We start from the raw sequence: 70,000 nt of genomic DNA, 5'->3' as shown, positions 1-70,000 counted from the left end.
CCCCCCCCCCCTTCTAGACTTGTACCCCATCCCCTTGGGACCAACACCCAGCTCTGTTTAGTTAAGGTAAGGGTTAGACTTTAGCACATCATTAGTTTGAAAATTAATTATTTATTGGGTAGACTCTATACCCTAGTACTTGGACTTGGCTAGGTAGAATTCTTAGAATTTGAAAACAAGTTTCATCCATTGCATTTCTTTCTTTCGAATGCTATTAATTCTATCCAAACCCTTTTTGCCTCTCGACCTTCAAAATCCATTTCAAAATGTTTTTAGCTTCGAGGACGAAACTCCTTTTAAGGGGGTAAAGTGTAACACCCTGTAAAATCCTGACACGGAAATTATTTTAATTAAGTATTTTTTCGATATACAATTATTTTCAACTAAACCCATTTTCAAAACGAAGGATATTTAGTAAAGTATTTTATTATAAGAGCCAAACTTTTAAAGCATGATTTATATATGTACACTAGCCCATATCTAATATTTTATTTCAGGACTATGATGGACTTATATTAATTCTATACATAGATATATAAGACTTGAATTTCTTAGCCCAACTTATATATATTACAATTTGTAAGAACCTAAGCCCATTAAATCTTATATTAAAATATCTTCTACCCTAATATAGACATAATATGTATATGCACATGAGTATATAAATAGAAGGTTGCCATGGACTACCTCTCTCTCTCTTCCCACTCACCACTCACATTTCCCTACACTCTCAATCTGATCTTCATTTCAACACCACCATTTTCTCTTAAAGATTCCTCCTTTTAGCTTCCCAGGAAGGAGATTTGGTAAGCATATTCCTCTGCATTCATTTTCTTACCTTAGCTTGCATTCTTTGAGACATTTCCCTGGTATGTGTTGGGTTTTGGAGATGTAAGTTGATCAAGATGATGAGGAGATGCTAGGATGAGCTACTGAGGAAACTTTTCTTGGTTTTTGCTAGCTAGAAGGTAAGCCCATTTCCACCAAAACACTCTTTTTCCATGTCTAAGCTACTGTGTATGTTTTCTCTGTTACTGAGCATGTTTTAGTTGCAATATCTATGAAATGTGATTCATCTTGATCTTAGCTTGTGCTGTATAGCATTCTTATTGATGTCTTTGAAATCTTGTTGATGTATTTTGGTATAGTATGTGAAGTTTCGAAGGGTTGTTGTATTCTGGAAAATATTTGCTGTAGTTTTTTCGATCAAATAGTGTTTTGAAGTTGTTCTTGAGGGATTGTATTGAGGGCGGTGTAGGCCCATTACTTCAGCCTTCTAGGCCATTTAGGGAAGGTGTGGCGGGCAGGGGATGCCCGTTACACCTCATCGTCTCCTTCGTGAGGACCCAAGTGACTGGTCACTCATGCCCGCCACTTCGGCCTTCCAGTTGTGATGTTGTTCTTCTCCGTTCCAGTTTTATATTCTTCCTGTATTCCAGTACGAAATCTGTTTTAAATCTGATTTAGTGTCGAATACTATGAGTTGATCTTTTCTGTAAATGAGTGGTGTTTTTTCTGATTAAAACTTATTTAAACACTCATAATATGTACCCTTTCAACATCTAATTTTGTGTACAAATGAGTCTATATTACTGGAAGGTTCTAATAAAATTATATGTTTATATATATATATATATGTGTGTGTGTGTGTGTGTGTATTCTTGGAAAGATTTTACACCTAGTACTTGAAAATGTTAAATAATATATTTTGGTTTGTGTCCCATAGCTATATCTACATGCTACTATCTACCTTTAAAGAACATGCCTTGAGATAAATTGATTTGAAATATATATATTTATATATTGCGGGTTGGCCGGTGTTGGAGGATTTGAGTATCTAGGGTTGCGGTCCTATTTGTGTATATGATGAGATTCTTGGGCTGCAGTTCAACTTGTTCTAAGAGTTGCGATCCTAATGATATTTTTAGGGAGTACCTGGTAGAAACATATCCTAGGTAATAGAGCTAGTAACTACCCGTTGGGCTTGGAATCCCAATTAGGGGGTGTGTACACTTAAGGTTATAGATTTGTTTCTTGCTAGTATTATTAATGGTACAGTTATGCCGATTGTTGATGAGATTGATGTTGACGGCTGCGGATGAACTTGGTTCTTCCACACTTGTGCCTTTATTATCGTATTTAGAAATTATATGAACATCCTATTGATTTTGTATATAATATGTTGATAAATGAGAAGAATCATGAATATCTATACGTTGTGAGTTGATTTAGAATTCCCTTGTTTTGCTATGTCATGTTCATCTTGATTTAGAGTAATCCTATACTTACCTTTATATATTATGAATCTGTTATAGAGTGATGAGTTCGGGTCAGCATGTGATGTTTCCTTATAATTCTATTCCAGTTGAAATGGTATTTTGTCAAGTAGTTCTGTGAGTTGAAGTCGTGTAGCAAAATGTTTTATTGTGTAACTTTCCTTAATCCCTTGTTATTATCTCTACCATGAATATGTGTCTTGGTCAGAATCTCTTCTTAGAGTTGTTAACAGGATTGAATGACAGTTATGTGTCAAGATTTATTCTTATACTCTAAAATTTTTTTGTTAAAAACTATATAACTGTCTATGCTTTACGTGGTTGAGTGAGATCTTACTTAGCTATGTTCGCTAATGTTTTTAACTAATATTTTCAAGTATGGAGTAGACTCCTAATGCGAGCGATTAGCTTTGTTGACCTATTATTATTTTCTTTTATGTATGGTTCAATACTGATGGACTTAGATGGGACTATGATTATTTATTCAGGCTTAGTTTATGTATGATGTTTACTTTAGACATTTTGCTATGATGGATTTTAGACTCTAGCCTTGCTTAGACTTGATCTAGGTATGACGAGGCACCCCTAAGTCTTAATATTTCTCTTTTTGCTTCCGCATTGAAACTTTTTTAAAATCCTAAAATTATCTAGATTTTACTCCTTTATTTTATGATTTCAGCTTTAGAATTTTGGAGGTGGTCTAGTTAGACTAATACAACATTGTATATCAACCCACAATTTATTCAACATACAACACCTTCTTTTCGTCCATACTTGCACATTGATAAAAAAAAATTACACCATAAATACGGAAGCTAGGCTTTAAAGATATATCCTTAGTTCATCGATTAACCACATATTTCAAAGGGATATTTTCAAAGTTCAAATCCTTAAAAATCACAAAAATGTGACTACACAACAATTCAACCTTCTCAAACATTTTGCAACTTCAAGCAACTTTTTTTTTTCCAGCTACATTGTGCACCACACTAAATTTTCTTTTCCCTCCATCCTTAATCTCATAATACAATATCCACCATCTTCCCGAGCATTCAACACTCTACAATTGAAACATGATGCACATATCTCAGTCTGAATATCATAGAACACAATAATTGTATACACAAGTGAGAGATGCTTTTCAATTGATAAAGGTGTCTTCAAATTTGGGATATAATCCTCACTATCAGTTGTAAGTTTTGCATGAGTGTGCCGTTGTGAGTCCAAAGCACGCTCGAAGTGCATATGAAACTCAAAAAGGCTAGATTGAAGGATAGTAAAACGACCAAACACACTATTTTCACATCTGAGCATGATGTAGTCTTAAGTAAACTACCCATAAAAGCCTTCCTAAAATAGGATGATATCCAAAATCGTCTTAACTCAAACATTTGATAAACCAATTATTATTAACCAAGTCAAATTCTTCCATGAGCAATTTCCATTTACTCTAAAAATCAGCAGGTTCTAAATAAGAGCTCAACACAATAGATTTTAGTTTATTCCTAAAAACCTCATTCTTACTCAATGTAGAACCAACCTTTTCACCAACTTTGCACATAATGTGCCACTTGCAAAATCGATGTCTAGCTGTTGGAATATATTCTCGAAAATCACAAAGAAAATGAAAAAAGTACAGAAAAACCCACGCAGGGTAAATAAACCTACAAAAGGTTAAATAAACCTAGAAACGCTAAGGGGACAAAAGTGGACGAACTTGGGTTGGTTGGAAGCACGAAAGTTACCTCCGTCCTTAAAACCTTATTTATCGCCTCCCGGGGTGCTGGAGCGTTGCGGTCTAGGTTTCCAAGGATAAAACGTACTACGGTTCCGGCGATTGAGGACACAAACTTGGAACCCGGCGAACTAGAACGTGGGATAAACTGCAGGTGGCTAGAACGAAGGATGAGCAGAGTTTGAGGGAGAAAACAAGTGTATTTTGTTGTGTGTTGTGAGCTTGTAGCTTAGTGTATTGCTTGTACAAATCAACTGCTCAACCTGGAAATATATAGTAGAGAAAAAGGATAATAACATTAAATCATGGCATTTAACTCTGTTTGTAACCTCCACCCACTAGCAAAATATTTACACCCAATGCCAAGAGTCACTCTTAAGAACGAAGTAAACTCTAGAATAAAGATTGGACTTAATCACATTAATTCCGTAATATGGAACTCTTAAGAACGGACACAGTAGGTGAAATCTTTCAGCCGCGCGAGAAACATTCATTTTGGGATTTGATTTGCACCCTCCTGTGTGCGAGAGAAAACATCTATGCTATACAAGTTAATTAGTCAAAAAAAGAACCATTGTATAAATAGTGGGGCAAATCTTCTTTCCCAACCAATGTGGGACAAAAGCTACATAAACTTTTTCCTCACCCAAATTCCATCTCAAATGGGTCTACTTTGAGAACCAATTTCTCATTCACCCATTATCCATTTTGATTGTACAATATATCGATCTCTTCGTCTAACTACGAAGAACCCGAATCCACATTGACCTGACCCAAATCGGATGTGGACCCCACATATATTTATACCACAAAATGACCACTTAAAATTCCATTTATGCCGATGTCTCGCGACTGAGTTGCGCCCGCGATAGGTGATCTCTCGCGGATGGAAGCGCGCGATAGCGGTAATCTCTCGCTCATTGGTCGATCTCTCGAAGCTCGCATGGGTCGACCTCTCACGGCTAAGAGTCGATATCTCGCAGACGGCATTCCACACGTAACTAAAGTGACCTCTCGCAGGCTATAATCTAGTCCGTCGATTCTCCTTCCACCGTGACTATTCAGAAGATTAGTTCAGTATGTTATAGAATTAATTCTTATTAATTTTGATCATAACATCTAGAATTAAGTCTCTTGTTAGTGGGTGGTTAAATGGAGAGTTAGTGGCAGATTTAATTCTTGTTAATGGGAGGAGGTTATAATACCATAAATGAATGCCATGTTAAATGCCATTAATCCTTCATCTCCTATATATTCTTCTAGGTTGAGCAGCAGATTTACATAGTGTCAAGAACACAAAACAAAAATCACTCTACAAAAGTGAATTTTCCACCTCAAAACTCTGCTCATCCTTTCTTTCTAGCCACATGTGTTCATCCCACGTTCTCGTTAGTCAGGCCCCAAGTTTGTGTGTTCAAACGCAGGGATCATAGTATGTTTTATCCTGGGAAACCTAGACCGCAACGCTCCAGCACCCCGGGAGGCGGTAAATAAGGTTTTAAGGAAAGAGGCAACTCGACTCGTGCTTACAACCTACCCCAAAGATCGTCCACCTTCGTCCCCGAGCTCCTTCCAGGTTTATTTTAACCTTTCGTAGGTTAATTTCATGGATTTATTATTTATTGTGGATTTTCTATTTTCTCTATTTTCTTGGGTTTTCGAGAATTATTTCCAACAGGATCTTGATTAGTAACAATTATCCTTGGCTTTGAACCCATTACCTTCTTAAAGTTTTCAAATAATCGAACATATGAATCAATGCCCTCTTTCATCAACAATCCAACAGCAAATGTAATACTTTTTTTTTTTGTGGTTATCAATTCCTATGAAGGGTGCAAAAACCATGTCGTACCTACAAAATATAATATTTAAGGTAGCACACATAACATGATAAAAATGCAATATTTAAGGCATCACACTTAAGTCTTCCGATGGACATTTTTATTTACTTTAGAGTTTAAATTTATGCACTTAAAGCTTTAAAATTATGTAGCTTAATGTTTAAAGTTATGCACATTATAAGGTTAAAAGTTACGCACCTTAATTCTTTAAGTAGTGCACATTAAGGTTTAAAGTTATACCTCTTAGTGCACATTTTTGTGCCTAACAATGTAAATTGTTATCCACTTTAAAGGAAACAATTTATGCACATTAAGGTTTAAATTAATGCTCATTAAGGTTTAAAGGATTGCCTTCCAGTGTGCAATTTTGTACCTTCCAGTGCACAATTTTATATCATCTAGTGCAAATTGTTATCCATCTAAACCTCCTCAGTTATCCACTATAAAAATATGAATTAAACTTAAGTGAATTTATATTATCTTAACTAGTATTTTCGCCCGTGCGTTGCACGAAATGAATTTGTTATAATATTTTAAGAATATTTGGATCGATATACCATTATATAAATTATAACATCGAATATTATATAGTGCAATTGATGAAATTAGTTTATAACATCGAATATTATATAGTGCAATTGATGAAATTAGTTGATAACATCGAATATTATATAGTGCAATTGATGAAATTAGTTGGATTGATTATGTTTTCTGATGTTTTCTTTGTGAAATTAGTTGGATTGATTATGTTTTCTGATGTTTTCTTTGTTTGAATGAGAGAAAATTTGATTCATGGATAAATTTTTGTATTATTTATTTAGATAATAAAATTAAAGATAAAATTAGTTTTTTAAAAATATAATATTGATATGTACATTTATTTAATTATAAGATTAGTGCAAAAGTATCACTCAATTAATTGAATAATATATGACGTGTTTGTTTACAATTATCTTAAAAGATCTATATTTAATATAACTTAAGTAATTATATTATTACAAAAATAAATATGGAAAAATGAGAAATAATTTAACTTTAATTATTACGGAGTATAAAAATAAATTCAACGACCAATATTTAGCTTAATTACCATAATAATTATTAGGCAATTATTATTAGTCAATTACACTAAATTAATTATTTTTCGTTAATAGGAATATCAATTCGTATATACAAAAGTTATTATTATTATTATTATTATTATTATTATTATTATTATATATTAACTATGTTCGACCTTCTACAGTGTTCATGTCACACGTGTACTAATTAATTTGATCAACGACATCTAAAATTAATATTCATTTCCATTCTTTTTTCCTTCATAATATTTTCCTAATATTTTATTGGTGGTTACTAATTTGTTTGTAGAGAAAGCTGTGTTATATTTCTAGTGAAATATTAATATGTTGATTTCATTTTTCCTAATATTTCATTTCCTTTTGAATATATTTATTTCCTTTTTCCTTCATAAAAAGAATTAATATTATTTTACATTCATTTTTCCTTTATAATTTTTTTTCTAATCATTCATTTGGTGGTTACTAATTTTTTCGTAGGGAAAAGTTGTGTTATATTTCCAGTGAAATATTAATATATTCATTTTATTTTTCATAATTCATTTCCTTTTTCCTTCATCAAAAGAATTAATATTGCTTTCCATCCATTCCTTTTTCATTGGCTTGATTCCTTGCCAATTAGTAAGAAAATATTAATAACAGATTCCTTGCCAGTTGAACATATTTTTAGTGAAATATTAATAAATTTATTTTTTTCTCATTCTAAATAATTAATATAATTATAATTATAATATAGTTTTCGATTATATTTCCAGTGAAATATGAATATATTCATTTCATTTTTCCTTCATATATTCATTTCCATTTCTTTTTCCTTCATATTTTTTTGCTAATATTTCATTTGGTGGTTACTAATTTTTGCATAGGGAAATGTATGTTATATTTATAGTGAATTTTTATTATTAATCTTCTTTTTCATTTGGCCTAATTCCTGTGCCAATTAGTAACATAATATTAATAACAGATTTTTTTTATTCATAAAAACATTTTAATATTCATTTCCATATAATTAATAAGTAATATAATTATAAAAATATAATTGTCAATTATATTTCCAATGAAATATTAATATATTCATTTTCTTTTTTCCTTCATAAATATTAATATGATTAATATAATTTTAATAATTTAATTGTCAAAATAAATTCAATTCCTTTTTTTCTTCAATTTTCAATCAAATATTAATATTAATTTACTTTTTCAAATGGCCTAAATTTCGTGCCGTTTAATTTTCAGTTAATTATTTTTTAATATTCTTTTTTTTGAACTATAATTTCACCTCTGAACATGGTATGAATAAACGAATAAAACAACTACATATTCAAAGTAATGTAAAACCATGAAATGTTAATATTTAAACAAATTACACAAATTTAAAATTTGAAATCTTTAATGCCCAAAAACATAAATTACAATGATTTCAACAGGAAAATATTCTATTAATTGCTTCTCAACTTTCACATCTCTTAACAGATCCATTATCCTTTGCATCACATTGCTTATTAGGCTCCAAATATCTACATTTATAATTAAAGAATCAAGAGAGCTAGAAATATAAGATTTCAAATATGAACGAATAGTTTAAAAAAATCAATTAAAAAAGAATAGTTAATACTTAGAATAAAAGTTGTAGTTATTTGACAACTTAGCTTACCTTTCGACAATTGAAGCTACCAACAATTAACTCCCGCGCTTGTGATTGCAAAATATAAGAACCTGCAATGAATTTAACCCAAAAAAAAAAGATAAAGATAAGAACAGTAAAAAAAAACAGAAAACGTGTCACACTTTTTTGGAGAAGGGTGGTTCTTCCTATGTACATTGATGCTTTCACAAACGAAAAACAACAAAACTAAGAGAGATTAAAATTGGTGGTGGTGGTTGACTGGGTTTCTTCTTGTATTTATAGCCATAAAGAGAGAGAGAGGCAGAGTTATTATTGGTAATTGGTAATAATTGGTAATTGGTAATTGGTAATTCATTTGATTGCCATTCATATGTTTTCACCATTAACGTAATAATAACATATCTTCTGGTAATAATTGGTAATAAATAAATGGAATTGTAAACAAATAGGTATTGGAATATAATGGCTACGTTTGGCAAACCTAGCTGAAAAGTAGCTGAAAACTGAAAAGCTATAAGCTCGAAGCTGAAATCTGAAGAGTTGTTAAGCTAGCTGTTATGCTTAAAAGTGTTTGGTAAAATTAGTTTTTTGATAAGCTGATAAATGTAAAAAGACTAAAAAGGACATCTTCATACAATTTAAATAATTTTAAATTTAAATAGGTTTGTTTACATAATAAAATATAAAATAATAAAATCAATATATTTAAATAAAATATAAAGTAAGAACATATATTTGAAAATATATAAAGTAAAAAAAATATTTATAATTCATAAGATTAGTTCATACAAAAATTAATGTTCAAATATAAATATCAAATTGAAATTACAACCAAATGAAAAGAAAATGTCAAAGGGGTTTTAATTGAGAGGGGTAAAGGATGTCATTTATTTAAAATAATAAGTATAAAGATGGAAAAAAGTTAAAAAACTACTAGCTTATTTTGAAAAGCTACCCCAAGTAACGTTTCAAAATAAACTCTTATTTTAAGCTACTAGCTTATTTTGAGAACATTACCAAACAGAGCTTATAGCTTATTAGTAGCTTAAAATAAGCTATAAGCTCCTAAATAAGCTCTGCCAAACAAAGTCAATATATATGGAATTCAATTATAATTAATAGAATTCCATACAATTATAACTAATATATTTTTATATATTATTATATAGATATAGATATAGATATATATAGATTATTATTTTCTACCATAATAAATAAATAAATAAATCTATACCATAAACATTTGTCAGTGGTATTACATTAATGCATGTATATGTATTAATCTATAAAATACAAATATACTATCATAATAATTAATTACCATAAACAATTTTTAGTGGTATTACATTGATGCACGTATATGTATTAATCTATAAAATATAAATATACTATCATAATAATTAATTACTATAAACAATTTTCAGTGGTATTACATTAATGCTTGTATATGTATTAATCTATAAAATATAAATATACTATCATAATAATTAATTATCATAAACAATTTTTAGTGGTATTACATTAATGCACGTATATGTATTAATCTATAAAATACATATATACTATCATAATAATTAACATAATTACTAATAAGGAATTACCAATCTATACTATATATAATATATTATGATTACCATAATTACTAATATTATGATAGAATACTATTAATTAATTATAATTAGAATAATAACTACCATATTACTAAAATGCCCCTACGTTTGGGCGGAAAATATTGGAGGAGGATAATGCTTTTATATATAGTATAGATATAGATATAGATATAGATTGGTCAAAATGATTGGTTGGGTCAAAGTGAATTTAGATTATTTAAGTGAGAATATAAATTTCACCTATTTATATGATTACAATATAAATAATCAAATACTAATTTTAAAAAAAAACTTTTAGATAATTTATTTTGATTTTTCAAACTAAAATGTAATGAGTACTGTTATATATCCCTCAAATTTTCATAATGACATGACACTATTTAATTAGATTGTAGTATTTGAATAAAAGTATTAAGGTAAACCAAATTGGGCAAATTATTACATGACCATGGCACACTTAGTACTAATATACAAAATTTATATATTTAGAAACAACACTAAAAGTACTATTAAACACAAAAAATTAAATTTAAAAATAAGTAAAAACTACCAAAAAAGAAAGAAAAGAAAAAGAAAGAGTTAAATTTAAAATAGGAGAAGTAAAATGGGACAGGGAGTATTTTTAATAGCTCACCACGTTTTCCCCAATTTAAGGGCTCCTTTCACACCTTTTCCTATTTTAAAAGTAGGCAGAGTTAGAAAGAAAGCGGAGAATAGAAGCAAAATGATTTGCTTATAAAAAAACAGTGACAGATACAATTCACCTATGAACACTGGACAGTTGATACACACACTGTGACCGCCTCTTCTCTCTCTTCCGTATTTCGTTTCTACTCCTGGAAACATCTCTCCCACCCAGCGCCTCTCTCTCTATCTTGCCGCATGCTCAGCAGCGGAGCGGCATTTTGATTTGGATGAGCAACCCGACAACCCCTCGCGGAGTTTCTTGGTTCTCGGTTTTCGAGATAGAGCAAGAATGGCGAAACGCTGGAGCATTCTCTGCCTCCTGTTCGCGGCGGTGGCAGTGCTGCTTGCCGCTGCTCCGGCCGAGTCGGCGATCGGTGTCAACTGGGGTACCATCACCCTGCACAAGCTGTCGCCGCCCACCGTGGTGGATCTCCTCAGGGACAACCATATACGGAAGGTGAAACTGTTCGATGCCGACCCGGGTGTGCTCAGGGCGCTCATGGGTAGTGGGATTGAGGTCATGGTTGGAATTCCCAACGAGATGCTCGCCCTCATTTCCTCTTCTTCCTCCGCTGCGGATTCATGGGTTTCCCAGAATCTCACCAGATACATGGTTAGAGGTGGTGTTAATATTAAGTAAGTCCCTTTTTTTTTTTCTCCCATCACCTGTTTGATGTGTAGCTTCTGAGACTGACATTCTTACTTACTTTTATGTAAAAAGGACGTAGGATCCATATACCTAACTCCATTTAATGCTTAGTAAGTTGAGTTGAGTGCTCAAATTCGGAACGCCCATATTAACATGCTTCTGCCCAACTATTATGCTCAGAGAGCTTACCTGAAAATATGTAAACTTGAGTTGTATTTTATGGAATAACCCCATCCCTCTGTTCAAGGTACTAAAATGTGGGTAAGGATATTGGATTTAGCTCTACCCTGATTTACACTTCCATTATCCAGTTGGGTTAGGATGTGGGTCTGGGCTAGGGAATTTCGCCTTTCTGTGCAAGGTTCTCAAATTATGACTTTCCCAAATCTACAAAGATCATATAAAGAAAAAGGGACGCACTTTCTCGGGATTTACAGGATAGCCTTGATCTTAACTTTGTTATCCGTGACCCTTGATGATAAGTATGGAGTATTATTCCATTCCCTATTTCTGGAGTGGTTTTTATCGGTGAAGGTATTTCTTGTTTTGATATTGGTGGTAAAATATTACCAGCTGAAAGGAATATTTTTCTGCAGTTTGATGTGCTGGTGTATTAGTTTGAGTCAATTTGGATAATATGGCAGTGGTAAACATCAAGATAAGTAAAATATAGTTATTAAAACTGATAATAATATTTAGATTCTGGATATGAATGCCACCTCAAGGAGAAAAGATTGTGAAATGGAGACAGTTACAAGTTCAATTATTCTGTATAAAAGCATGAAAGTTGCCTTTAGAATAAAGTAACAGAACAGAAAATTTAGGATACTTTTGATTTCTTAGGTGTGGATAAGAAACCAGTGCATTGCATCAACCTTTTAATGTCTTGACGTGTAAATGCTGTAACAGAATTCATTGACCATATCTAGGTTAGGTATTACCATCAACTTGGCTTCTCATATCAGTGAGTGGTAATAAAATGTTGTATAGATTTGTACTGTGTGTTTTTATTCACATCACTTGCTGAAGGCTTCATAATGCTATCATGCTGTATAAAGACACAAAAATCATTATCATGTCTTACTTTTCCCATTCCACTTATTTTCAGTATTCTGTAGTAGCAATTAACTACTTTTTGACCCTTGTTTTGAGTTTGGGATTACAAGTCTATTCCTATAGAAATGAATTGAGGTGAGAACCAACTAGTGTCAGTGTGCCACCAAGCATTTTCTGTGCTGGCATCTTCTTTAAGAATCCACATGATATTTTACTGTGTTACCTACTTGCATCAAATGCAAACACTGCTTATGCAGTATCAATTTTCAGCTTAAGGTATAGTATAAGTGTTTCACAAATGAATTTTTATGTGTTTGATCCTAGCGGTTGTAAGAACAGGTGAATGTTGAGCAACAATAAGATGTTTGGTTTCCTTCCCTTTGCTCCTTTCTCCTGACCATAACTTTTTCTTTTTCCATTTGGCACTGACAAGGTGACAATTAAAATGTGATAACAGGTATGTTGCAGTTGGGAATGAACCTTTCCTTACAAGTTACTCTGGTCAATACCAATCCTATGTTCTCCCTGCTCTCACAAATTTACAACAGTCTTTATCCAGAGCAAATCTTGTGGGGGCTGTAAAGCTGGTTGTCCCTTGCAATGCTGATGCATATGAGTCTGCTGCCCTGCCATCACAAGGGACCTTCCGATCAGATCTGACCCAAATAATGACTCAGCTTGTTTCATTCCTGAACTCTAATGGTTCACCATTCGTTGTTAATATATACCCATTCCTCAGCCTCTATGGAAATTCAGACTTTCCTGAAGACTATGCATTTTTTGACGGGACAGCACATCCAGTGGTGGATGGTCCAAATGTCTATTATAATGCATTTGATGGAAACTTTGACACTTTAGTTTCAGCTCTCTCCAAAATTGGGTATGGTCAGATGCCCATAGTTATTGGAGAGGTGGGTTGGCCTACAGACGGAGCTATTAGTGCCAACCTAACTGCTGCAAAAGCTTTCAACCAAGGTCTAGCATATCATGTGCTTGGCAACAAAGGAACCCCTCTGAGGCCGGGGGTTCCTCCTATGGATGTTTATCTTTTTAGTCTCCTTGATGAAGATGGAAAAAGCGTTCTTCCTGGCAATTTTGAGAGACACTGGGGCATATTCTCTTTTGATGGCCAGGCAAAGTATCAATTGAACCTTGGCAATGGTCAGTTGAAGAATGCCAAAGATGTCCAGTATCTTCCATTTAGGTGGTGCATCGCAAAACCAGATAGAGATCCTTCAGCTGTGGATAACCACTTCAGAATTGCATGTAGCTTTGCCGATTGCACTACCCTGAACTATGGTGGATCGTGTAACGGGATTGGAGCAAAGGGAAACATATCATATGCATTTAACAGTTATTATCAGTTGCAAAAGCAGAATCCACAAAGCTGTGATTTTGATGGGGTCGGGATGGTCACTTTCCTGGATCCTTCAATTGGTGAATGCCGATTTCTTGTTGGGGTTGAAGATGGCAAATCTTCAGGATTTAGCTTGCAAACCAGGTGGATTATAACAGTACTGATAATTGTTGGGGGTTTCTGGTTATCTTTTACTATATGATTAGGGGTTTCTCTAGTGGGGTTTTCAGAGTTCCCTCTTTAGAAACGTGCTATAGACTAAAATATGAAAGATACTGCACAGAATAGTATATAAGATTAGAAGCCATTCCAGAGATGTAGCTAGGTCTATTTGTACACGGTGTGGCATTTGTGTGGTTATGTATTGTATGAACTAGATGATTATTTATGATATAATGAACACAAACTAGATTCTAGTATCTGAAGTTTTCTTGTAGAATCTGATTTAAATTTGCAGAATTTGTTTGACATAATGGAAGTTTGATTTGGATTCAAGATTTTGGTGGTCAGAGAAGTCTTATCCTGGTGGTAATATGCATTCCGCAAGTTGGGCAGCAGGTGAGGTCTCTCCCGCAATCATAGCATGTCTGAAAATCAGTAGAGTTCAGTTACTGCTAAGATTACAGGAAGAAGAAGCTGACAGAGATTTATCTTCCTTACCTGATGTCCACAACCCAATGCGAGGTCTTTTTTCCGGCACGAGCAAACTGGACAGCAGCACTGTATAGCATTTGACCTTGTTCCTGCAGAACCGGGTAATTGTTTATCACCATTGTTTTCCAGGCTTCTTGACTTGAAGAAGTAATCTGGGTAGCTCATAGGTCTCCCAAGTTTGGGTGGCAAAGGCTTCTTTCCCAGATTCCCTCTTTGGTTTCTGCCAAAAGAAGAAAATAAATTTGCAGAAATATTGTGAGTTTATTAAGACATCTGAACATTGTTTTTCAGAATCAGGCATTCAGAAAGTTGAAAGATGATTACCCCAAGAGTCCAAGGCTTAATGTTGCCTGGTACTGCTGAGGTATCTCCATAAGCGCAGCGAGAGCAAACTCGGCTTCTTTCTGGGTTTGTGGAACATTCTTCGACATAATCTCTGTGAAGTTCACAAACTGCAGCCAACAACACATAACAAGTTTTATTGACTCTGAATTCTCAAGACAAGCCATCCACCAGAAGTACAGATATATCCTTTTGTTAAGAAAATGAGACCTGAAAGTTATCAAAACTCCGAGCAGGAATGCTGTCATCAAACTTCCTCATCATATCCCATGGTCCATCACCAACTCCAACCAAAACTATTGACAGAGGATAGCCACTACACATACATACATACAAACAAGAAAGATAACAAATTACGTGATGCATTCCTTTTATAGCAAGAAAGAAACACCTCTCTTGAGTAAAATCTAACCTTGCTTTGACAATGGCATCAATTGTGTTCCGTTCTTGAGGACTTGGATGATATGAATCCATGCCTTCATTTTGCGGTACCTTCAAAACCATGTTAAGTGGTTCTCTGTTAGCGTGGTGGAGTATGTTGGATTTACTATCTGTTCTGTTTGGTACACTAGAATTTTGGACATGAGAGTGGAATGAACTCAATACATCAAAAGAGTGGGCATTTCATTCTAAACTAATTCCTATGTAGCAAATGGAGGCTTACCCTCAAAAAACCGGAAGGGAAATGATAATGACTCAGGAAGACTTAGTGAAATGAAGGGCTGGGAAAATTTCAAGATGGAGATAACTCACTCACCTGCCCATCTGCAATTATCAGCAAAACATGATACTGACCACCACTGTCATCAACAATTCCAATAGCAGTTTCAATTATTGGGGCAAAGGATGTCGGTCCTGTGGAAGAAGAAAAGCAACAATCATAAGGTTTTTTGCCTTGGTAGAAGGCTAAAAGCCAGCCAATGCACCAGAATGAAGAAAATTTGAAGAATCATGAGGGGTCCCCCACTCCACCCCACCTGATAAATGGATGTGTGGAACTATTTCTCTGTAACGAGTCAAAGCCTCCTCAAAGCCATTGCAGGGCCTGTTGTCTGGATAAAAGCTGAACACATCCTGATCATGTGTAGTTACTTCAAGAGGGAAAGCAAAAGTAAGAATCATTAAAAGCATCAGCAGCATCATGTGACATGAAAAACCAGAAAAGTTGTGATTTGTGCATACCATCTCCAAATCCAAAACATGGAATAAGGTTATCCTCATCAAAAACTGTGAGTGTCCTTCCTATGATTGATATTGCGTGTTCATAAGGGTTCAAGTCGTTGCCAAGGTGATGCAGGCTCCTCCGGTTGAAACATTTTGCTCCGGTCCACTGATTGCTCTTTGTGAAGTCTATCCCCACTATCAGATTGGATGATTCCAGACCAGCTTCGCGTAGAGTCTCTACCACCTAAAGGAATGCTTGAATTTAATTCAGCAAAGGAGGATTCAAGTACAACAAACAAACAAACCAACCTTAGATTATAACTAGGTAAGGTTTATCATTTTATCCTGCAGCTCTCCTCATAAACTGAATCAAGAATCAGTCTCCATGAAACTAAGATCTTCTACTTACCAATTTTTAAGCCAGGGCTGTGTATAAAGGAGCATCTTCAGTATCAAAACTAAGATCAGATCATTTTTAAGGTTTCGAGATAATGTTGTGCTGGGTGTTTTGTACACTAAAAAACAAAAAACACAAAGAAACAACCTAGTTGAGTTTTGTTTAGTAAGATTAAGAAAAGGAGGTGGTTGATGGTAGTTTAATGTAACAGAAGGTTACCTGATCAAGAGAAGTAAAATTGTCACCAATTGTTTGGTACTTCTGCTGAAATTCATTTCTGGCATGGTAAGATGAAGAGGTGACAGTTGGTTGACACTCACTGGCACTGCTATAGCTGTAGTAGTAACTCTGCTCTGTGCTTTGCTGCCCTCCCATTTGAAGATCTTCACTGTTTTCTCCCAATTTTCTGCAGAAACTATTGATCATTTAATTTCATTACATTGTTTTTGTCAGGATATGATGCCAAAAAAGCTCTAGTCTTGGATTTTTCATTACAAAATTTCACCAAACTTGGTGAATTCAAACATGTTTACCCTACTATAATAATAAAACAAAGTATTGGGCAGTAAGACAAATGTTGATTACCTGATTGATATCAAAGAGGGAAAAAAAAGGAAGTTAACTTGAGTATGGGATGGTGAAATTTTCAAGGTTTCTTATGAGCTAAGCTAAGGTTTGTTTGATACTACTACTAGGCAAGTAAGTCATGTTCTGAAACAGAGTTTATTATTATTATTATTATTATTTGGTCTGAAACAGAATTGATTTAAGGAAATGATGGATTGCCTTTCCTAAGATATGTTCCCGACAGCGACACCCTACCTACCTACTCACTACTCAGCCGTGTGAGAATTGAGAAATCCGCCTGCACACACGGACGGGACACGGTTTTACAAAAATGTTTAGAAATTGTATTGTCAGCTCGCAGAAACTCCCCGGATTTGTAATTCGGATTATCACACTCCGGACTCGAATTGAATTTTGAATTTTACGTGAATCTGAATAAGTATTGGTTTAGATATTTTTAATTATGGTATATCCGAATATAAATTTTGTTCATATATCGAGTGTTAAATTTATATCTATACTTAAGCAGAAATTTGAACTACCCGGAGTTTTATTATAAGTATAAAAATATAAATTATGTATTGACTATTAAATGTATTTCATTACTAATATTTTATTAATTTTCAAAACTTTTTTGTAGTACAATTTTCAAACTTAATTATTAGTATTGTCTTATTTTTAGTTGATAGTATACTGAATACTATAAATACACCAATAATGAAATTAAAATTTTAAAATTGATAAAAATAAAATTTTAAATATACCTAAGTTAACTCGAAATAAATTCACTCAAACTGAATTAAATTTAGTTTGAATATCGAGGGTTAAAAATATTATCCGAAATTTTCATATACTTAAAATAAAATTTGGGTATCACCCAAACTGACGACGACCATTATCTATAAGGGGTCGTTTGGTTCACGAAATCTTGGATTACCTCAGGTAATAGGATTACCTCCACGAAGGTAATGTGAGATTGTGGGAATGTAAGATTACCTTATGTGTTTGGTTTGGATTGTGGAATATAATATTACTTTGTTTGGTTAAGGCTAATGTTTTAGGTTATATGGACCAATTTACTATAATGTCCTCAATAATAATTATATATATATATATATATATATATATATATATATATATTATTTGTTTATTTATTTATATATATGTGTCTCCAGTGCGTGTATTTATTAATTTATATGTATGAATATATCGATGCTTAATGTTAAAAAAATAAGAGTAAATATCAGCCAAGGTCCTCCGAGTTTGGTGGTTTCGCCACCTTTAGTCCTAAACTTTTAAATTGACCATTTGTTATCCTTCGAGTTTCGAAATCGACCAGTCACCGTCCTTCTGTTAAAATTTTCAGTTTCAACCATGAAATGTAAGGGCATAACAGTCTTTTCATTTATTATCCAGCCAAAACAGTTCATTTTGCTCAGAAAATTAAAATTAGCCCTACCTAATCCATTTCAAAGATGATTATGACGAGGACGGCGAGGATTTCCGGCCGACGCGACCATTCATCCTAGACACGAGCACCCACTTCAGTCTCTCGCCGCAGAACGATTATCTGTTCTTCAACTGCAGCAACGAGAAGGTGATAGTGGAGCCGAAGCCGGTGCTCTGCGAGCGTTCCCGGAGTAGTGCGACTCAACGTGCAACAACGCCAGCTTCCTGTGCCGCCACCTACCGGAGTGCCCCTCCGTCCTGCGCGGCAGTAGCTCCTGCTGCTCGTATTACCGCAAGGCGGCAGAGTCCTCTCTCAATTCTTGATCTGGGAAAATGAAAGAATTTTCAATTATCTCCTGCGATAATTGAAAATGAATCCCGCCCACAGGAATTCATAATCTCCCACGTTGGATTTGGATTGAAAATAAAAATCCCACCCACAGGGTCACTTTTCTTGCTCAAACATTTTCTGTTAGAGGTATAAACTCAATCTTGAGTCTTAATTGCTTTACAATTCCAATTTCTATATTGATACTTTGAAATCTGTGAAATCTGTAAAAGGCATCCAAAGCTTATATTGACACTATGAAATCTGTAAGTTTCTGTAAGAAAAGAAAAAGAAATATTTTTTTTTTGGGTTGTCTTGATGATGATGGGCTTATGATGTTTTGCTGCTTCTTGGATGTAGTGTGAGATGTTTCGTGAATCTAGTGTGGACGTGTGGCGGAGTTGAACTCGGCCATGGCGGCGGGGTGGAACGCGCAGCTGATTGTGGAAGCGTGGTCGAAAGGAGGGATGTCGCCGGAGAAAATTACAAAGCAGAAAATTCATTTTTTTCTTAAATGAAAGGACTATTATGCCCTTACATTTTATGGCTGAGGCGGAAAATTTTAACGAAAGGATTATGGCCGGTCGATTTTGAAACTCGGAGAACCACAAATGGTCAATTTAAAAGTTTAGGGCTAAAGGTGGTGAAACCACCAAACTCGGAAGACCTTTGCTGGTATTTACTCAAAAAATAAATATATAAATATATACACATGTATATTTGATTATATAAATATATATTTATTTTATATATGTTGTTGTTAGTTGTTGTTATTATTATTATTATATAAAGATTAGTTAGCAAGGGCAAAGTTGGAATAATTCAAGATAATCTAAGATTACCTAAAAAAACGAGGGTAATTACACTACCTCGAAACATTACCGCCACATCAACTTTGAAGTAATATAACATTACCAGGTAATCTCATAACCTGAACCAAACAAGATAATATAACATTAACAGATTCAGATTACCTAGGTAATCTAAGATACCCTGGACCAAACGCCCCCTAAACGTAAACGTCCCACTAATTGAATTAGGACTAGAATTTTGTTTCCCCTTAAAATTGAAAGTGGTCGTTCTTAGCTAATTTAATTTTGACTTGCCTCAAACCACAAAAGGTATGCCAAGTCATCAGACATTTTTGTTGTTTGCCTACCGTTGATTGACTTAAATAAATCGCTTAAACTTGAGATTTACGTAAATGTAGTATGTAACACGTGAATGCAATGCAATGTTTATTACGATAAATAGTTGAACAAATTTGTATCAAATTTAGTCATTGATTATTAGGGTGTGTTTGGTTGGTGCATTTAGGCATAAGGAATGGGTATGAAAGTGATTACTTGTGTTTGGTTGATAGGTTTTGTAAATGCTACTATCGGTTTGGAATACCCCATTAATGAGAAAACACATACCCTTATTAAATAAGGGTTTTATCTCCCTTCCTCCTTTCTTCCCCAACTATTAATAATCATTCCCATTCCATCAAACTACCAAACATGCTAAATATTTTCACCAAAACTCATTACCATTACCAAGACCCATTCCGATTCCGATTCCCATGTGCGAACCAAACGCACTCTTAATATTTTCAAATTAGGTGCATGACTATGTAATTCGTATCACATTTTGTCCTTTATTATTAATATTTTCAAATTAGGTGCATGATTATATAGTTTGTATCACATTCGGTCTTGTCGTCCAATTTTCTTGCCAAGTTTTCGGTCAACTATTGTCAGAATTTCAACGAAAAAATAATTTTTTTGACAATAGTTGGCCGAAAATACCCCTTTAATTAGAACATATTATTTTTCTCGGTAAAATTTCAACAATAATTGGGTGGACAAAATGATTAAATGTGATACAAATTAAATAGTAATGCACCTAATTTAAAAATATTAATAGTTAAAGACCAAATGTGATACAAATTACATAATCATGCAATTAATTTGAAAATATTAATAGTCAAGGATCAAAATATAAGGATCATAAAATTTTTTCTTAATAGTTTTACAACCCAATTGGAAGTAGGGGTGGGCACGGGTTGGGTTCAGCCCGATGCCAAAATAGAAATCCGAAATATTTCGGGTTGGACAAATTCACAACCGAACTCGAACCGATTTATGTGAAAAAAGATTCGGATTCGGGTTCACTTTTTCGGGTTAGGTTCGGGTTTGGGTGGAAAAGCCCGAACTTATAATTCGGACAAATTTCAAATCTCTTTTTTTTGCCCTATATCAACAGTTCTTATATCGTGGACCGCGGTCCACAATGGACCGTGGTACCAAAACGACGTCGTTTCAGTAAGTGGAAGACGGAGTCCGTAATTGACACTACAATTCATCTCAAAAGATACTGCCTTACATTTGTTTTGATATTATCGAATGAAACTGTAGTTATATCGAAATGTAACTGTAGTTGTGTTGAAATATAACTGCAGTGTATATAAACTGATACTGAATAACAGTTTCACATTTGTGTTTTTATATTATCGAATGAAACTGTAGTTATATCAAAATGTAACTGTAGTTGTGTTGAAATGTAAATGAAGTTCTGTTGAAATGTAAATGAAGTTCTGTTGAAATGTAAATGAAGTTCTGTTGAAATGTAACTGCAGTGTATATGAACTGAAAGTGAGTGGCGCGAATTCATCCGTCTGTTTTCATTAATCAAAAAGACGTCGTTTTGATGCGCGGTCCACAATGCAATGTGAACCACGGTCCACGATATAATTTGCAATTTCAAATCCGTTTTTAATTTTACAACTTTAAATAGTTAAAAGAATTGTAAACTTGTAAGTAGAGTTACAAATCTACAATATACTAACAAAAAGTCCAAAATCCACAGGACTTACAAATCTACAATTTAAATACAATTCTACACAAGAATTTTTTTCATCCAAATCTTCAAATTTACAATACAATTGCACATTCTACATTCCACAACTTGTAGACTTTGTTCACTAGCTCCATCTTCAACAAAGAGAGAAAAAATTAGAATAAAATAATAAATCAACTAATCATTATCTAAAATAGTATAAGAATCATAATTCATAAATATTTACCTTCTCTGAAAATAGGTAGGAAACTAAGAACATGTCTTGAAACATTATAATTCAAGGATTTGCATTCTGCAAAGTGCCAAACTCCAAACATATATGATAAATGAGAATTTTAAAAAATGCTAACAGTTAAATAGAAAATAGGAAAAAAAAAATTGACCAATTACCTCACAGTTTCACAAAGTTATCAAAAACATACTATTTTAACACAATTAACAATTAAACATTCTTAAGCACAAATAAAAAATCTATTAGCAATTAAATATTAAATTTAAAAAAACAGTTAACAGTTAAATGAAAATTAGAAAAATATTAACCAATTACCACTTTTAGCTGCATTTCCTGCAAACATATTTTGGCAGATTAACATTTTCACAACAATTCTCAAAAACATACTGTGAACAATTAAAGATTGAATTATAAGGAGTATAAAACACTTAACCATAATCTCAAAGAAAAAAAAAATAGATATATTAAATTAAAAAATATATATTCTAACAAGTTGCAACCATTTTACTTATCTTCAAGTACTTGGATCAAAGTCTTTGAAAGCCAAATCTATGACATAAAACACAAATACATGGGTCAGCATTCAGCAATGGTAAAAAATAATTCTGCAATCCCATGGATAGAGGATACTTACCTTTTTCAATTTGAACTAAAACTACTGAAAGTCTATGACTCTGGACCTCTCAAAAAATCTTAAGTAAAGTCTCAACTTATTGATTAGAAGTCAAGAACTCTGGAAGTGAGTGAAACAAAGTGTACTACACAAAAACCTTGAGTTCTGTAGCATTGCTTTGGAGAATAACAGAGTATACAAAAAGAATGGGCAAGAAATTCATAAAAGACATCAACTCAAGCATTAAGAATTTAGACTACCAGTAAACAAGTATTCATAAATTCATAACAGTTCAAAAATTTAAAATTCTTTTTGGTAAATATCAAGACTTTAAAAAATATATTCACATGCAATCTTATAATCACATTTTCAAAATTTATAATAATGTAGTATGGATGAGGATACTTACCTTGTAGCTGTTCTGGAACTTATGGACTATGAAAAACAAAAATGCTACAACTGCAATTCTAGAAATCCAGAGACGAGAATGAGTAAATCAGTTTTAATTCCAAAAACAAATTATTAAGTCATAAAACTTTAATTTCTGGAAAAAATGAAAAAAAAAAAAAAAACCAGTGAAGTATATGGTATACCTGTTACTCTGTTAGGTTGTTACTCCATAGCCGAAAATCTGAGAGAGTCACTCAATCGAAGGAGATCTCCCCAGATCTAGGGTTTCCTAGGCAGAAAGATAGAGGTGAAATAATGAAAGAGTGAGCAAATAAGTTTGAGAATGAGACAATGAGTATATGATGTTAGAGATTTAAGAGGGAACTTACCGGAAAGGCAGATAAGACAGACTGGTTTAATAACCCACAGAGAGTCGGAGTCTCGGAGAGGCGAAGCTGGAGAGTGGAGACGAGTGGCTAAGCTGAGGATGATGGTTTCTGCCTGTCTGGTCTTGGCGTCTAGCAGTGAGAGCTGAGACTCAGAGGGGTGAGAACGTGAGACCGTGAGAGACGAGACGGAGACTGACTCACGGCCTCACGATCCTATAGAGAGGCGGAGAAGCGGAAACGAAGTAGCTTAGATGGTCAGAGCCTCAGAGGCGGAGAAGCAGAAGAGTCGCGGAGGCGGAGAGGCAGAAGAGTCGTGGAGGCGGAGAGACGGAGAGAATTCGAACGACTGGGGAGTGAGAATTGAGAAGGGTGAAAGGTGAGGGGCGATGAAATGGAGTCAATTACTCACCACGGACCGTGGGAAATGGGAGGAATTGGGATGAAAAAGAGGCCTAACTCTTAGGCTTGATTGACTTTTCAAGAATGTGAATGAGCCTAAGGCCCTCTCCAATTGTGAATTTTAATGGGATTTTACATATCTAAAAACAAGTGCATGAGCTTTTAACAAATGGGAATGTGTACTTTTAGGATGTATTTTTTTCCTGCAATATTGAAATTTTAGCTGACATTGTGGGCCCCATTGTGAGGATTGATCTGCGCCTCACAGTGCGTTATACTATTTTTTTTTTAATTTTTTAATTTTTTTTGTCAGTTTTGTTTTGTTTGTTTTTTTTTCTTCCACCTCATCTTCTCTTTCCTAATCACACTTACAAAATCTTCTCAAAATTTACACTAAAATTCTAACTATTGGAGAAGGCCAACTTAGGCTCATTCATAGTTATTAAAAAAAAATCAAAATACCAGAAAATACTGAAACAAATACATATGTTATATAATAGTAGAATACTTTAGCAATTGGCTTGATTTTTTAAATTCACACGGCAAAAAATTTAGTTTTATTTTAGTTCAAAAAAAAACATTGAAACGTTGGGATGAATAAAACAATAAATCCAATTTATATATCTAATAAATATAAATAGTTGGATTTTAATTTTATGCAAATAATTTTTGAAGAAAAATTCAAATCGGTGTGTACCGCAATTAAGATTGAACATCCAAACTATACTACTTAACAAATATATTCATGATTTGTTAATTATTTAATTAAACTAATTATTTATGATTGTAATTTCCATATAGATGTGTTCCATCCACTGCAATAATCAGGCAGCACAATCGGAATTCGTCTATCGCGGGTTTAAAAGCCCAAAAAGCATACAAGAAATCGCAGTACGGGGCTCCTTGGTTGGACTTCGTGTATTTGATTTCTAACACTGTGCCTGGGTTTGTTGCCTGCACCGACTGCAAGAAAAGGGGCAGCTCATTGTAGGAATCTCCAAATTTGCCGTACTCTTGTTCAATGCATTTTTGACGAGCGTACCAAGCCTTTCGATACGTCACGTCTAATCCGTACTCATTTTTCACATCGCTTTGTATGTGTTTAACTTTGTACTGCGGATCGTCACGGATCTTATGCGTGACAAGAGCGGCGATAGGTTGTGTGATAAGACTCCGAGATACCCTTAAATCAAGCACATTTTAGGGTGTTTTATCGCGTCTATAGCATCCTTACATGGTAAATTATGTTCATAAATGCTTGAAAATCACTAACTGATGCACAAAAGCTACTTTTAGCTTAAAAGAAGTGAAACAGGAGCCCCGGGAGCAAATAGGAGCAAAAGTTGAGCTTAAAGAGCGAACCAGGCAAGAACGGAGCCCCGGAGGACCCAACTGGATGGTCACACGCGTGTGAGCATGCGTGAAAACTTTCCAGTAGCCTCCCACGCACGCTCACACGCGTGTGGATGGCGTGGAGGCGGTGATGCGCGAATTTCGACTAGGGTTGTCATTTCGGAGACTATTTAAATCCCTTTGATGAATTTTCAGAGGAGGTTCCCAGAAAATTAGTTTTCCCTTCCTTAGTTTTTCCTTTGGAGAACTTTCTCCATTTTTCTTAGTTTTTAGATTAGATCAATCTCTATTGTAGCAAGACAACAAGCTTGGATTGAAGATCTTCTTCTCTCTAGGTGATTTCTATTTCATTTCTATAATTTTATCTATCTTGTTCTTGGATTAAATTAGCTTTTGCTTGAGTTTCATATTATGAGTAGCTAGTTTAGTCTAGGGATTTGGATTGTGTGATTGAATATTGCTAGTGTGATGATCTTATCTCTATATCTTGGATCTATGTGTTTGTGTTGATGGATTACCTATTCTTGTCTATTGATTGTTGTTTTGATGAGATCTTGTTTGGATTTGGCCAATCTAGATGAGAGATTGAGCTCTTGACTCTTTCATGTCTTTGATTAGAGTTAGGATTTGAAGCTTGACACAATCATAGTTCCTATGGACTTCTTAAGAATAGTAGGATAGTGTGTAGCTTAAGTGTTTGATAAAATTCCTCTTAGAACTTTGGATGCTTGAAGGCACTCCTAAGTCAAAGTAGCCTTAGTACACAAAGGTGGAAAAGGACTAAGACAACACACTCTTGAATAGCCAATATCCTAGCAACCCCTATCCATGACCTTAGACACTCCACTATGCAATATCCATGAACACTATCCAATCCCTACCCCTTTTACATATTTACAAAATCCCTTTTATTTTACTACTCTCTCTTGCACTCAAACCAACCAAATGAACTACTCTCACTCACAATTCCACCATTCACCACACTCGAATCCTATGCATGATCCAATCAAGTAAAGTCCCGAACACTTGACCAATAACCATGAGCAGTACAACATTGTCTTCCATTGTGAATAAAACAACATCATCTGTTGTTTCAATTTTAAAATGCGTTGTTATTTCCTCCCACTTTTCTACGAAAAAAGTTGTGTCAAAGTAAACCTCCATGTTTCGAGATCCAACTAGTAGTTTAAGCGTCTGACCAGAGAACGCATCTGAATCCCTAAGGAATGAAGCCAATTTATCCCTCTACAGAAACGTAATAAGGAAATTAATAAGTAAATAATACTTAGATGATAGATGATGAGGTAAAATATTATGNCTTTGTATGTGTTTAACTTTGTACTGCGGATCGTCACGGATCTTATGCGTGACAAGAGCGGCGATAGGTTGTGTGATAAGACTCCGAGATACCCTTAAATCAAGCACATTTTAGGGTGTTTTATCGCGTCTATAGCATCCTTACATGGTAAATTATGTTCATAAATGCTTGAAAATCACTAACTGATGCACAAAAGCTACTTTTAGCTTAAAAGAAGTGAAACAGGAGCCCCGGGAGCAAATAGGAGCAAAAGTTGAGCTTAAAGAGCGAACCAGGCAAGAACGGAGCCCCGGAGGACCCAACTGGATGGTCACACGCGTGTGAGCATGCGTGAAAACTTTCCAGTAGCCTCCCACGCACGCTCACACGCGTGTGGATGGCGTGGAGGCGGTGATGCGCGAATTTCGACTAGGGTTGTCATTTCGGAGACTATTTAAATCCCTTTGATGAATTTTCAGAGGAGGTTCCCAGAAAATTAGTTTTCCCTTCCTTAGTTTTTCCTTTGGAGAACTTTCTCCATTTTTCTTAGTTTTTAGATTAGATCAATCTCTATTGTAGCAAGACAACAAGCTTGGATTGAAGATCTTCTTCTCTCTAGGTGATTTCTATTTCATTTCTATAATTTTATCTATCTTGTTCTTGGATTAAATTAGCTTTTGCTTGAGTTTCATATTATGAGTAGCTAGTTTAGTCTAGGGATTTGGATTGTGTGATTGAATATTGCTAGTGTGATGATCTTATCTCTATATCTTGGATCTATGTGTTTGTGTTGATGGATTACCTATTCTTGTCTATTGATTGTTGTTTTGATGAGATCTTGTTTGGATTTGGCCAATCTAGATGAGAGATTGAGCTCTTGACTCTTTCATGTCTTTGATTAGAGTTAGGATTTGAAGCTTGACACAATCATAGTTCCTATGGACTTCTTAAGAATAGTAGGATAGTGTGTAGCTTAAGTGTTTGATAAAATTCCTCTTAGAACTTTGGATGCTTGAAGGCACTCCTAAGTCAAAGTAGCCTTAGTACACAAAGGTGGAAAAGGACTAAGACAACACACTCTTGAATAGCCAATATCCTAGCAACCCCTATCCATGACCTTAGACACTCCACTATGCAATATCCATGAACACTATCCAATCCCTACCCCTTTTACATATTTACAAAATCCCTTTTATTTTACTACTCTCTCTTGCACTCAAACCAACCAAATGAACTACTCTCACTCACAATTCCACCATTCACCACACTCGAATCCTATGCATGATCCAATCAAGTAAAGTCCCGAACACTTGACCAATAACCATGAGCAGTACAACATTGTCTTCCATTGTGAATAAAACAACATCATCTGTTGTTTCAATTTTAAAATGCGTTGTTATTTCCTCCCACTTTTCTACGAAAAAAGTTGTGTCAAAGTAAACCTCCATGTTTCGAGATCCAACTAGTAGTTTAAGCGTCTGACCAGAGAACGCATCTGAATCCCTAAGGAATGAAGCCAATTTATCCCTCTACAGAAACGTAATAAGGAAATTAATAAGTAAATAATACTTAGATGATAGATGATGAGGTAAAATATTAAGTAAATAATACTTAGATGATAGATGATGAGGTAAAATATTATGATTGAATATTGTTCCTCACCGCAAGAGGTCTTGAGAATTATGATTGAATATTGTTCCTCACCGCAAGAGGTCTTGAGAAATCAGTATAGAATTTGTTCCTCACCGCAAGAGGTCTTGAGAAATCAGTATAGAATTAACGACATCTTTGCACATCAAGTGAATATGCTGGGGGTAGAGCAGACTTCGCCTTAACACGAATTCGGTCTAATGCATAAAAAAGAGTAATTCATTGTTCAAATAGTATGTAAAAAAAATTTGTTACAAAGAGGCGACACATTAAAGTTTGTAGTTACCTGTCTGATGTGGGTAAGGGCGAGCAGGAAGCTGGTTTGTAATACGACGGTAGGGATACGTTTTGAAGTTGCCGTATGTCGAAAAACCACCCTGTCTGCACGGCTTAACTCATTCGCCCTAATGAATTTAGCAATTCCAGTTGTAAAGTGCATGTTTTCAACAGAAACTTCTATTGCGAACCACTGACCATGTTTTAAAACGGTAGTTGTTGTCAAGTGCTGCATTAGATGTCGATACATGTATTGTGGAATTTTCTAAAATATATAAAGTTAGAAACTCGGTAGCATTATTAATTTCCTAAAGATTGACGTAAAATGAACAAAGTTATCATTGTCACACGCGATATAATTGTAACAGAAAACCATGCAATAGTAGATCTAGAAACGTCCGACAAATGTTTTTGATCATTGCAAGCTACATCATACAAAATAATAGTTATAAATTAAATTTAAAATAATACGAAAACTAAAAATGAGAAAATATAAAATGACTCACGTGATGGAAGAAGTATTTGTAAGTTGTAAGTTATCATTTAGTCCTAACATATTCATATATTTTACACATGATGGAGGTGCAAAACAAATATATTTATCTCGCGATGTATGCTCTACAACTGCATACAATAACTTCCTTCCATTTATTGTGTGTGCGAAATAACGTTTGGTGTGGTTATAACGTTGTCGGTTGAGGCATGAGACCTTCGAGAACTCTACAAATATATCCATGAGTGTTCACGTTACAGAATCAATAAGTTCTTGAAATGATAACTTGACTATTCGTGCAATTTAAATAGGGATGAGCATAACTGAATAAGCCTAACAGTTAGGCTCATTCAAGCCTCCTAAGTGTGTTGTAACTTCTATTTTTCTTTACATGATGTACTTTAATCCTTATTGAACGAAATTATAAAAAAAAAAAACCAGCAGGCAAATGAGCCTAACTGTTAGGCTCATTGGAGGCTCATTCAGGCTAATTAGTGTGTTGTCACTTCCATTTTTCTTTACATGATGTACTTTAATCCTTATTGAACGAAATTAAAAAAAAAAAAGACCAGTAAGCGAATGAGCCTAACAGTTAGGCTCATTCAGGCCTCCTAAGTGTGTTGTCACTTCCATTTTTCTTTACATGATGTACTTTAATCCTTATTGAACGAAATTTAAAAAAAAAAACTGACCAGTAGGCAAATGAGCCTAACAGTTAGGCTCATTGGTGAATGAGCCTAACAATTAGGCTCATTCAGGCCTCCTAAGTGTGTTGTCACTTCTATTTTTCTTTACATGATGTACTTTAATCCTTATTGAACGAAATTAAAAAAAAAAACCAGCAGGCGAATGAGCCTAACTGTTAGGCTCATTGGTGAATGAGCCTAACATTAGGCTCATTCAGGCTAATTAATGTGTTGTCACTTCCATTTTTCTTTACATGATGTACTTTAATCCTTATTGAACGAAATTAAAAAAAAAAAAACCAGCAGGCGAATGAGCCTAACTGTTAGGCTCATTGGTGAATGAGCCTAACAGTTAGGCTCATTTAGACCTAAGTGTGTTGTCACTTCAGAGTTGTGAAAACACAATTCATATAGACTTTTTCAACTAATAATAATAGTATAGCCTATATATACTCGTCCTTGTTGGCACTGAAAATTCAAATAATATTATTGGGCCGTGACGGATAATGGGTTATTAAATTAATTACTTAATTTTGTTAATTGGACTAATATTTATTTAATTGGGATGATTTAATGGCCCAATAAATAATTAATTGGTTTAATTACTTAATTAAATGTAATTGGATGTTAGATTGTTCGGCCCCAATTGAAGGAATATATAATTGAGTTGGACCAGGCTAATTGGATTAATTGGGCCGCTCAAATTGACGAGCTTTGACTTGGTTTGGCCCATCAACAATATATGCGGATCATATAATTCTTGGGAAAGATGTGGATATTATAAATTGGTTCAAAAATTATAAAATCATGAACCTGGACGTGATAGTGTCCCGATACATTCCTTATATTTAATTCAAATATCAATTAAATATAAGAATTATCCAAATGGATAGAGTTGGTTAGATTTTTTCCTACCAACTCACCACTATAAATAGTGGTTTCATTTTCAAGGAAAGGGAGCTCTGAAGATCTGCATAGCGAAGCTCTGCCGAAATCTCACCAGAATATTGTTTGGAACACACTTGCAATTTATTTGCACCAAGGGATACGCCTGCAATTAATTTGCACCAAGGAACACTTCCAGTTGGCATACTCCAACTTGGCATCCTTCCAGTTGGCATACTTCCAACTCGGCATACTTCCAGTTGGCATACTTCCAACTCGGCATACTTCCAGTTGGCATACTTCCAACTTGGCATACCTACAGTTGGCATACTTCCAACTCGGTACACTTCCAGTTCAGCATACTCTGAACTCGGTACACTTCTAGTTGGCATACTTCCAACTCGGCATACTTCCAGTTGGCATACTTCCAACTCAGCACACACTTAATTCGGCATATTCCGGATTCAGTACACATCTAATCGGCATACTTCCAGTTCAACATATTCTGAACTAGGCATACTTCCAATTGACATACTTTTAGTAGAGAATCAGAGGACTTATACACAGAGATTGTACCCCTTTTTTCGTTTGATACATACTACTCATTGTAACCGATACTTTGAATTTTGAATATATACAATTCAAGTTTTTCGCGTTTACAGTCCTATATCTCATATTTGCGAATTGTCATTTCAAAAGTGCTGTTAGTACTTGGCAGTCCGAGCAAACTCTTTCATTTCTCAAGTTCATCCATTCTATACCAGTTTCAAGCAAGTCGGTCTACATTAATGGTAATAATTTTATTTATATATATTTTTTTAATTTTTGATTAACAACAATTTTCATTATAGGGAAAGAAAACTTATGTTGTATTCGTTGGTCGTTGTCCCGGAGTATATGACAATTGGGAGGACGCAAAAGCACAAGTTCATCGATTTAGTGACAATTTATATAATTCTTTCCCATCTAAAGATGAAGCTATTTCCGCTTTTAATACCTTCAACCAAAGGCAACAACATTCATCTGCATCATTTGTTGGCGCAGCTAATGCGGCTTCGACTTCATCTTCACAAAATTCAACTGCTGATGGAAATAATTCAAGCCCATTAGAACCAGTGGAAATTTTATCAGGTGTTCAGAATGAGTTATCGCGCGAATTTAGAAGAATCGATGCGATAATAGAAGAATTTAAGCAAATGTGTCGAAAATAATGTTCTCATGTACGCATTTAAATAAATTCCAAAAAAAAGGAGAAGAATGAGCCTAATTGTTAGGCCCGTTTAGGCTGAGACTTGTCACTTCATTTGTGCTTTAAATGCTCGCTGGGTTTCCATGTTAAATTTAATTACACAGAAGTAAAAATAAAAAAATAAAAAGCTACGAAATATATTTAAAAAAAAAAAAAAAGAACGAGCCTAACTGTTAGGCTCATTGTCTGATTCCTATATAATGCATGCACAATGATAATGCACGAACTATCACTTGAAAAAAATTCTAAAGATTGTTTGCATTTACAAATCCTTATTATCAGTAACAAAATGGATATGTTTGCATCCTTTAGTTTTGAGGAGGTTCCACACATCGTGGAAGGTGATACAATTTCGTATTTTCTACACACAATCCATGGTTGTCGCTACAACATTTTCAAAATCAATAGACAACGATCGCATTCGAAATATACCCTAACCATTGCACAAATGTTGTTAGTTCTCATGAAAGTGATGCGTTTCGAATATTCCCATCAAATATCAATACTCCACGGCGTGTAGAACAATTCCTCAACAGTTTTCTGCAAGGGTCGATCAACTTCAATCTCGGAAGCCTTAGCAACCCTCGTACGGATTCAATTACATATATATTATTCATTTGTAATTGCAACATGTTTTGTGATCTAATTTTTTAATTTTTTTTAAATGTAGCTTGTTTCTGTACACGGACCGTCGGTCATCCTCACCATCCCTCCGTTCGGACGATTACTTGGTTTATAGTTCCCGCGATCTCGCCTTATATGTTGCAATTTCCCAAATGCATGCATTTAAACCTCCTTCAACACGTAAACCGTACTGCTCAACTCTTTCATGGGCATGTAGACCCGTGGGAATTACTTGTTGAAGATATGGATTTGTATCGCGGCTGTGAGGATTTCTGTGACGCGCATGGACTTCAAGAGGATGATGTTTTAATATTTAGACACGTTGGTTATTTTAAATCTCATTTTTTTGTGATACGAAATAAACAACAACTAGATCTGCCCGAGGCACATGGCGATGGTATTGAGCGCCAACCCGCCGAGGATGGGGAAGCTATCTTCGTACCAACCATGTCCAGCATTAATTTAGATGTTGGATTGACTACGCTTTCAGGTTGTAGGACGTTGATGATTGATTTTATTGAATTCTGTAACGACGAATCAATTCTCACTAACTTCATTTTCTGGACCGAGTTGAGGGTGACATTGTTGACGTTAGACACGACACTTTCACCCTTACGTTCATAAATGTTGGAGAGTTGATCAACTACTGTGAACAACATGTTTTCCTCAGACGTATTCTATGGAGCCATCGCAATGTTATCAGGTACTTGGTGTTTTTCAACTATGAAGTTGGAGAGGTTCACCTGATAGCATTCGACAAGTGCGGGATGGAAATAATGACGGATGATTTGTACGACTTCACTATTGAAGAGTATGGAAATGCCGATGTTGGTTTGTAATAACATAATGTTGTAATTTGGAGTTCTTTTTTTATTCGTGCCTGATTTTTAATTTACTTTTTTGCCTTCAATAATAATAATAATAATAATAATAATAATAATAATAATAATAATAATAATCTATATCTATACTATATATAAAAACAATATCCTCCTCCCAAATTTTCCCGCCCAAAGTTAGGGGCATTTTAGTAAGACCATTAATTTTATTAATTATCCATATATATAATATATTCATAAAAATTAGCCATTCATATGTATTAATTATAATTGGTTATTATGATAATTAGTTATCTAAATCAACCATGTATTAATTATAATTGGTTATCTTCCATTCTTCCATTCATACATATCAATAGTATATGGAGGTTACATATATAATATAATATATAATAATAATATAATAATATAATATAATCTAATATAATATAATTATCCATACATATTAATAGTATGCAGGTTACAAAATAATATAATAATATAATTTTATAATATTAAATGGTAATTTTGTACTAAGAACCAAATATAGGAAACCCGGTCATAAGCTATATTGAGAATAAAAATGTTAAGAATTAAAATTAAGGGAAAATGGCATCTTTAGTCCCTGAGTTATAGGGGTAGTGTAGACTCAGTCCCTAAGTTATGGCTGTATGCGAGTTTAGTCCCTCAGTTATTCACAAAGTGGCGAGTTTAGTCCCTGGACATTAAATTTGACGAAAAAATTAAAAAATATTCAAAATTTGAGGTGTAAAATAGGAAATTCACATTTTATTATTTTTCTTATATCAAAATCACTTTTACAACATTATTTTTTCACTTCTTAGCCTAATTATTTTTATTATTTTTCATTTTTAAAAGCATTTTAATAACTTTCAAATGACTTGTTAGGAACCTGACTCTCGTATAACACACTTAAAACTTAGCACAAATAAAGAAATGCATTATCATTGTATTTAGGTGTATGAAACACACTATCCTAACAAGTTTTTATTTTTTTACTAAGCAACAAATGTAATAAAATTAAAACTTTTGAGATTTTTTTACACACTATCCTATCTCAAAAGTTTTAATTTTATTACATTTGTTGCTTAGTAAAAAAAAATAAAAACTTGTTAGGACAGTGTGTTTCATACACCTAAATACAATGATCATGCATTTTTTTATTTGTGCTAAATTTTAAGTGTGTTATAAGGTTCCTAACAAGTCATTTGAAAGTTATTAAAATGCTTTTAAAAATGAAAAATATTGAAAATAATTAGGCTAAGAAGTGAAAAAATAATGTTGTAAAAGTGGTTTTGATATAAGAAGAATAATAAAATGTGAATTTCCTATTTTACCCTTCAAATTTTGAATATTTTTTAATTTTTTCGTCAAATTTAATGTTCAGGGACTAAACTCGCCACTTTGTGAATAACTGAGGGACTAAACTCGCATACAGACATAACTTAGGGACTGAGTCTACACTACCCCTATAACTTAGGGACTAAAGATGCCATTTTCCCTAAAATTAATTACACTTTCCTTTAGAAATTTAAATTAATTATACTTTCCTTTTGAAAATTTATACAAATTTATAATACTCACATTTTCTACCTATAAATACAATGGATTAGTGACTTTGAAAATCACAATTCATACTAGCTAATTCATTGTTTCGCTGTGTTTCGATAGATATGCTTTTATAAATTTATTCTGTTGATTTATTAGTTTCGGATCCATTGGGGAGTGGAAGATCTTAAGCCGAGATATGATTAATATGTTTTATTTTGTTGATGAAGGAATTATTTTAACTTTTTATTGTTGTTGATGAAAGTGCTCATGAGGATTTTTTACGAATTGATTTTAACATTAGGTATAATTTTATAGAGCTGCTTTATTTGTTGCACAATTTTTTTTTGGTTGACTTTAATTCTTTTTTTCTTTAACACTTACACAAGTATTCAATTGTCTCTATTTTAATATCAAGTTACCACAAATCTTCTCCTTGACAATCATTCGCTGATAATGCATTTGTAAGTATGAGTCATGCAGAACTTCTATGAACAGTTCCTAAATCCTGATCCCAGAACATTCTATATGATTGTGTTCAAGTTAATTAATATTCTCCCTGGATGCAGAACATGGGTGTTGGGGTGAAAATTACCACGTAATAGAGCTTGTGGGGGAGGGATCTTTTGGGGAGGTCTACAAAGGGAGACGAAAGTATACATGCATGCAGGGCCGGATTTTAGGCTGTGCAAGCTGCCCAATAGCACAGGGCCCCCAAATTTTGGGGGCCCCTAGTCCAGCCCTAGGCCCACTATTATATGTATTAAAAAAAATTATACAAAGACATGCTTTCAATCCAAAGACATGCTATTATAGTTATATGGTTTCAAATATTGTATCATGTTAATTTTGTTAGCAAGTACTTGCAATCCAAAGACACGCTTATTAATGTTGCTATCCAAAAAATTGAGGCGTTGATCTCCTTTTTTGAGAAGTATAGAGATAGTGGTTTTAATGATGCTTTGGATTCTGCCAAGGAAATTGCTAATAAAATGGATATAAACCCCGTTTTTCATAAGAGACGTGAAATTCGTAGAAAAAAACACTTTGATGAAAATTCTGTTGAATCATTAGAAGTTTCATTAACTGCAGAAGAATCATTAAAAGTTAGCTATTTTCTTTTCATTGTTGATCAAGCCATTGTTTCTCTTAAGAGCAGGTTTGAGCAATTTCAAAAGTATGATCAAATATTTGGTTTCTTGTTTAATTCTGATAGGTTAAGTTCTTTAGATGATATGAGCTTGAAGTCTTCTTGTAGTCGTCTTGAAAATGCTCTTACGCATAATGGACATTCAGATATTAATGGAGATGAGTTGTATGTGGAGTTAAAATTAAGAAGAGAGTTATATGAACATGAAAAAAAAGGACCCATTGAAATTTTGAAAGATTTGAAGCTGTTTGATTGTTATCCTGATGCGATTAACTATTCCTGTTACTGTTGCATCTGCAGAAAGAAGTTTTTCCAAGTTGAAATTGTTGAAGTCCTACTTACGCTCTACGATGTCATAAGAACGACTTAATGGATTAGCTATGATTTCTATTGAAAATGATCTTTTGGATAAAGTAGATTATGAAGAGTTGATCGATGAATTTGCGTCAAAGAATGCTAGAAGGACAACTCTTTTTAAATAAAAGATTTGTAGTTTGCATTATGTTTAGAAATTTGTTCATAATAAATAATGTTTGAAATTTGTTTAAGCTTTTATGCATTTTTCTTCAATTCACAGATTATTTTTAATTTGATAGGGCCCCAATTATTTACCAGCACAGGGCCACCCAAATCAAAAAAACGGCCCTGCATGCATGCTAGATATTTTTTTCTTGCTACAGTGTTATTGTTAGTTCACACTTTAGTTGTAAATTGGTTATAGGTTTTTCTCATATGAGTGTTATTTTTTAGATTGTTGCAATGAAATTTATCCCTAAACACGGTAAAAGTGAGAAGGATATTCACAACCTGAGGATGGTTTGAAGGCATACAGTAATGGTGTTGTTATTCATAGTTTAATGTATATACAAAATTTTTATTTTCTTCTTAAAGTATTTATTTGTTTTTTTTGAGATGTATTGACAAGTATTTTTACAACATTGTTTTCATGAATTTGTGATTAGCTTCTATTTTCCCAATCCTCAACTTCAATTTTTCTAAGAAATATAAAAGTGCAATATTTACTTTCCGCCTTTAATTATTGTGACATGATTACTTTTAGTCAATAATTATACTTTAAAAAAATGTCACATGCATAACATCCTTGATTTTTATTTTTGTCACAATAATTAAACTATAAGAGTTTATAAGAGAATGAAAGAAATTACATGTTAGGACAAGAGACTTGAATGAAAAATATTACATGTCTTTTTTGTGCGCAATAATATTATGATTAGGCAGTCTCTTCATTGTCCAAACTATATCCGGCTAGTTTGTAGCCTCAATTTTAAATTTATTCTTATGATGATGATGATGATGATGATGATGATGATGATGATACTCTGTAATAATAATAATAATCCAAAATTCTTAATATATTTCTTAAAATAATTTTCATATATTAATTTACTAATAATAATATAATAATAATAATAATCCAAAACTCTTTAATAAAAGTTCTTAATTAAATTTTCCTATTAAATTCGTTTATAACATTAATTACAAATATAAAATTAGAAAAAATTAGCATAATTGATACTAGCTAATCAATTTCCTAATATAATTCCTCTAATATAATTTTTCTATCATATTTTAATTAATTGATATTTTTCCTAATATATCTTTCCTAAAAAGCTTACTCAATTTTCTATAATACTGATCCATATGTTAATCCGTTTATTATGATAATCTATATAGGTAATAACCATATAGTATTTACTATTTAAATAACCCGTGGTAATTACCAATCGTCTTTAACATCTAAATTTATAATGGTAATTAAACATAGAGAATACCTTCTTACGATGATTTTATTTATTTTTTACTTTAAATAATATCAATTATCTGTGTACTTCCTTCGACTACTGTTATAGTATATACTTCCTTTAATATATAATTGTATATCAATCGAAAATACTAGTGTCTAATAATAATAATAATAATAATAATAATAATAATAATAATAATAATAATAATGTCTAATAATTTTAGGCAATGCATTTAATCACCTACCAAAATATTAGGCAATGCATTTAATTAAATTCCTTAATTAAATTCTTAATTATTTATTTAAATAACTAATTCAATTTAATATTAGTTAATTACATTTAAATCATTCTGTAGCTTTCCTTAAACTTTAATATTTGCTAATTATTAAAGACTTTAATATATAACTAAATAAAAGCAAATATTAAAGACTTTAATATATAACTGAATAAATTAAATCTTGTTTAATTAAAATAAATTAATATTCGTCATTACTATTAAATCTTTTTTACTTAAATTATTAAATAACTAATATATTAATTAATCTTCATTTGAAATATTATATTCACATTACAATAATTACAATTAAATAAATAACCCTAAACCCTAAAATATTGAATAATTATATTCTTAATTATTAGTTTAAATAACTAATTGATTTGTTGCATATTGTTTACGGCTGAAGAGTGAACGCACGTTGAGTGATCTCTAGCACTAAGTACAGTGAAATAGAGCCAAAATAAGTACAATGAAACAAAGCCAAAGACAAGAGTAGAGATGTATCAGTTGAGTGAAACAAAGCCAAAAAACAAGAGTAGAGATGTCTAAGTACAATCAAACAGAGCCAAAAACAAGATGTCTAAGTATAGTGAAATAGAGCAAAAAACAGTTATTCATTGAAGATTGAAACAGAGCCAAAAACAAACAATTCGGCCAAGCAAAAATTACAGATCTGATGAATACAAGACCAAATCTGTGTTTTTTTATTGATTCCTTTGTAAAAAAAAAACTACATTTGGACCACCGTTGACTGCCGTGAACCGTCAACCACCACTGCCGTGAACTGTGAATCGCCGCCCCACGCCGTTAACAGCTCCGTTCGCCAATCGCCGTCCACCGCCGCTACAACCCCTTAGGAGATCGGAAATTACCTAACGTCGCCATCCACTCCTGTGTCTCCAATTGACCGCCGCCGCAACACAAACCACCACCGCCGCTAGCTACGCACTCACAGGGACCACAGACAGATTTGGTGGATGGGGTGAGATGGAGATGAAGATTTAGGACCACACAACACTTTTCTTCGGAAAAGGAAACGTTAGGGACCACTGCAAAAGGTTTGGAAAGGGAAAGGGTTTGTGGATGGGGTGAGATCCGACGTTTGTTTGTGTTGTTGGAGAGTTTGGGGGTTTGTGGATGGGGGCAGGTATAATAAATAAATAACAGTAGTAAATACGGTAGGTGTATTTACGCCTACCGTATTTACTATTCTTTTTTAAAATTAATTGTAAAATGCATTGAGCCTAAGAGTTAGGCTCATTCAAAAATGAATGAGCCTAACCCTTAGGCTCTTTTCCTCTTTATGTTAACCGCCCAGGATATTCATTATTTGGAGAACCGTGCACCTCTAACTCCTCGCCGGCGAATGCACCCCGATGAAATGAGAGTTGGATGTCTCTAGAACCCTAACATAACCCTTATATACCTAAGTAGTTCGGGTTTCGGGTCGGATTCGAAATTTAAAACGCGTACCCGAAACCCGAACCGACTAAACAATATTTTTAATAGCTTTTAACGGGTTCAACCCATTTGTATTCGAATCCGAACCGAAATGGGATAAACGGGTCGAACTCGCGGGTTTTCCGGGTTGAACCCGAATTATGCCCATCCCTAATTGGAAGAATAGGGTTGGGATTTGGGAAGTTGATGCCATCACCTAAAGCACTTCTTTTGGAATTTTCTTTTAAACATAGGGGAAATCACCTATTTGGTCCCTCAATTATTCGCGAACTGTCAATTGTGTCCCTTAATCCCGTAGTCATCAATTTAACCCCTGAAATAAAATGTGATGCGTCAACTTAACCCTTCCAGTCGAATTCCGTCTAATTGCCGGTGAGGAGCTCGATTTAGCAATGGCAAAGTGGACATTTCATACTTAAAAACCCAATTCTCCTTCTTATTACGTAAATCTCTTGCCCTTTTCATTCCAATTCAATGTATGAACCCTAGAGCAGCTCCAAGCGACGAAAGACGAAAGAAAATGTCTTCCAACAATACATCTTCAGCGGAATTCATGGGTGATGTGCGATGTAGGTGCAGATATTTGGCTCCATTGAAGATGTCATGGAGTTATGCTAACCCAGGGAAGAGATATAGGGCATGTCCAAGATACGGGGTAAGTGTAAAATTCTGGGGAAGTATTATCTTATTTGTTGTTTTGTAATTCGAATTTGTGACTGGTGAATTGTCAGGGAAACGAGAGCTACCGGTATTTTGAATGGATGGATTACGATGCATCCAAACGCGTAGCAAAGGTGATTAGAGGTTTGTTGAAGAGGGCAAATAACTATGAAAAGGAGATTGAGAAGCTGAATTTGTCAGTTGAGAAAAAAGATCTTGAAATTCATAAGAAGAGTTGGGAGTCCAAGATGATTTTTTTATGAGAACTGGTTTATCAACTGTAGGGCTATTGTAGCTAAAGTAGAGTAGTGTTTATGAGAACTGTATCAGTGTATGTAGTGCTTCAATTGTGTAATGTACTATTTTTTTTTGGTTGAATGAGAAGCTTGGTTGCACACATTTATGGTTACAATTGGTTGCACTGAACTACTTGAGTGGTGAATGTACTAAACTATTTGAGTGGTTGTAGTTGGTTGCACACATTTATGGTCAAATGAATGGCTATTTGCAAGTAAATACCAAAATGGTCATTAGGGTAGTCTGCTAAATACCAAAATGTCAAATGAATGGTCACATAAAGGTAATATTTGGTTGGTCAAATAGAAGATTCATTAAATACCAAAATGGTGACAGAATTCTGCTAATAGTTACATTGCCAAAATGGTCACATTTGCACAATTGTCTAACTTGTGACCAAGAGTTTACCAAAACATCTTCAAATCCTTGTCATCCAAAACAATGTGCTAATACATCACCACTGCCCATAACAAGTACCCTACCAAAACATAACCAGTACACTGCACATAACCACTGCACATTAGTGTGCTAATACATTACAAATTCATGCCAAATATGCCAAACAGTCTACTTCCTTAGTGTGCTACTTCCTTATCAAATATGCTTCAGAATATGTGTATTTTATGCCTCCAATTGTTAGATATTTCTTCCTCGTAGATGTTGGTTCATTAGCAGCAACATCTGTTGTTGCAGTTGAAATAAAATTTGAAACAGTTGGGATTGCATTGTCTCCACCAGTGGCTTGAGATGGTTGTGATGGCATTCCTTCCCGAAAAAAATTACAGATTAGCTAAAAGAATCAAAACTTCATGGATTGAAGTCAAAGTGCACTTACCATTTCATTTAACACAAAGTCAGGAACTTGTGTCTCAACTACCACATCTTCAAATTGCCCTTGAACTTCATGGTTTTCTTCTACCTGATGAGAGACTGGTTGTTGTGGCACAGTACGTATAATAAAGTGGTTGCTGTACCTACAAAGCAGATTAGATAAGCATTAATATATAAGCACAGTACGTATAATAAAGTTTCATGCCACAGAGTTTTTAGTTTACCTCTTGTCCTTTTCCCTTGCAAGTTGTTTTGTTATGACCTTTCATGCCACAAAGTTTACATTTTTTTTTCACCTTTCTTTCCAAGCTTTGTCTGATCAGGTTTTTCAACAACTGGATCAATTTTTCTCTTTTTATTTTTGCCTCCCAGGTTGTGCCTTATACTTTGGTAGCAATGGAGGTGGCAAATTCAGCTCTAATAGGCAAGATTGCAGGGCCATAAGCTCTCAAATACTACTCCACAGAATAACAGTGATGAACATAAAGCTCTGGAAAATCACCCTTTTTCCTTATAGCTGCAATGGCATGTGAACAAGCGATGCCAGTGAGGTCCCATCTCTTGCAACTACACTCCCTGTTACTTAAATCCACCTTGAAAGGCTTGAAGTTGTCATCATCTACTTGATAAATATCATCAAAAGCTTTGTAAGCACTGAATCTAACACACTTATCTTTGCCTTCCTCTATCAATTTCAGAATTTTTGGACACACCATGGATGAATAATTCCTCATTTTGTCCCTATTCTTTTGCATCCTAGTCATCAGATATATTCTTATCTTCTCACACATGGTTTGAACTGGCTTATCCCTGAAATTTAGTATGCAACTGTTCCAAGATTCACACAAGTTATTGAGAAGCAAATCACACTTTGAGAATGTGCTGAAAAAGGCTCTACAGTAGTGTTTTGGATCCCTTGCACTTAGCCATTCAAAAGCCTTAACATTCAAGGTCTTTAGCTCCTCCATTCTAGCATGATATTCTGTTTCTGTATTAGCCTTACAAACGGCCCAAAATTGCATTTTCAGTACATGTCTTGTAAAACCATCTTTAAGAAAATTGGCATGCATATGCGTTGCACAGAACCTGTGTTCCAGCCTTGGAAACAACTCCTCAACAGCTGGTAGTAAACCCTTTTGTTTATCAGATATTATTGCCCAAGCACTAGGGTTATTAGAAAAATTTAAGTCACTGTCCAAAAGTTGTAAAAACCAAGACCATGAATCATTCAACTCACCCTCTACAATAGCAAATGCCACTGGAAATATGCTATTATCACCATCTAAACCTATAGCACTCAGTAGTTAGCCTCCCTTTTGAGAACCTTTCAGGTGGCATCCATCAAGCCCAATGATGGGTCTACATCATCTAATAAATCATTCCTTGCATGCTCCAAAGCAAATGTAAAGCCTTACAAACCTAGGCCTTCCATTAACAATGAATTCACTGTATAACTTCGTCTTGACAGTGGTACCTGGATTACTTCTCATCAACTCCTCACAGTAGTCATTCAATAGTTTGAATTGTTCTAAATCTTGTCCATCTATTTGCTTCAAAGCTTTCTTTTTTTGCCAAATAGGCTTGATTTCTAGTTAACTAACAGTTAAATTTTGCCTTCACATGTTCCTGAAATGGTCCTCTACACCAATCTGTATTTACTCTAAACTCATCCTTAGAGAATTTAGCCAGAAATCCAGAAGTGACAACCTTGTTTTCATCTTGATTTCCACATGAGTGAACATGGTTGTATGTCTTGATAGTAAAAGGACAGTTTGGATTGCTTTTTGAACAAAAAATACTCCATTTGCAAATGTTATTGTGTCTACACACAACCCTTACTCTCCTAACCTCATTTTTCTTAAACTTGACATCCTTCTGTCTCAAGACTTTATGATATTCAACTGCCCACTTGAATTCCCTAGAAGAATTAAAAACCATTCCAGTCACAAATTTAAACCCTTCTTTTTTCAGATTCCTCTCCTCAAACACATTCACTGGCCCACTTACTCCTTCATCTGAATCTAAATCACACAAGCTTCTCAACACTTGTTCAGAAAGATTGCATTCAACCTCAGCAAATTCCTCTTTCTGTTTCCCTAAATCATCTAAACCCTGACCATGTGAATTAGTTGCAGTGTCCCTTACATCAACTCCTTCAACCTCAACAAATTCCTCACCAACATTGCCACTGATATCATCTTCACTTTCAACTACATCATGCATTAGGGTATCATCTCCTAGTTCCCTATCAATTTCTACCTCATAGTCCCATTGATCATCATATAGGTGTTCTACATATATGTCCAATTCTTTGTTCTCTGGAATGTCAATTATCAGCCGTAGAATATCAGCATCACTACTTAGTTTCATAACTTTAGGTTTCCTTGTGTTCCCATACTTATACCAAAACTGGACTTTTTTATCACAAAACCTAAGTTGTTTGACCATCTCCTCAAATCTAAAATGTTGCCTTCATCACAGTTAAAATGGTCAAAATACTACACTATCCCATTTTTATAACTAAGCCTAGGTCTCAATACCAAATCCCCACCAATATGCATTTTTATGGTAAACACTGAGTCTTTCTCACCAACATCTAGACAAATAAAAATATACTATTCAAATACACTTAAAAGCAAAGCATTCACAGACATAAAAGCAAAAAAGCACAACCACATGGTCCCCATCATTAACTTGCTGGAAAACAACAAACAAGAAGCAAACATTAAGCATATGGTCCCCACCCCTAAAATATGTATACTTAGACAAATTCAGAATATGGACCCCACCCCCAACTACATTCAGAATATACAACTACATTCACAATATACAACTACATTCAGAATATGTATTCCTAAAGCATGCATTTCGACATCACTGATCCCCTACACTAATACTGCACACTAGTGGACCTACTAAACTCATAAAAGCACAACAAACATCCTTAAAAGCAGTAAATCACCCAAACACCAAAAAGCTTAACGAATCAGAAAAGCAAAGGTAAAGCAACAAAAAACCCTAAAACCTAGCTACGCAAACTTACAACTTGGCATCCCAGCACCCCCATTAATCCTAGCACCCTTCAATGCCTCGGATTGTTCGTCGATTTAGGACTCCAGAGCTAGGGATTTTACTCTTCTCCGTCGAACTCCTTCGTTGTTGGTGAACTTAAATGGGCGATTTTACGTAATAAGAGGGAGAATTGGAATTTTAAATATGAAATGTCCACTTTGCCCTTGCTAAATCGAGCTCCTCACAGGCATTAGACGGAATTTGGTCGGAAGGGTTAAGTTGACGCATCACATTTTATTTCAGGGGTTAAATCGATGATTACGAGATTAAGGGTCAACATTGACAGTTCGCGAATAATTGAGGGACCAAATAGGTGATTTACCCTTAAACATATAACCCTATGGTAGTGATGGTTGGTGCCATTACTCCTCTAAGTGCCTTCCTTTGGACTTTCTATTTAATTGTATTCAAATGCAGAATTCTTTGATTTTTTATTTATTTATTTTTTTGTGTGTTTTTTGTTAGTAATAATCACTTGAAGTTAAATCCATTTTCACCTTCAAAAAGCAAGTTTTGAGTTAATACCTCTAATGGTCCTTTGAGTATTAGAGTTTTACCAGTTATGGTCCCTCGAGTTTAAAATGACCTCCAATGGTCCTCTAAGTTTTAAAAAATAACCACATGTGGTCCTTTTAGGACATCTCGTTGTCATTTTAAACTCGGGTTATTTTAAGAATTAGGACCATGGGTGGTTATTTTTTAAAACTTGGAGGGCCATTGGAGGTATTAACTCAATAATTTTTTAAAATTTTTTAAAGATAAAAGCTTAATTCATTAAATTATGAGCCAAAAAGTTTACAAGATAATATGGAGGAATATCAAACTATTCCCTACAACCTAGCATAGAAAAGGCCTCCCAAGCAACCGTGTGGGCGGCACAATTCGCAGATTGCTTAACAAAACGGAATTATTCGACATCACCAATCGTATATGCCAATTCTTTAACGTCATCAACTAATAAATCAAAAGCAGAATTAAAAGATAAACTATTAATAGCATGGAAGACAATCTGGGAGTCCATCTCAACATCTACATTATCCATTCCAGTGTCTTTGAGCCAACTAAGAGCCTCCCTCAAACTAACAGTTTCAGCTTCCTTAACAGTGTAAGTGCCTATAACACGTATGTTCTTTGCTATCAAAAACCTTCCATCATCATCTCGTAGAACTCTTCCAAGCCCCATTGCATTATTACTATGATCGAATTCAGCATCCACATTTAGCTTAATTCTCCCACATGTTGGCTTTACCCATCGCACGTAACTAGCAGTTGCACTGACGTGGTGAATTGAATCATTTGCACGCTTCCAATTTTCTAAAAAGGACATAGATTTTCTAAACATTGAATTCAAATCAAAAGCTAACTGATTCCAAACATACTCATTTCTGCTACACCACATTCCCCAACACACCATAACAAATTTAGAAAGCATATCATTACTCAAATCATTAACATAACCAAAGAGCCACTCAATAATGTTATTACCATTTGCATGAACAGACGGAGGTAAGCCGAGCATATTCCAAATTCGAATAGTTTCATTACAAGTAACAAACATATATATATATATATATATATATATATATATATATATGGCTGGCACTTTTATTCTCCTCCTTGCACATGTGGCAAATTAATGAGAATTGGATATGTTTTGACTGAAGGGCATCCCTGGTAGGCAAAAATGAAGAAGCCAACGGTTTTAACTTTTGGTGGTACATGCAAGTTCCATATTTTAGACCAAGGCCGATTATCCTATACCATGCTTGTTAGCTGTTTATAGTATGACCTAACAGTGTAATTCCCTTTCTGATCTTAATACCAAACCCACGAGTTTGGTGGCTTACACAAACTAATGGAAATATTCATAATTAAATTAGCGTATCGAGCATTAAAAATGCTTCTAATACGATCCGCATTCCAACCCGTACCTTGATCATTGAGTAATGTCGCAATCGGAGCATCATACACCTCTTCATGCACTGGCGTTTAGATATACGGTCCTCAGCCACAGGTAACCAAGCATCACTTCCAATAAATGTATCAAGCCCATTCCCCACGCTACGCCTACAACCATCTTTAAGAGTGTTCTGCACCACCCACAAATAAATGATGGATTACTACCAACTGGTGCATCAAAATAGGAACAATTTAGGAAAATAGCGTGCCTTATAGACACGTGCTACTAATGATGTGGGCTTGGTGATAAAACACCAGGCTTGCTTACCAAGTAAGGATAAATTCATTTCACGAAGCTTCCTAAAACCCATACCTCCAATAGCTTTTGGAATCGATAGTCCGCCCCATGATCTCCATCTCAAACCCTTGCCCGTACATATAGAGCCAGTCCACCAATATTGATTCATTAGTGTTTCGATTTTTGTACATAACCCTGCCGGTAAAAGAAAAACTATAATGGCATAAGACCGCATAGCCTGGATGGCGTTCTTTAAGAAAACATCTCTACCCGCTCGTGATAGAAACTTTGCATTCCAACTACGAACCCGTGCCAAGATTCGATCTTTAGAAAAACCCAGAATCTTCTTCTTCCTCTTACCAATAAAAGAGAGTAGTCCCAAATATTTACTCGTAGTATTGCCCTCTATGACCCCAAGAATTTGAACAACCTCATTACGAACCGGATGCCGCTGAATAAACATTAAGGACAGCTCGCATTCGCATACTCTCTTGACAATTAGCCCGAAGAAACACCATGCAGATTCCCCATGCGCATCTGCTTATAAAAAAAATACGTTGAGCCCTTCAACCACAAACAGAAATAAATATGGTGATAAAGGGTCACCTTGTCTTAACCCATGGCCTGGAATGATAGGACCTAGTTGGCGTTGTTCAAAAAGGATATTATACTGGACTGATTTAACCGTCTCAATAAGGATATCAACCCAATGCCGGTCAAAACCAATTTTCACCAATATAGCCTCCATAAAGCCCAATTCTACTCGATCATATGCCTTACTCATGTCAACTTTCATCGCAACCACACCCTCCTTTCCTTGAGTCTTTCGTTTTAAGAAATGGTGTACCTCGTAAGCTAGCATAATGTTGTCCGTTATTAGCTGGCCAGGCAAAAACGCACTTTGCTTACTCAAAATAAGCCCTTCGAGAAGAGGTTTCAGTCTATTAGCACAAACTTTGGTTGCAATCTTATACACCATGTTACACAGTGCAATGGGTCTCAAATTTGACATAGATTGCAGACTAAAGGTGTGTTTGGTTGGTGGGTTTAGGCATAAGGAATGGGTATGAAAGTGATTGATAGTGTTTGGTTGATAGGTTTTGTGAATGTTACTATAGGTTTGGAATACCATATTAATGAGAAAACCCATACCCTTATTAAATAAGAGTTTCATTTCCCTTCCTCCTTTCTTCCCCAAGTATTAATAATCATTCCCATTCCACCCAACTACCAAACATGTTAAATACTTTCACCAAAACCCATTACCATTACCAAGTATTTGATACCCATTCCGATTCCGATTCCCAAGTTCGAACCAAACGCACCCTAGGTTTCTTTGGGATGAGCACAATGTATGTATCATTAGCTTTCACTAGTGACTTGGACGACTCAATGAAGTTCCGGCAAAAAAGAGTGACCTAGCCACCCACAATATCCTAAAAATGCTGAAAGAAACTCGGTCCTAATCCATCCGGGCTAGGAAACTTATCCGGGTGCATTTGGAACACTGTAGTGCGCACTTCTTCAATACTTAGGGGACGAAGTAATTTAGCATTATCTTGCGGCGTAACCTTCGTGGCAATATTTTCAATAATTTCATGCATTTCCCTTTGCTCTATCGTAAACAACTTTTCAACATATCCGTGCATGGCAAATTATTGCATGGACCATGATCCACATAGCTGTGTGGACCAAAAATAAAAAGTACATTATTTTTGTACTGTAGGTATATTATTTGATAGTATATATCAAATAATGTACCATCAGCACAAAAATAATGTACCCTAAAAGAATGTACCTACAGTACAAAAATAATGTACCTTTAGTACAAAAAATAATGTACTTTTTATTTTTGGTCCACACAACTGTGTGGACCGTGGTCCATGCAATAATGATTGATCCTTGCATGATACCACCAATCTGATCTTCTCCTTCAGCCCAAATTCCTTCATCATTCCTCAGCTTGTGAATAAGTTTTTATCTCTTATATTTAACCTGTATATTTCATTTTAGTTTGAAATGCCCCTCCCTAATTGAGGCATTGAGCTAAGTCTATCTTTTCATGTATGAAATAATAATATGTTTGAAAACAGGAAGATTAAATATAGGAATCGCCATGAACAAAAATTAAAATTTTCACTATAACCGAAAGACAAAAAGTAGGATTAATACTTGGTAAATGCACATCTTGATGTGTATATTCATCAAAACTAGCAATATGTATGTATCAATCCCACATGCAAATTTTGTACAATGAAAAGAAAATTTGTAAGTGGAAATTGGAATATGGTTAGTCCTAGTAGTTAAAATTTGGCAGACATGAGACATCACTTTCAAAATGGAAAGATTATATGCTGGCTGGGCTGCTCAGCAATGGAGTCTGCATAATATGGTTAACAAAACAGGATCCTTCTTCTTCTTCTTCATACCTGCACATTATTATCTTCTATGATCATCCATGACATAACTGGATCACTCTTTGAACCATTTTATGTGTATATTAAAAGAAGCAAGCGCAAACATCACTTCCTTCTAAACGCCTTATGATGACTTGTTAAGCTTTGCTAATTCCTCCAACACATTTTTTAGAGGCTCTTCCACCTTATTTTTCTTGCCCTGTGAAAAGTAAAACAAAAACAAATTACAAGGGAAACAGCAACAACACCACAATGCTTGTGTATTGGGTTCATGACATGGAAATTCATGAAGTAATGATAAACAACGATTCCAACGCTTCAAAAACAAATTTCCAAATGTATTTCAAAACCATAATTCAATCCCACAAACCTAATTACAGCTTTAATTTGTACAACTCCTTACCCTTACAAGATAAAAGGTTTAGGCGCTGTTTGGTAAAATAGTTAGCTTATCAGCCAATTTTGGCTTATTTGACCATTCTTAAAAGGATTGACACACTTCCTTTTACTAAAGGACCCAATAAATAAATAAATCCTAAAGGTAATTTAACTTTTTCTTTCAAAAGAAAATGACATTATCATATACCTCACCAAGACTTCAAATTAAAAGGACTAATATATTTTACCTTCAAGGATGGGACAAGTGCAAAAACTTCATCAACAGATTCAAGGTGAAAGTTGGCAATCAAGCACATCTGCAATCCTAAACATGTAAGTAAATGCATTGCAAGAACAGCTGAATATAAAATATTAACCAATTAAAACTAGATACCTCGCCATCACATACACCACGCTCCTTCAAAGGTCTAATATGAGTTAATGGCACAACGGCTTTAGAGAGAAATAGCAAAAAGTGTATTAATATGGCATACAATGATTTACATTTATAAAAGGATACTGGAGTGCTTGTTTAACCATCTTTGAATTCTCATAAAGTTTGTGTCTTCGTGCATACATTAGTCCCTTGTCAAACGATCTGGTGGCAAAATAACAAATTAAAATCAGAAGACTCACAACCAGTTTAGAGCTTTGAATATAATTATGGTTTATGATTATGAAGGGAAAAAAACATCTATGATCCCTAAAAGGTAGTACGGAGTAGCATTTTGTAAATTCAATTTTTCCGTATTAGCTGTCCTCCAAAGTGGCTATTTTGTGATATGAGGGACCAAAATAAACACTTTACAAGATAATTAAGGAGTAGATAGTAACACCTAGTATCTTAAGGATTGAATTAAGAAAACACTACTACCATAGGTACCAAAAGTGTTTTTTCCTGATTATATGAATAACCAAAGATCTAACACTTATGGATCATTGGCTTAAATGTATTGTACAATCCATGATCTTTGCAAATATTTAGCAAGTAGATTGCTTAATCTATAATCTGTCAATAATAAGGATTAAGAAGCTTTACTAAGCATGCACATAATAATTAAAGAAACAAGAGTCATATCTTTTTTATGACAAGTCATGAGTAAAAGGCATAAGATGCTACCCACACAGGAATTTTTAGGGTTGGATCTTCAGAGAGTACAACCATTTGCTCCTGGATCCCTTGTAAGATTTCTGCAGCCTCACAATCCAGCAGGCATTTAGTATTCCCAGAAATTTCTGCAAATCCAGAGATCAATAGTTTTAGGAAAAAGAAACGGGGATACCAACTATAAATACAATTAGCAAGATATCCAATGTGGCACAGCTAAATCTTTCAGGAGTGAACTTCCTAAACAAAGGAAGTGAAGAACATTGTCATTGCAGAAAGGTCATCTATTTAATTTTCCTTTGAATAACAGAATAGATGAGTACCGATAAACTGAAAAGTAACATGTAGACGCTGAAAGGAAGTTGAAGTAGCAACCACTATAATTTCTAGGCAACATTTAGAACATACAGTTTGTTTTAACTTCTGAAGTCATGGAAAATACTTGAAGAGAACAAGGAAAATGAAAAAATAATTCAGGCACAATTTTAGTTCTTTGTTTAAGCATTTCAAATGTTTGAGGACAAAGTCATCCTCCTTAAAATTAGAATTAGATAAAGGGGAAAATAGAAAAGAAGAAAATGCAGGAAAGAGAACTAGAAAGGTAAAAATTATGAACTGCTATTCTATCAAGTGTAGTATCCAAGCTAGAAAAATGATTGGCAACTAAAAATACATATTTACGCTAAGACAGTAAACAAACCTTGCTCAACCCTGAGCTCCAAAGGAGTAGGTGCTTTTGCAGTTTGGCCTTTGCCACTTTTTCCAACCTTGTCTCCTTTTCACAATCACAAAATGTATTTCCACCAAAAATAAAAATTAATTCTGAAATGGAAAAGAAAGTGATTGCATGGAAACATTTTTGGTATTCAATAGTACTAATGGGAGCCTAACCTTCGCCAACTGGTTTATCTGCTTTCCCATTAGATTTCATGAAACTCCCATCCAGTGAATCTAGCATTTATAATATTGAACATTGAAGACATCAAGCACCATAAATACCAGATATATGAAGCATGAGATATTTACAAAAATATGTTTTTTTCCCCTTTTAAAGAAAAAATTGAACATAATAAGAAAAATGTTGTCAAACAATTATCTAACCATCAGAATCGAATTGAACTTTCCTTCCTCTCTTTGTCTTTCCAGAGCTATCATCCTTCCCTTTTGCAGATGCTACAAAATTAAATACACTTTTAGAGAATTGTATTCAAACAGAATCCAATGGAAACATACACTGCTTGACCAAGTAAACCACAAGGTATAAAATGCTTTCTTCATTAAACATGTTAAAGCATTAATGTGCACATATTACTCCAAAACAATAAAACAAGAATGTGTTTGCTACATAACAATTGTTGAGGATAATTTATATAAAATATAAATGTGCAGTAGTTGAGACGGAATACATCATTTAATTTGCTACCAATAAAGAGACTATGTTCAAGTGTTACTTGTGCCCCATCAAAGCTCACATGAGAAGAGTGTATGATAAATAATATATACAAAATAGTACTCCCTCCGTCCCAAAAGGCTTGACTTAAGTTATTTTTAATCCAATTTTTCATAATATTAGGTTTAGTATAATATACAAAATTTATATATTTAGAAACTACACTAAAAGTCCTATTAAACACAAAAAATCAAATTTAAAAACAAGTAAAAAATACTAAAGAAAATAAACAAAGAAGAAAGAGTTGGTTTGAGTGTTTGACCAATGAATAGTAAAAATGAGACAGAAGGAGTATAAGTTTAGAAAAAAGACATAAGCAACACTACATCTAGCACAGTCCAATCATAGAAATTTCATATGTTAAAACACACTAAGCAGCAAACACAAATACATACATACATACATACACAAAGAACAGAGAAAACCAATAACAGGACTAATCAAACGCACAAGTATTGAGATAATAAGATAACGATCAAGGGGTGGAATTACAAGTTTTGAGAGCAGATTTTCCTCCATTAGGCTGCGATTTTCCTTTCCCTCCTTTTCCAGACATTGCTCTTCCCTGAAAAATGCATATGCATATATACATAAGCATTACAACACAAAATCAAATACTCAAATGTTGTAAAACCGAGAAACAAACTGAAACCCCTTTTTGGGACTCAGAAGTACTACTGGTTGGTGATTTTATTCGGGGAAATCAAATGAAAAATATTTGACGAATTCGTTTTCTAGCGTGAAGTAATCGAGAACTCAATTATTACTAATCGAAAAGCTTAGCTTTCAGAAAGCTGCAAAATTACCTGAAGAGCGAAAAGGGAGGAGCTTCAACTGAGCAGTGGCGCCAATAAAGCAGAGCAGAGTATATTAGGGAGAAACGTGAACTGAGTGCAGAAGAACAGAGAAGAGTGAAGGAGGTATACGTATGAACTATGGAGTGTATAGCTTATATATATGGCGATCAATTGTAGCCGGTTAGGTTGACAACAACAAAAAATATTCTATTGGGATTTGGGAAAATATTTTCTTTATTTTTTGCCCAAGGTATCCCTTCGGCCGGCAGCCAGAAGACTAACCCTCGTCCCAACTGTCAGCACACTAAGTGGTAGGGGACTGGCCAAATGGTTTGCTCCATTCACATGGGTGAGGATCCAAATATTTTCTTTATAAATTTAACAAACAAAAAAAAAAGATTTTGAGGGAAATGAATTCATTATTCTTGTTTGGCATTTTATTTTTTCTATTTTTTTAATATTACTTTCACATATCTTTAATATTGGACATCCAAAATAGTTCTCCCATTTTCTTCGCAAATTGTAGACCCAACTCTTCCCTATTACATTATAATCCCATCTTGTTAGAATTTGTTCGTTGTGCTCGTTGGCCATTAGCTCTAACCGATGAACATTGTAGGTAAATAGAAAAAAGGGAGAGAGTGAGAGACAACAAAGAGCAGGGAGTGTCATCAGGATATCTAATACTACATTTACACATATATAAAAGGGGTACAATAATGGGATACATAATGAGGAATAATTGTGTCCGTTACAACTGTTACAACATAATAGCCACAATAAGTATAATTTATAACACTCCCCCTTGGACATTATTTGTTCACGATCTTGCTTCGTAAAAAACTTGCTAGGAAAACCCTGTGGGAAAAACCTAGACAAAACCCGACAATAAAAGAGTCCAGGGTACATGAATGGTATATTCAAGTACTTTCATGCCTCGTTAAAAACTTCACTAGGAAAATCACGTGGGAAAAACCTAGTTGAAGAAAAGAGTACATGATATTTATAAACTTATATATAGCCTTGGTTGCCTCATTAAAAACTTTACACTAAGAAAGCTCAGTGGGAAAAAACTTAGTTAAAGAAAAGAGTACAACTATAACTTTCTGCATTTAATCTTCAGGATTTGCAAGAGTTGGTGGTCTTCTGGACCAATAATTTATGTATATGTTGTTGCTCCCCCTGAATACAACTTTCCTGATTGCCTTGTTAAAAACCTTATACTAAGAAAATCCGGTGGGAAAAAAACTTAGTTAAAGAAAATAGTACAATCATAAGTCTTCAAGGCATAATCATCAGGATTTTAGGGTTCGTTTATTTAAGTATTTATTTGCAACTTTCTCTCCGTTTATTATATCATACTCATGCCTCGTTAAAAACCACACTAGAAAAATCCAATGGAAAAATCTAGTGAGGAAAAGAGTACATGGTATATAGGTTGCAAAAGAGTACAATTGTTGGTCCTTTTAGGACCCACCCAATCTTCAGGATTGATTTAAGTAAATGTAGTTCACATCTCCCCCTGAAGATAACAATCTTCAATTTCTACATTACTTAAAGTAGAATAACTATTTCAAAAAGAGCGTAGAGGAGATGATATGGCAATCTTCAGGATTGTCACTATAAGTTAACACTTTATACAATGATCTCGTGACTCTTCTGAGCTTATGTAGGTTGAATATAGCCAATATTCCTTAACAATACCCACTTAAAAACACACTTTTATTGTCCTCTCATGAGTCAGTGGAGGTAGAACACACATAATTAACTTTGAATGGAGATCAAAAGCAATCATTACAAAGTGATTTATGGAAAACACACATTGGTGTATCGCATAATTTTTAAATTGGAGATACTAGAGGATATTTAGGGCATTAGGAACTATAGTTGATTTCATTGTAAGGACAATGCCAATCAAAATATGATCATAGAACTTCTGGTTCTACAGTAGTGCTCTAATAGTAATAGACTTCAAGTTTCAAAATGTCCTCAGTATCATTTTTGAGTTTAAACGGTTCCTTATCTTTTTTCAAGAGATATAACCGTTAGTGTGATAAGTCAACCATACTTATCTATATGAAATGCGTTGAAGACATCTTTCTAAAAATATACTGATTGGTGTACATAACTTTTCAAGGAAATAATCGATCTGCAAGTCGAGATAATACTTGGTTTTCTAAGTCCTTTTATTTCTATAATTCGTTTTTAGAGCTAATACCATTAAGCTCTTTACGATCGATGTTTATAACACCATCATAGGTTGAGATAAGGATTAGTAGCCCCTCAATAGTTACTAACGGTATATCTTGATTTTTACATTTTCCTGCTTCATGCGGAAGTTACTCAGTTAATTGCTTTACGATTTATGTAAAGTCGTTGTACTTCAACAACAAACATGTTGTAATATTTATGTTGAGAATTATAGATCCATCAAGGATTTCTCAAATAAACATATCGTATTTGGTAATTCTATGCTCATTTACAACTCAATAAAGAACACTTATGGTACATATTATCCCTTCGCAATGAGGGTAATAACTCCATTCGTAATCCTTTAAAGAATTCATAATGACACATAATTTCTTCTTCAAAAGGAGAATTACTCAGTCAATTATGATCTGTGCTAAGGTCATATAAAGACCATACTGTCCAATGACCTTATTGTCATATGATCACGATGTTTATTAGCTGCATATCTAAGTTTATTCTGCCAATTATCTTGTATAGCGGAATTTAATGTCATCAAACATGGGAGATTTGATTAAAATCAATCAAGGGTATCTGCGTGAACCCATGTGCTACAAATACTCGCTTATTATACCACCTTTATTGTTTTCATTTCTCTTTTGTACAAACACCTATTTGTAACCAACAGGGTTATCATTCAATGGTGTATGTTTTATCAAGAGAAATATGTTTTAGCGAGTCGAGCTATGCCTTAATTGCTCTTTTAAATATTAAATAATGAGGATGCTTCTGGCACCTCACCTGGATCCAGTTTATTTAAATGAGCAATTATATAGGCGTATGTTGTCGACAACTATATAATTTTCTCCCAAATTTATGATAATTTAATCAGATAGTTGACATTTCCCAGGTATTAAGATTTGATTGTTCCGCATCCCTAGTATTATGTTTGTTTGGTGCACCTTACTAGGTTTTTGTCTTCTGGACAGATGTCTTCAGGACATAATTCCTTTTTAGGACAAGAGTGACAGTGCTTCTTTACTAGATCTAGTATTATGTTTCATATCTCTTAAACCAATAGAACTACTGGCGTCAAGGAGTATCGAGATATATATTATTTGGTCCAATTTGGGGATTATATATGGGACCTTGTCACTCTTTTCTGATCAACATGATCAGTGTATATATACGTTATCGGTATATATATTTGGCAGATTATTTGCTAATATTACAAATAGATTATCTTCTGAACTTCTAGTTCATTTTTACTAGTACGTGGATTATAATGAAGATCATTCCATTTCATGGGATTTCTCGGCATTTAAATTTGGGTATATCTCCCCCTAATGCCGTGAAACTGATCTTCAGTATGCAGTCAGCGTATCTATTGATTCCTTATCATGGGCTTTATGTAAATAGATTTTATAGCCCATAAAGATACGCAAATGGTGGTGATATAGCAATTGGACTGCACACTAAGAATAGGAACGCAAAATGAGAAATGTTTTACACGTACTAGGTTGATGGGGGATTGATATTGATATTTAGTGAGGTAGATTTGAAAAAAAATATCAAGTATGATGTCCCCAAAATCATCAATACCTAGTTGGGTCTTATCACGACATTTTGACAAACCAAATGATAATCATAAGTACGGTATGATTCCTAAAAAAAATGCCAGAATAGCTTTAATAAAATTAAAGTAAATAATTGTAATGGCATGATGTGGATAATTTGGTTTGACTCAGATGTATACAACATCGAGAGAATATAGTTGAAAAGATTCCTCTACTTATTACCAGAATGATCTTACTAATGATCATTCATATTGGGATGAACTATCACCTTTGAGGGATAGTGATCATCAACTGAACATAGATCATGCACCCGATCAAAATATTGAGCATCTTGCAACATAATTACTATTGTAATTTATAAAGGAAGAGCATATCACTTCTGGGATATATATAAATTTTGTGTTATGATAAGGTATTTTCACGAATCGTGTTACATGAAAAACCAATTGACATAATGTTACTAAACTGGTAGAGTAAAAGTGAGGCTCTACCGGAGCTCACAAAAGAAACCTTATCAATAATGGTAGGAAGAATTGTAGATGTTGTATAAAGGTTCGTCGAAAAGGGGACATAAGAAAAGGGAGGTCATCAAATATGACCAACAAGAGCATTTGCTTCAGGTAAAGGCAATGTGGTTAGATTCAATATTGTGCTGCTTGCCTAGGTTTCAGCAAAATGCTTCGGGGCGTGGCACATACGTAAGTAGTGCCTTTTACACCCATACGGGAAACATACTTTGTTGTTGGGCTAGAGTTATATATGAATGAGGGTGCACTCGACTAATTGGATAACTTAAGTTGGGGACACATTTGTGTGAATAACTAATTTAGATTCAGTCACTGACTTAAAAATCTTTAAAGCTTGAAGTCAGTCAAAATGTGTCTTTAGAAAAAGGAATCCTTCAGGGATTTCTATAAGGCATATAATTGTTGTCACAAGGGCAAATTAAGATTTAGTAACAATAGGTGTATCCTAACAAAACCATGTCATCGTTTTGCCGTATGCAAACCCAAGAATAGGATACTAATTCTTTGTCAATATATTTTAGAAGCTCACTTCATGGCCTATAGCAAACAAGTATTACCAACGAGAATACTATGATGGTTCACATGACCACAAATTAAAGCAAATTCGAGCAAATAAATAATCTCAAATTTGAACAAAGGAATTGACATTATGCAATTGTGACCGGAAGTCGAGGGTGCACCTCTTTATAATTCACACAATAATAACAATATGAGCATATTCAATAATAAGTTGCAAATAATAGGCCCAAAATGATTTGTACATGTATATCATACTAACTAATCACATGCCAAAAAAAATCCCTTAAAATTTAAACTCAATGTAAATGAGCCTAGAATTTATAGATAGCTCAAGTAGGCTCAAATTAATTGATTAAATTAGTCCAATCGTGGCCCAACATAATTCGCCATGGCATCATCCTTGTTCAATTACTTTGAACACAAAATGAGCTAAAAGAAATTTTTGTTAAAATTAGGCCTGATAGCTCAACAAAAGAATGGGCCCAAAAAAAAAATCTATTTTATTTTGAGATTGTTTTGGGTTGAGAGAAGATGATAATTGAATTAGCCCTTATGAAGAATTAAAATAATGGATGAGCTCTGATGAATAATTAAAACACAGGAACCCTAGTGTAAACGCGAAAGAACTTGAATTGTATATATTCCAAAATTCAAAGTATCAGTTACAATGAGTAGTATGTATCAAACGAAAAAGGGGTACAATCTATGTATAGAAGTCCTCTGATTCTCTACTAGAAATATGCTGATCGGAAGTATGCCTAGTTCAGAATATGTTGAACTAGAAGTATGCCGATTGGAACTGTACTGAATTCGAAATATGCCGAATTAGAAGTGTGCTGAGTTGGAAGTATGCCAACTAGAAGCGTACCGGGTTGGAAGTATGCCAACTGGGAGTATGCCGAGCTGGAAGTATGCAAACTGGAAGGGTGCCGAGTTGGAAGTATGCCTACTGGAAGTATGCCGAGTTGGAAGTATGCCAACTGGAAGTGTGTCGAGTTCAGAGTATGTTGAACTAGAAGTATACCGAGTTGGAAGTATGCCAACTGGAAGTGTACCGAGTTCAAAGTATGCTGAACTGGAAGGGTGCGGAGTTGGAGTATGCCAACTGGAAGTATGCCGAGTTGGAAGTATGCCAACTAGAAGTGTGCCGAGTTCAGAGTATGTTGAACTGGAAGTATACCGAGTTGGAAGTATGCCAACTGGAAGTGTACCGAGTTCAGAGTATGCTGAACTGGAAGCGTACTTGGTGCAAATAAATTGCAAGCGTACCCCTTTGTGCAAATAAATTGCAAGTGTGTTCCAGACAATATTCTGGCGAGATTTCGGCAGAGCTTCGGTATGCAAATATTCAAAGCTCCCTTTCTTTGAAAATGAAACCACTATTTATAGTGGTGAGTTTGTAGAAAAAATCTAACCAACTATATCTATTTGGATAATTCTTATATTTAATTAATATTTGAATTAAATATAAGGAATGTATCGGGACACTATTACGTCCAGGTTCATGATTTATATTTTTTAACCAATTTATCATATCCACATCTTTCCCAAAATTATGTAATCCACATATATTCTTGATGGGCCAACCCAAGTCAAAGCCCGTCAATTTGAGCAACCCAATTAATCCAATTAGCCTGGTCCAACTCAATTAAATATTTCTTCAATTTGGGCCAGCAGTTTAACAACAATTACTTTAAATTAATTAATTAGACTAATTAATTATTCAACGGGTCATTTAATTAACCTAATTAAATAAATAACAGCCCGATTTAATTAATTAAAGCAATTAATTTAATAGTCAATTATCCGCCACGGCCCAATAACATTATTTGAATTTTCAATGCCAACAAATTGCCCCTTCGAGACTTGCTTGGCGTGCTCCAAATGCAAAGAGAAGGAAGCCTCAAAATTTTCAGTAGTCCTAGGAGCTAAATTTGCAGTCTATGTTTGTATTTAGCAGCCCAATTAATTGATTATTGACTGCAGATGCCCAACAATAGATGTCCATATTACACAAATCAGTCCATTTTGACTTCGAAGGCCCAACTCGTTTTTAAGTTTAGCTTTAGCCCAAATTTGATGTTTCTTCAGAATTCGCAAATTGACCCATAGCCCATGCAGTCCTCTTCTCCTTTCCATTCGTGACACCATCCAATTAGACTTTGAATAACAAATTGCAGGCCAACTGAGTAAGGATGTGGTTAACAGGTCTTCAAAGCTAAATATAACTCTATCAAGTCAGATAGTTCCGGAGTCAGGATAAATCACACCACCCAATCAACACTATAAATACACCGACCCTTCGTTGCCTTTTTTTTCAAACCAAGAAATAGAGCTGTAATTAATATTCGTCGAGTTTTGATCTTCTTCCTCCCTTGTGGCAAGGTAACTTTAATTTTCGCAACACATTATCTTTTTTGAATTTTTTTGTTTGTTTACAGGAGGGAGGAAGGAAACAAAATATGTGAGGCATTGAGTAGAAATCACCCAAAAATTGATTTTCTGAGGTGCATTTCACTATTGCTTGAACTCACCGTCATCGCCAACATTGGATCGGAGCTTCTTGGGAATTAATTTCCCGGGTTGTCTTCCACCATTGTTTGGACCTTTGCTATCATCGCTGCTCATAGAGCAGCCGCCACTAACATCGAAGAAGGAGAGCGCGCCATAGGGTCGTCTCAAGACGTTGCTTCGGCACGTCTCCGTTGCCGCCAACGGTGGATAGGAACATTTTTTGAAAATCCATTTTTCCGGAATGCCTGCCACCACCGTTTGGTTTCACGTCGCCGGCCACCATCGTCGGAGACGAAAGTCACCTCCCACCGCTGCTTTGGTGTATCTCGATCTATTCCCGTCACGTTTGTTGACGAAGAAGAGAAAACCAGGCTGCTACCAATGAATTTGTTGTTGCTTTGCCGCCAGAAACAATCTACTGCTCCGCCAGGACTTTGCGGCTGCCAGGAGGAATTTCTGTCGTCGGACACATGCCCCGGCGTGTTGTCGTTGTCTCACGAACTGCCGCCGGCGAGCTCCTGCCGGAGAGCGCTGACTCGAGTCTGTCGCATTACGGTATGGCTATGCCGCCACAGGGGAAAGATCTCTCTAGGCTTTGAGCTCCATGACGACTTGCTCCGGCACGCTTCTGCTATTGCGGCACTATTGCCGTAGAGACTCGCCGTTGCTATGAATACCGTTGCACTTGGAATGCTGATTTGTACTGCTTGAAGCAATGACAGGTAAGTTTAATTTTTTTTATCTCTGCTCGGCCACAAATTAAATGAAGATAGACTCATAGAGTCATGTGCACTACTTTCCTTTCACATATTCCAAGGTTCTGTTTTCCTCTTTTCATTATTGCTTTGCGTGTGAATGTATACATAACATACGTGGTCACAGATCCTTTGCTTCATTCCCTTTTGTAACCCCTCAGCTATTCTGATAAGTTTAGGGTTCGAAAAATATTTTTTTAGGCATGATACGATTAAGCCTGAACTTCCTACTTAGTTCAAGTGAAAATTAAATGGAATGTAACCTACTTAGTTCAAGTGAAAATTAAATGGAATGTAAGAATGAAATTGTTACGGACCTTCGTACCACTATATTTCGCGAGATACCGAAAATTTCCCGATTTTAGTGGTTAATGACGGGATTATTTTTAGAATAATTTTGGTATTAGAATTTTCCCAAATTAAGTTATAATCCTCCGAACTTTTATCTGATTTAGTCCCAAACTGGCAAAATAAATCCTACTCTTCATGAGCTACCATAGAATTGTGACAAGTGTCACACTAATTACCACATGGTAATTAAATATTGATTTGTCATATGAAGGTATGGGATTATCATACTAGTTCGCTTAAGCTTCAAGTTATCTCCCCCTCCCACTCTCATTTTCGAAAAAATCAAGAAGGAAAAGAAGAGAAAAAAAAATATATCATCTTCCTCTTGGATCCAAGAACTCCATAGCTATTTTCTTCAACACAAGTGCTTCCATAGTAGGTAAAACTTTGGTTTTATTCGGTTAATATGACTAGAATCCTTCCTAGAACTTAAGTTTAAGCTAAGGATTCATGAAAATGTTGTTATTATGGTGATTTTTGTTTAGGATCTTCGATGAAAAGTTTGGAGGAGAAGATCACCATCTTTCTACGGTATTAAAAAAATTTACTTGGGAGGTAAGGAATCCCTTAAGTTGGTTTAGTCACTTGGAAGTGAACAAATGCTAGTAAATTATGAAACTAGGAATTTTATGTCAAAATTATGTGTTAAGTTTGTAGATCTACAAGTTGGCTCAAAGGACTACACTTTGATTTTTGGTAATTTGTGTATGCATTTTCATAGCTAATTTATGCATGTATATGTTGTATTTATGTCCATATAGGCATATACTGTGAAAATAGTGGAGAATCGAGGCGTTACAACCCGGTTTTTACTGCCCGAAGTTGGCAGATTCGGATGGACGCGGCCTTGGACGCGCGTCCATCGGCGTCCAAATGTTTCGGCGTCACGGCCGAAAGGCCGGACGCGACCACGGACGCGCGTCCGCTGCGCGTCCGTGGGTGTCCAGGATTTTGGCGTCACAGTCGAACGAGTGGACGCGGCCCGAACGCACGCGTCCGCCGTTCGTCCGGCGTTGCGGACATCCGCGAGTCTGCGCGACGCGGATCCGTTTTCGACCGAACTTTTTTCCGATGTTTTTGCTCCTGAATGTTATGATGTTTGAAAGGCCTACGGGCAACCGAGTCAACTTTTGAAAGATCGAATATTATTTTGTAAATTTATGTTCATCAATTTGGAGAAAAATCGTGTTTTTAAGAAACAAGTGTGTCCCTTGTCACTTGGGAATTTATGGTGAAAGGTCATTTGACAAATACGGGTATTTTAGGAAACACGTTTGGGTAAAAATAATTGTTTTGAGGCATCATGTGTAAATACTAATTAAACTCAATGAAAAAAAGAATGTTTTGAAAACCTTAGTTTCTGGATAAAGTTATTGAGATGTTTGACTTGCGGGAGGCTTGCGAGCCGTGGCTCGGAAGTTATTGGGATGTTTGACTTGCGGGAGGCTTGTGAGCCGTGGCCCGGAAGTTATTGAGATATTTGAATTGCGGGAGGCTTGTGAGCCGTGGCCCGGAAGTTATTGGGATGTTTGACTAGCGGGAGGCTTGTGAGCCGTGGCCCGAAGTTATTGAGATGTTTAACTTGCGGGAGGATTGTGAGCCGTGGCCCGAAGTTATCGAGATGTTTGACTTGCGAGAGGCTTGTGAGCCGTGGCCTGGAAGTTATTGAGATGTTTGACTTGCGGGAGGCTTGTGAGCCGTGGCCCGGAAGTTATTGAGATGTTTGACTTGCGGGAGGCTTGTGAGCCGTGGCCCGGAAGTTATTGAGATGATTGACTTGCGGGAGGCTTGTGAGCCGTGGCCCGAAGTTATCGAGATGTTTGACTTGCGGGAGGCTTGTGAGCCGTGGCCCGGAAGTCATCGAGATGTTTGACTTGCGGGAGGCTTGTGAGCCGTGGCCGGGAAGTTATTGAGATGTTTGACTTGCGGGAGGCTTGTGAGACGTGGCCCGGAAGTTATTGAGATGTTTGACTTGCGGGAGGCTTGTGAGCCGTGGCCCATTGAGATGTTTGACTTGCGGGAGGCTTGTGAGCCGTGGCCCGGAAGTTATTGAGATGTTCGACTTGCGGGAAGCTTGTGAGCCGTGACCCGAAGTTCTTGAGATGTTCGACCTGCGGGAGACATAAGTGCCGTGGTCCGAGGTTCTTGAAAATATTCCAAGAATGCCTTGCACTTATCCAGGGGGAAACTAAGTAAATTTTTACTAACTATGAAAATCTCCAGGGGGAAACTAAGTAAATTTTTACTAACTATGAAAATCTAGTTACTCCGTAACTATGTCGAAGAATAAAATGTCACGAGTTTTGAACAGTAAAGTGTGTGTTGTTGAACTCTCTATTTTGAGTTAAATGATGTAAATTCTCGGAAATGAAAGTATTATATGCTGATGTCACTCATACGCTATGCTATACTTCCTTTTGTTGTTAATCTGGTTGCAGGTAGATTTCAACTTATGGGTAAAGCTTACAGCTTTCAAATTATTATTATATTTCCAAAACCTTTGTTTACTTTTGAGTGACAATGGATTCCTTACTTAGTCGTCGTGCTAACTACACTTCATTGTGTCCTTTATCAGATGCAATCTAGCGTGGGCTCGTGCAGCCCCGAGGACTCTGATCCATCAGAGTTTACGTTCCCCGTTTTTTATTATGACGACTATGTACTGTACCTATCAGATGGTGACCCGTATGCTCCCGGCTATGCTCCAGACCCTCCAATCCTGACTTGTACTCCTGACCCCGTTTCCACTCCTGTCTCACCAGTGGTACCTGTTTGGTCTCCTACCCCCGTCAGTCCGTGGTGTCCTATGGATGTCCTTCAGGCGAGCTATGGGTTTTATCCCATGGAGGTTTTACCTGAGAGTGACCCCCTTGAGTTTGTCGTTCGCTACCCCTATCCGTGGGACCCGAGTCCTCCAGATTATCATGAGGAGTGGATGATGTACATCAACACTTGCACCTTCCTGGACCACATCACCTGGTTCGAGGGTGAGTGGCATCTCGTTTGGGGCACGTATACTGGCCCGGTGTACCACTCGTTAGACTAGATAGTGTCCAGGGTGGGAAGTCAAGTCTGGCCTTTTTGTGTATATATCTTTTGTAGCCATGCTAGTTCTAAGATGGCTAGTAAGGTCGGGTCTAGCTCAAACTCTCTGATGGGTTGTAACTAAACCGTGGTATATGTTAGTAGCTAGTTTAGCTACTCTTTTGCAGATGCTATAAAAAAAATGCATATCAAGTTATGATGGTTACGATGATATGGTACATTTTTCTTATCTTTAGCCTGTGCATCTAGAATGAATCCTATCTGTATGTGATTGGGTCTAGTCTAGGTGTGGCGGTAACTACTCCGGTTGTTCGGTAAAGCCGAGTCGGGGTGTTACAAGTTAGTATCAGAGCCCTGTTTCGAGTGGGAATCCTAAGTCAAACTTTTTCGAGTCAGCTCTAGTTTCGAGTTAACCAAGTTTCAAAGTCAGCTTAGGTTCGTTAAGACCAACCTAAGCCATTGTTACAGCTTGATGAATACATGTTCGGAGCGGAGCTAGAATGGAGGCCGAGTAGCATAAGAAGGGGGTATTTCACTTTTACTCTGCAGAATCTCACGATTCTGGTCGTTGAACAGTATGATCAATATTTGTGTTTTCCTGCATGTGTTTGCTTAAGCTTTTGTGAGTGAGCTTGCTAGCGTAATGCGTTGATTATCATTATGCTACGTTTGAAACCCTTGCTTAGAGGGTATAAAAAGGGTGAATGTTAGGAAGGATTGTATAGGACTTGAGTAGGTGCTATACTAACTGCCTAACTAGCTAATTCCGTAAGAACTTCTATACCTCGAGTACTAACTTGGAATTATCGTCCAGCAAATATGCCGCCGAGACGAAATGCGCCTGTGGGTAACAACGATAATATCTCTGCAATAGACCGTATGGCTCAGGCAATGGAGAGAATGGCTGAGTTTATGCTAGCTCAGCAAGGTCAGAACCAAAACCAGGGGCAGCCACGGGTGGATTTTGCTAAGGCCATAGCAAACCGACAACCACCGTACTACGCAGGAGAGAAAGATCCGGTGATTTTGGAGGAGTGGATCCGAACGTTCGACAAGTTGCTCAACGCAGTGAATTGTCCTGCGAATCAACGAGTACCCTCTGCAATCTATTACTTAACGAAAGCCGCGGACAATTGGTGGGCGACAGTCGGACCTGATCTCCTGCAAGACCCAGCGTTTGGTTGGGAAGAATTCAAGGTGGAATTAAGGGAAAAATTCTACACTGAGCGTATTAAAGGGATTAAATGCAAGGAGTTTCTACGACTAAAGCAGAAGGGAGCAACTATCCAGGAATATTATGACCAATACGTAGAGCTGATGCGTTTTGCACAAGAGATCGTACCTGACGAAGCAAGTAAGGCAAGAAGATTCGTTCGGGGATTGGACTGGAGCATAAGAGGAATGATCGCACCATTCATGTGCACTACTCTGAAAGAGGCGTATGATAGAGAGCCTCGGATCATTATCAAGTGTACCTGGACCAACAGGAAGTCTACGGCCGAAGTAAGAGGAAAGCTGATGACAAGTCACGGAAGTTCCCGTCAGGAAACAAGAAGGCCAACCAAGGCAGCTTCAACCCAGTACGAGGAAGAGAAGGAGTCAATCAGGGGAACCGTCCTGCTTGCCCAAGATGTGGGAGGAATCATCCCGGAGAAAACTGTCAAGGAATGAAGTTTAGATGCTTCAAGTGTGGTCTCCTTGGGCACAAATCTTTTCAGTGCCGAAGTCAGGTAGACAGTCCCCAAAAGTCTCTGCGGAATGTGAATCAAGGAAGGAGATTCAATGGGAATGCCGGCCAGAAGCCCGCAGGAGCAGAAGACAAGAGGACCAACTCCCAGTTTGTGAATTTGGGAAGACCAGCGAACGCCTCGTTTGGTTCCAACCACAAAGGAAAGCAAGTGATGGGGGAAAGCAGCGGAGAGAAACAAGGCAGGATTTACGTCGTCAATAGCGCTCAGGCTCAGGCTAGCGACGCCGTATCTGGTACATTCCCCATAAACTCAATACTCGGATTAGTCTTATTTGATACAGGGGCTACCAATTCATTTATATCCTCTGCGTTCGCTGATAAACTAAAGTTAAGGCCTACTGCTAAGTTAGATTTAAATGTCACAACGGCTTCGGGAGTAGTAGTATCCTGTAAGGATGGTTATGACGACGTTGCTATAGCAATAGCGGGGTTTAACTGTCCTGGAAACCTTATTCGTTTTGAACTTGAAGGCATCGATGTAGTACTCGGGATGGATTGGTTGGATAAGTACAAAGCTCGGATCGTGTGTAATGAGCGAAAAATTGTTCTGTAAGGACCAAAGGGAAGGAGAATATCCTACCGAGGAATTGACAAGCAACCCGAGTCAAGGTTGTTGACGATGCAGAAATTAAAGAAGTACGTTCGACAGGAATGTGAAGTGTATCTCTGCTTGATGCAAGACGCTGAAGTAGAAGAATTCGAGATTGACCGAATTCCAATTGTATGCGAATTCCCTGACTATTCCCCGATGATCTCACGAAAATGCCACCGGAAAGGGAAGTGGAATTGTAACACCCCGGCTCGGCTATACCGTACATCCGGAGTAGTTACCGCCACACTTAGAATGAATCCCACCAATTCCTAATAGAATTCGTTCCAAGTGCACAGGCTAAGTAAATACATACTATTTGTTCATACCATAGGGACTTACCATAATAACTTTCTTAAAATATTTCTGTAAGATATATATATATCTAACAACCATAAAACTTACATAGGTTGCTAACATAATTAACATAAGTGCTAGAAATAAAACCCACTAGCCATCTATATCTATCATGGCTACAAAAAATATTTACATCAAAAAGAGTTAGATACTTCCAAGTCCTAGCCTACTCGAGAAGGTAATAAACTGGACCACTATAAGACCCCCACACGAGATGCCATTCACCTGCGAACCAGGTGATATGATCCAAAAAGCTGCAAGGGGTAATCATCATCATCCACTCCTCCCACTCCTCAGGAGGACTAGGGTCCCACGGGTAAGGGTACCTCACTATAAACTCGAGTGGATCACTCTCCTCAACCATCTCAATGGGATAATAACCGTAGCTCGCTTGAATAGCATCAATAAAGATCAGCGGGCTACCAGGAGACAAAGGAATCATAGGGTCACTCAAAAACTCAGGGTCAGAAGTAGGGTCAGTAGCTGGCAAGGGATCAAGATCTGGAACTGGGCCGAAAAAGTCAGAAGGGTCAACCAGAGAATCCGACACAGGGGCTGGATCAGGTACAGGAGCTGGAGCGTGAACAGGAGCTGGAGCGTCTGGAGCGAAGCCCGGAGCATACAGTATTTCTTTTCATTTCTCAAAACATTTATTTCCTCAAAAATCAAGCTTGTTTGCCCATAGCCTTTCAAAAATTATGACGCAAGCATACGTAAACATTTAACCAAAAATAATACAGTTGAAAATAATTTAGACATAGCTTGACATCATACCCAAACTTTTTGGACTGAAAATACTGATTTGAACATTCTGGACGTCAGTGGACGCAGGGTGGACGCGCGTCCATCTGGGCGTCCTCACCTTCGGCTTTTTCCTTAATTTTTCCCAAAAATCTGGACGTCAGTGGACGCACGCTGGACGCGCGTCCGCTGGGGCGTCCTCTCTTACGGCTTTTTCTTTAATTTTTCCCAAAAATCTGGACGTTAGTGGACGCACGCTGGACGCGCGTCCGCTGGGCGTCCATTCATACGGTAAAAATTTTCTGGGCAGCAAAACAGTGCAAAAACTCATATTTTTCCACCTTTTCTTCAACATCATTTTATATGGACATAAATATAGTATATACATACATGCATACGTTAAATTTATGCATACCAAATATATTTTTAAGCCCAAAACACCAATTTTTGCATAGAAATTAACTAGGAAGTTGAAAGCTTAACATATAATTTTCATATCAAATCTTAGCTCCATAATACATATACCTATACAATTGCCTATTTTCAAGTGACTATACCGACTGAAGGGATTTCTTACCTTGCTTGAAGCTTTTTAACCTTAAGAAGTGTTGGGTTCCTTATCTCCAAAATCCACCGAAAATCCCTAAATAAATTTCACCGTAATAACAATAAAATCCAAGATTTCTTAGTTTATAATTAAGTCTTAAAGAGAGTTCTAACCAAATATTCATAAAACTTACCTAGTGTTGAGGACTTGAAGGTTTAGCTATGGAGTTCTTAGCAAAGCAACAATGGTGGAGAATAAAAATGATCACACTCTCTCTCCTCTCTCCTTATAAATTTTCGGCCAAGTTGATGATTATCCTAGCTTGGGATCCAAGTTTAATGCATTCTTATCCAAAGATATTATTACTTTAATCCAAGGTAATTATTTTTCGAAAAAAATATAGGATTTCTAGACAGTTAGGGATTAAATCAGATAAATCTAAGGTGGAAAATAGCTTAATTCGGGAAATTATTAATACCATAACTATTCTAAAATTAATCCCGATATTAATCACCCAATTTCTGAATTTTTCAATACATCGCGAAATTTAGCGGTTCGCAGGCTCGTAACAAGTTACATCCTTATAACTCATCTAGTATCAATCTTAACTAAGAAAAATGTTCATACTTAATCACATTATGTATAATAATCCATTTCTTATGAAAATTCGAACCAAATATGCGTCCTTAAAATTTTCACGGTTCGTGCCTGGTACGTAGATCGTAACTTATTAATAACTATTCTTGCTAAAAAAATTCTCTGAAAGTACTAGGGTTCATTTCTTAATTATTATAACTTACAAAATTATTTATTCCTCGAATTCAAAAATTATCGAAATTGGTGAGGGGTTACAGGAATTCACCATCGATCTTGTACCAGGAACCTCACCTATCTCAAAAGCGCCTTATCGAATGGCACCCAAAGAGATGGAGGAGCTGAAGGCACAATTGGCAGAGTTGTTGGAAAAGGGATTTATTAGGCCAAGCATATCGCCTTGGGGCGCACCGGTACTGTTCGTTAAGAAGAAGGATGGGAGTCTTAGACTGTGCATTGATTATAGGGAACTCAACCGAGTCACAGTAAAGAACAAGTACCCGTTGCCCAGGATCAATGACCTATTTGATCAATTGAAAGGAGCGGGCGTATTCTTGAAGATTGACTTACGGTCAGGGTATCACCAAGTGCGAGTAGCGAAAGAGGATGTGCCTAAAACGGCATTTCGAACGAGATATGGGCACTATGAATTCACGGTCATGCCATTTGGAGTGACTAACGCCCCAGGAACCTTTATGGATTTGATGAACCGAATTTTTCTTCCGTACCTGGATAAATTCGTCGTCGCTTTTATAGATGACATCTTGGTCTACTCTAAGACACCGGAGGAACACGAGGAACATCTCAGGACAATGTTACAGACACTGAGGGAAAAGAAACTTTTCGCAAAGCTTTCAAAATGCGAATTTTGTAAGAGAGAAGTCGCATTTCTTGGACACGTAATCACCGAGGAAGGAATAATGGTAGATCCAGCCAAGATACGAGCTGTAATTGAATGGGAAGTGCCCAGATCAGTTACGGAAGTCTGCATTTTCTTAGGTTTGGCGGGTTATTACCGAAGGTTTGTTCAGGACTTCTCAAAGAGAGCAAGACCCCTGACGAACTTGCTCAAAAAGACGACTAAGTATAGTTGGAATGAAGAATGCGAGCAGGCATTCCAGGAGCTTAAGAAGAGATTGACAACCGCTCCAGTGTTAACTCTACTTGTTGGAACGGAAGGTTATGAGTTGTACACTGATGCGTCTCACAAAGGACTAGGATGTGTCCTCATGCAAGATGGAAGGGTAATGGCATATGCTTCTCGACAATTAAAACCTCATGAAGCTAACTACCCGACACATGACTTGGAACTGGCAGCAGTGGTATTCGCTCTCAAAATTTGGCGACACTATCTCTATGGAGTCTCATGCAAAATTTATACAGATCACAAGAGTTTAAAGTATATCTTCACTCAGAGGGATCTCAATTTAAGACAAAGGAGATGGTTGGAGTTGATTAAAGACTATGACTTGGAAATTCAATATCACGAGGGTAAAGCAAACAA

The 70,000-nt window shown here is 35.6% G+C and overlaps 4 protein-coding genes and 2 long non-coding RNA genes across 9 annotated transcripts; 3 read left to right on the top strand and 3 right to left on the bottom strand.

Annotated features, from left to right (window-relative positions):
* Nucleotides 1-10,853: 10,853 nt before the first annotated feature.
* On the top strand, nucleotides 10,854-14,336 carry LOC116006895 (glucan endo-1,3-beta-glucosidase 6). The gene is made up of 2 exons (XM_031247402.1): nucleotides 10,854-11,491; nucleotides 13,018-14,336. Exons 1-2 carry the CDS (start codon nucleotides 11,145-11,147, stop codon nucleotides 14,117-14,119), a joined length of 1,449 nt encoding a protein of 482 aa, XP_031103262.1. The 5' UTR covers nucleotides 10,854-11,144; the 3' UTR covers nucleotides 14,120-14,336.
* Nucleotides 14,335-17,163, bottom strand: LOC116006897 (E3 ubiquitin-protein ligase RGLG1-like). 3 transcript variants are annotated; one of them, XM_031247405.1, is made up of 10 exons: nucleotides 17,060-17,163; nucleotides 16,694-16,880; nucleotides 16,096-16,321; nucleotides 15,891-16,004; nucleotides 15,671-15,768; nucleotides 15,326-15,405; nucleotides 15,124-15,229; nucleotides 14,896-15,023; nucleotides 14,578-14,791; nucleotides 14,335-14,504 (listed from the first exon to the last, which is right to left on the bottom strand). In XM_031247405.1, exons 2-10 carry the CDS (start codon nucleotides 16,847-16,849, stop codon nucleotides 14,424-14,426), a joined length of 1,203 nt encoding a protein of 400 aa, XP_031103265.1. In that variant the 5' UTR covers nucleotides 16,850-16,880; nucleotides 17,060-17,163; the 3' UTR covers nucleotides 14,335-14,423. The 3 variants fall into 3 exon arrangements, with proteins under 3 accessions (XP_031103265.1, XP_031103264.1, XP_031103263.1); XM_031247404.1 differs by having other exon boundaries at nucleotides 16,694-16,889; nucleotides 17,060-17,159; XM_031247403.1 differs by lacking the exon at nucleotides 17,060-17,163 and having other exon boundaries at nucleotides 16,694-17,026.
* Nucleotides 17,164-18,291: 1,128 nt separating this feature from the next.
* On the top strand, nucleotides 18,292-19,352 carry LOC116007373. The gene is made up of 2 exons (XR_004095239.1): nucleotides 18,292-18,968; nucleotides 19,179-19,352. It is a non-coding gene; the product is annotated as an uncharacterized LOC116007373 (long non-coding RNA).
* Nucleotides 19,353-21,593: 2,241 nt separating this feature from the next.
* On the bottom strand, nucleotides 21,594-23,764 carry LOC116006064. 2 transcript variants are annotated; one of them, XR_004095041.1, is made up of 4 exons: nucleotides 23,284-23,764; nucleotides 23,098-23,173; nucleotides 21,886-22,971; nucleotides 21,594-21,793 (listed from the first exon to the last, which is right to left on the bottom strand). It is a non-coding gene; the product is annotated as an uncharacterized LOC116006064 (long non-coding RNA). The 2 variants fall into 2 exon arrangements; XR_004095040.1 differs by having other exon boundaries at nucleotides 23,098-23,183; nucleotides 23,284-23,763.
* A 15,992-nt stretch (nucleotides 23,765-39,756) lies between these two features.
* Nucleotides 39,757-40,939, top strand: LOC116005826. The gene is made up of 3 exons (XM_031246063.1): nucleotides 39,757-39,891; nucleotides 39,968-40,092; nucleotides 40,834-40,939. Exons 1-3 carry the CDS (start codon nucleotides 39,757-39,759, stop codon nucleotides 40,937-40,939), a joined length of 366 nt encoding a protein of 121 aa, XP_031101923.1.
* A 7,471-nt stretch (nucleotides 40,940-48,410) lies between these two features.
* On the bottom strand, nucleotides 48,411-52,603 carry LOC116007189 (DNA-directed RNA polymerases IV and V subunit 4-like). The gene is made up of 10 exons (XM_031247796.1): nucleotides 52,453-52,603; nucleotides 52,139-52,211; nucleotides 51,298-51,369; nucleotides 51,088-51,147; nucleotides 50,897-50,971; nucleotides 50,213-50,324; nucleotides 49,609-49,686; nucleotides 49,483-49,516; nucleotides 49,337-49,405; nucleotides 48,411-48,909 (listed from the first exon to the last, which is right to left on the bottom strand). Exons 2-10 carry the CDS (start codon nucleotides 52,200-52,202, stop codon nucleotides 48,835-48,837), a joined length of 639 nt encoding a protein of 212 aa, XP_031103656.1. The 5' UTR covers nucleotides 52,203-52,211; nucleotides 52,453-52,603; the 3' UTR covers nucleotides 48,411-48,834.
* Nucleotides 52,604-70,000: the final 17,397 nt, after the last annotated feature.

The sequence above is a fragment of the Ipomoea triloba genome, chromosome 15, assembly GCF_003576645.1.
Source record: "Ipomoea triloba cultivar NCNSP0323 chromosome 15, ASM357664v1".
Lineage (NCBI taxonomy): Eukaryota > Viridiplantae > Streptophyta > Magnoliopsida > Solanales > Convolvulaceae > Ipomoea > Ipomoea triloba.
This window is presented reverse-complemented; position numbering and strand designations above follow the sequence as displayed.

Coding starts and splice junctions, on each gene's coding strand:
- LOC116006897 (XM_031247403.1), bottom strand. CDS start 16,900: ATGATCAATAGTTTCTGCAGAAAATTGGGAGAAAACAGTGAAGATCTT. Junction 15,769..15,890: donor TCCACACATCCATTTATCAG/GTGGGGTGGAGT, acceptor CTTCTTCCACAG/GACCGACATCCTTTGCCCCA. Junction 14,792..14,895: donor TTAAGCCTTGGACTCTTGGG/GTAATCATCTTT, acceptor TTCTTTTGGCAG/AAACCAAAGAGGGAATCTGG.
- LOC116005826 (XM_031246063.1), top strand. CDS start 39,757: ATGTCTTCCAACAATACATCTTCAGCGGAATTCATGGGTGATGTGCGA. Junction 39,892..39,967: donor GGGCATGTCCAAGATACGGG/GTAAGTGTAAAA, acceptor GTGAATTGTCAG/GGAAACGAGAGCTACCGGTA. Junction 40,093..40,833: donor GAGATTGAGAAGCTGAATTT/GTCAGTTGAGAA, acceptor TCCAATTGTTAG/ATATTTCTTCCTCGTAGATG.
- LOC116007189 (XM_031247796.1), bottom strand. CDS start 52,202: ATGTCTGGAAAAGGAGGGAAAGGAAAATCGCAGCCTAATGGAGGAAAA. Junction 51,370..52,138: donor AAAATCTGCTCTCAAAACTT/GTAATTCCACCC, acceptor TTAATTTTGTAG/CATCTGCAAAAGGGAAGGAT. Junction 49,406..49,482: donor GTGGTGTATGTGATGGCGAG/GTATCTAGTTTT, acceptor TTAGGATTGCAG/ATGTGCTTGATTGCCAACTT.
- LOC116006895 (XM_031247402.1), top strand. CDS start 11,145: ATGGCGAAACGCTGGAGCATTCTCTGCCTCCTGTTCGCGGCGGTGGCA. Junction 11,492..13,017: donor AGAGGTGGTGTTAATATTAA/GTAAGTCCCTTT, acceptor ATGTGATAACAG/GTATGTTGCAGTTGGGAATG.